The sequence below is a fragment of the Lissotriton helveticus genome, chromosome 3_1 (assembly GCF_964261635.1).
Source record: "Lissotriton helveticus chromosome 3_1, aLisHel1.1, whole genome shotgun sequence".
Taxonomy (NCBI): domain Eukaryota; kingdom Metazoa; phylum Chordata; class Amphibia; order Caudata; family Salamandridae; genus Lissotriton; species Lissotriton helveticus.
In genome coordinates, this window is record NC_136061.1 from 1608941926 (window position 1) to 1609014014 (window position 72089).

Genomic DNA, 72089 nt, shown 5'->3' on the forward strand with positions numbered 1-72089 from the left:
GGCTAATCCCATGCACATTTATGTATGCAACACATCTCCATAAACTATCTTGTAAAGTTTTGATTTATGAGGGAAATAAATTGCACCCCCTTATCATGAAACACTCACTAGAGCCAGGTTTGTAAGCAGCTAAACATATTTGCAGAAATAAGTTGTGAGGAAATGACTATTTTTACATGTTCAACCCCACATTTTGGACTGATGCTGCTGGGTTTTCGACTCTGAGACTGCACTGAGGCCTACTAACCAGACCCCAGTGCCAGTGTTCGTAACCCTTACAAAGTGAATTTCGAATTTGCTACCTCTCCATTTGCAGAGACTGTCTTGCTTATAAATCCCTAAGATATGGTACCCAGGGTATGTAAGATAGAGTGTCAAACTAGGGCTCCAGCACTAATTGTGTCACCCTGTGTGTGACAAGATACAAAATAGCTCCCACTCTGCCACTGCAGATTGGACGAGCAGTAGTAACACTGCTAGTTCAACTTTGCCATTCAAACCAATGGTAAAGCCTCCACTTCCATTGACAATATATATGTAAGTTTCCCCTAAGGAAAGCCTAGATAGCCCTAAGGCAGCGAGCTGTATATTATTAAGTGGGAGATGTATTTTATATTCATTTCCAGGCAACGACGCCTCCAAATTGTTGTTTTGCTTTGTGAGAGTTAGTAGCCCCATTGGAGAATATAAGTTACCGGCTGACCACTTATTTTGGCTAAATTCTGAATGGGACTACTGAGATGGGTACTGTAAGGTATCAAAATATTTGTGCATTGATCCTGACTTGATCAAGTTCAATTTAATGTCACTATCAAAAAATGCAAGTTTTAGAAATTTGAACATTGTGATCCCTTTCTTCCAGTGCCCTCATACGGTCACCAGTCACGAGGAAGCATTCTTGGCTCCCAGGGAGTAGTGTGAGCCACTTTCAGGCGTAGGAACAATAGCAGCCTGCTACAGGGCAAGGTGTTACCTCCCCTTTGCAGAAAGCCACTCAGAGTGTTAGTCCAAATTGAGCTTCAAAGGTGAAACCGCCTTTGGTGGGCAAATTGCAATCACACTCCTGAGGGGTTGCCCTCTGTACAGGGAGACAGGCTGGGAGATAGGACAGAGAGGGAAGACCAGTGCCTAAACTGGTTTTGGAGTGTAGCTCCCAGATAGCCACACCTCTAGGGTGGACTACCAAACTCCTAACATCTTAAGAGTGGATGGACTAGTGCACTCTGGGAATGCTAGATGCCACACATAGCTGGAAAGTCTGCACCAAGATGGAGGGGACCTGGTAGCCATTGGCTAATGACCGCATTATCTCCCAAGGGCACTTTCTGGGAAGAAATATGCCACCCCATTGCACCCTGAACCTCACTTCATATCGGAGATGGTGCACTGTCCTTCTGGCCCTTGAAATTGGTAAAGAGAGGCTGCACTGTTTTCTGGACTGCATGTGCCGGATGTATGACGTTACAACGCATACTTTTAGCACGCATACCTTTACAACGCAGGATTCATTACAACGAACTACCATTACAACGCATTTTTTTACATCGCAGATGCCATTACAACGCATACCATTACAACGTAAGTATTGGTAAGTATATAATATTTTTAAAAATGTAAATAATTAAAATTAATATAATTTAATTTAATTTAATTTTAATTTTATTTTATTTAAAACCCACACCTAGCCCTGAACCCTAAAAATACCCCTGTACCCCAAAACCCAAACCTAGCCCTGAACCCTAAAAATACCCCTGTACCCCAAAACCCAAACCTAGCCCTGAACCCTAAAATACCCCTGTACCTCAAAAACCAAACCTAGCCCTGAACCCTAAAATACCCCTGTACCCCAAAACCCAAACCTAGCCCTGAACCCTAAAATACTCCTGTACCCCAAAACCCAAACCTAGCCCTGAACCCTAAAATACCCCTGTACCCCAAAACCCAAACCTAGCCCTGAACCCTAAAATACCCCTGATCCCAAAACCCAAAACCTAGCCCTGAACCATAAAAATAAAATAAACAAGATATCCCATATAACTTGTACATTCAGAATTCGTAAACAGGTATATATATGCATAGGTTAGGTGATTACACATGTGTGTGCCTCATGCAGATGGTGGCATTTACAAAACGGCATGCAATGTAAAAAAGGTGGGCGCAAAAAAAGTGAAGCCGACGTGGCTCGTGTGAATCGATCTCGTGAGGGAAATGTAGGCAGTAATACTTACAGGAACTCAGTCGCAGCAAGCTCTTGAGTCCTAAGGTGCAAATAATAACGGTATGGTCAGAGCAAAGTCGTTTGCTCAATATAGAAATAAAGGATCAGGTTTACAAGATAAGTGTGCTCTTGGCATGATCCCACTTACATTGACTCGTGAAGTCAATGAAAGGAAAATACGGAAATTTAGACGTGACACTTTAGACTATAAACTTGGAGAAGTTTACACCTGGGCGGACGTCTACGCACAGAGACGTAGGAACAAACCGTATAACCAACAGACAGACACTTCATCTTCGGGAAGTGAATCATCAACCCGCCGAACAACCCAAACAACCGTTGGTACATCTATATCAAGAAAACAGACCAAAGATACAGAAAATATTCCTACCACAACGGAGCCTTTTTTAGAGGAGGGCCAGAGCGAAAAAGAAGACCCAGGAGGGGCCAAAGAAAAAGCAAAAGAGAAACCCCCCCCCCCCAACACCAGGAGTACACTTCAGAAAAAAGACAACAAAAAACGGAACACCTAGTAATCAACATCTTAGAAACACCATTAACACCATATGAGTTGTCTATACTACAAAAAGGTACGTCATTTATCCCAACGGCCAAAACTAATCTTCTAGAATTAGAAATTAGTACATACAAGCTCACACGAAAATTACGGTTACGCCACTTTTTTGTCAATGTTTTGCCTTCAAAAATGGATAATAAACCAGACCAACTTATGGGCTTACGACCTCTGAGCTCATATGTACCTCCATGCAGTCATAACTGTATTGCCACCTTTGAAACACTCGTAAAACTGGATCTAGCTAAACTGAATTACAACAAAAAAATCAGATCTAAATTAACTAGGAAAGACCAGGATACATTAAAAAACATTGCTAACAACAAAGAAATTAAATGCATCAAAGCTGACAAAGGCGGCGCACTGGTCGTCTTTAATACTCAAATGTATCAAACCAAAATTTATGAACACATAGGAGATTCAGAAACATATATGCGGTTGGAAAACAACCCAACAATGTCAATTAAAAACACCTTGAAAGAGACCCTGACGAATGCATTAAAAATGGGTACCATTGATGAGAGAACTTTTAAATACCTTTTGATTGATTATCTGAAAAGTCCCTCCATACAAATGACCCCAAAAATACACAAGAGCTTAGATGATCCCCCTTTTAGACCTATAGTCTCCACTAGGGGTTCCCTACATGAACCTGTGGGGAAATTCCTAGATAAACATTTGCAACCCTTTTTTCAACTTATGAGAAGCTACGTAAAAGATACCACGGACTTTCTTTTGAAATTATCAAAGATCCTAATACAAGAAGATGAACAACTAATCATGTGTACGGCAGACGTTAAATCGTTGTACACATCGATTCCCCATGGAGGGGGAATAGAGGCCCTTGAAAAAACGATTGTTAACAGTGAGATTGAAACCCGAATGCAACAATTCCTTATGGAGTTAATGATAATCACGCTGTATCATAGCTACTTTGAACATGAAAAGGTATGGTACAGGCAACTATCTGGAATGTCTATGGGCAACTGCGCATCGCCCACATATGCAAATTTGTATATGAAAGAGTTTGAGGACACACATATCTATAGTAACGCTACCTGGTCCAACAACCTGAAAATGTACGTAAGATATATAGATGACTTGTTTTTCATCTGGAAGGACACCAAGGAAAATCTTACTAACTGAACTCAATATCAAAGACGACAGGATTGAATTAAGATGGTTAATAAATGATGAGACCATTACTTTTCTGGATGTCTCCATCTCGAAAATACCGACAGGGTTTGAAACAGATATCTGTCGTAAAAAGACTGATCATAATAACACACTGCATTTCACAAGTTTTCACCAGGGTGCTTTAAAGAATCACCTTCCATATTCTCAGATGTTAAGGGCCAAACGGATCACTTCTAACACAGAATTGAGTGAAAAACGTATCAAAGAGATGGGCAGTAGATTCGCAGAAAGAGGATACCCCAATGAAGTCATACAAAAAGCCGAGAAAGAGTGTCAACAATCACTAGAGAACAAGCACTGAAAAGATCAATGAAACCAAAAGACACTAGGATGGTCGTTGCATCAAAATTCTCTACAGTCAGTTCCACATACAGGAAAATCATTATGCGCCATTGGGCAATCCTTACATCTGAAATTGAATTCAACAACATTGTCAGCCAACCTCCGATCTTTGCGTATACACGAAGCAATAACATCAAGGAGATCCTATCTAAAGAAACCCTCACCCATGAAAACACAAGAGGAACTGTCCCATGCATGTACTGCAACAGTTGTAATAATGTGATCAAAGGCAATTCCATCTCACACCCCATGAAAGGCCAGACAATTAAACTCCACTTGAAGGCCACATGTGACTCTTCAAACCTAATATACCTGCTTAAATGTCCCTGCGGGAAAATTTATGTCGGGAAAACGGAAAGGAAAATCAAAATACGTCTCAATGAGCACAAATCGAACATACGTACCAAAAATATGAAATCCAACATTGCAGTACATTTTCAGGAAGAAAAACACAACATTGCACAACTTAAATATTTGGTCTTAGAAATAATTGAGAAACGTGAGGGAAGAGACAATAACAGGACCCTACTTCAACGGGAAACAGCTTGGATATATCGACTCCAAGCGATGAAGCCCTATGGGCTCAATGATCGGACTGAATTCAGCTGCTTTAGTTAGCCATACATATGGTATACTGACTCATTGTACGTTTGCTGCTTACTGCTCGTATATTTAATCAAGATGCTGTGATGTAGAATGTGCGCATAGTCTTTTTATGTAATAATCTTCTGTCACACAACATACACACTCGGCTATAAACCCACATACATGATGGCGCCTAGTAGTGGTAGTCCGTTTTTTATGTTTTTTAGTTTAGGATTCCGTATAGACCCCCACGTGACATGTATCACGTGATGAATACCCATACTTCCGTGAATGCTGAACAAGCATTGCCAGTCTCCACAGACCCCTACAAACACTGCTGGTAACTTCAGTTACGACCCGCGAAGAAACGCGTTGCGTTCCTCAAGTAAGTGGGATCATGCCAAGAGCACGCTTATCTTGTAAACCCGATCCTTTATTTCTATATTGAGCAAACGACTTTGCTCTGACCATACTGTCATTATTTGCACCTTAGGACTCCAGAGCTCGCCGTGACTGAGTTCCTGTAAGTATTACTACCTACATTTCCCTCACGTGATCGATTCACACGAGCCACGTCGGCTTCATTTTTTTGCGCCCACCTTTTTTACATTGCATGCCGTTTTGTAAAAGCCACCATCTGCATGATTATTATAGGAAGAACAGGAGGAAACCCATAAACCACGTTGGGATGGGTATGTTATGTAAACAAAAAAACAATTCCCAACAGGTATTATTGAGAGACAATTTCAATTGTGCATGCCTGAAGGCATTACAGAGAACAGAGACAAGGAGTCAAATTGGATTTTGAAGAGAGGTGGTATTATTCACCAAGGACAAGGGGTATTGGACGTACATTTACAGTTTGGAACAGCACTGTAAAGATTAGATCTTGTGACAACCCAGTGGCACTTGGTGCAAGGTGCTATATACAGTTAAAGTGAAATGAAAAAAGTGCAAGTGCTTAAAAGAACAGCATCGGTGGCGCATAGAATATATTATATACATCAATTACAGCTTCAATTACAGTACAAGTTACAGTCACTTGGAAAGGGTTAGTTTCTTGTAAGAGCTGAATGTGTCATATGCGTCTTTTAATTCAAGCTGTGTGGTCGACGGCGTTTCGATCCCCTTTAGTCGGGATCGTCATCAGGACGGGGTTGTCGATAAGTACAGTGCTGTGGAAAGAGGAAGGGAAGAATGAGCGTGGTTCGCCTGGGGGGCGGGAGGAGAGGGTGAAGGAGCACTCAAGGGGGCTAACTCGTAAAGGTATACTGTGTTTAGGGAATGATGGTGGTGGTGGTGGCCGGAAAGGGAAGAAGAGTGAAGTTGGGGGTGCCTATTGGGAAGGTGGGGCAAAAGTCTAAGTGGGATCGTGTTCCACAAAAATAAATAAATTGGATGAACACTTACAGGAAGCCAAGCAGGGATGCGTGGCTTGTGGCATTCGGGGGAACTGTGCGCCGGTAACTGGAGGAAAAAGTAATGGTTGGTATAAGTTTAAGTACGCTTACGTGAAGGGTGAGAGTAAAAAGTGGTGCAGGGGGTATTAGTACCTGGTCGCGGTTAGGTCCTGGGGCTGCTCACGTAGTTGGGCAGCGTCTGTATGAAGGGAGACAGATAGCGCGCGGTCAATGAGGAAAAATGCCACCGTTGTGGAACAGGCGTGCAATTGAGCAGCGCGAGCTAAGGGCGTAGTCTCTGGCCAAGAGAGAGGCTCTTACCTGAAGATTTAGAGGCACAGAAGGCGGGGGCTCATCTGGCGAGGCCGATCAGCAGTAAATGCGATAACAGACCGCATCTGCACTGTGTCCTGGGAGATATGAAGGATACCGCGAGGTGGAGGCGGGAGAGCGGGCGTGTGCCGGGGCGGGATCTGCGAATGAATGCAGATGTGTCGCGAGGTGATTGGAGTTGTGCTGCGGGGTGGGCGGGGTCAGGACAGGGAGGCGAACGGTTCCTATGGAGACCGGAGAAACAGGAAGTGTCAGAGCCAGGGCGGACACATTGGAGAAGGGCGCTTGGTAGCGGGGCACACGATTGGACAAAATTGCGTTAGTTACATATCAGAGTAAACGCAAAGAAGGCCGAAGGGTACAAGGTAACCATTACACATTACAAACGTTTGGTACATTGGTTAATAAGCTGGCGCTTAGAGGAACAACTGCTTAGAGGTCCAACTGCAAAACTCAAAACGTTATTTACGCCATCCGATGCCCATGTGACCTGATCTACATCGGCCAGACAACCCAAATGGTAAAACAGCGGATCATACAACACAAGAGCAGAATCAACTGCAAGGTACTTACAGCACCCCTGGTCTCACATTTCATTGAGCACTCTCACACGGACTCGGATCTCAAATGGCAAGTCATTGAGAAACCCACCTTACCCCTCAGAGGAGGTAACATGACTGCCCTGCTCAACAGAGCCGAATGTAAATGGATCGCTAGGGTGGACTCGGTGAATCATGGGCTCAACACCCTTGACGAATGGACCAGTACTATTTCCATCTAACCCCCTTCCTTGCCCTTTTCCCCTCCTGCTTTCACGCCCCGTGTCAACACGAATGGTCTAAGATAATACTATCCCTGTGCCGTAACCTGATGATCGACCATTGTTTTAAAATCCAGTTCCCTCTTTATGAAAGGTTTTTTCCCACCCATAATGTGACTTTGTAATTAACCACCCGGTTTCATACCCTGACCGAATTTATGTTAACCAATTTTTAATTGACTTGTAATATCTTGTGAATCTGTGTTGCGGAACGTTATTACAACGTGACTCAGAATTGTTCCTCTAAGCGCCAGCTTATTAACCAATGTACCAAACGTTTGTAATGTGTAATGGTTACCTTGTACCCTTCGGCCTTCTTTGCGTTTACTCTGATATGTAACTAACGCAATTTTGTCCAATCGTGTGCCCCGCTACCAAGCGCCCTTCTCCAATGTGTCCGCCCTGGCTCTGACACTTCCTGTTTCTCCGGTCTCCATAGGAACCGTTCGCCTCCCTGTCCTGACCCCGCCCACCCCGCAGCACAACTCCAATCACCTCGCGACACATCTGCATTCATTCGCAGATCCCGCCCCCGGCACACGCCCGCTCCCCCGCCTCCACCTCGCGGTATCCTTCATATCTCCCAGGACACAGTGCAGATGCGGTCTGTTATCGCATTTACTGCTGATCGGCCTCGCCAGATGAGCCCCCGCCTTCTGTGCCTCTAAATCTTCAGGTAAGAGCCTCTCTCTTGGCCAGAGACTACGCCCTTAGCTCGCGCTGCTCAATTGCACGCCTGTTCCACAACGGTGGCATTTTTCCTCATTGACCGCGCGCTATCTGTCTCCCTTCATACAGACGCTGCCCAACTACGTGAGCAGCCCCAGGACCTAACCGCGACCAGGTACTAATACCCCCTGCGCCACTTTTTACTCTCACCCTTCACGTAAGCGTACTTAAACTTATACCAACCATTACTTTTTCCTCCAGTTACCGGCGCACAGTTCCCCCGAATGCCACAAGCCACGCATCCCTGCTTGGCTTCCTGTAAGTGTTCATCCAATTTATTTATTTTTGTGGAACACGATCCCACTTAGACTTTTGCCCCACCTTCCCAATAGGCACCCCCAACTTCACTCTTCTTCCCTTTCCGGCCACCACCACCACCATCATTCCCTAAACACAGTATACCTTTACGAGTTAGCCCCCTTGAGTGCTCCTTCACCCTCTCCTCCCGCCCCCCAGGCGAACCACGCTCATTCTTCCCTTCCTCTTTCCACAGCACTGTACTTATCGACAACCCCGTCCTGATGACGATCCCGACTAAAGGGGATCGAAACGCCGTCGACCACACAGCTTGAATTAAAAGACGCATATGACACATTCAGCTCTTACAAGAAACTAACCCTTTCCAAGTGACTGTAACTTGTACTGTAATTGAAGCTGTAATTGATGTATATAATATATTCTATGCGCCACCGATGCTGTTCTTTTAAGCACTTGCACTTTTTTCATTTCACTTTAACTGTATATAGCACCTTGCACCAAGTGCCACTGGGTTGTCACAAGATCTAATCTTTACAGTGCTGTTCCAAACTGTAAATGTACGTCCAATACCCCTTGTCCTTGGTGAATAATACCACCTCTCTTCAAAATCCAATTTGACTCCTTGTCTCTGTTCTCTGTAATGCCTTCAGGCATGCACAATTGAAATTGTCTCTCAATAATACCTGTTGGGAATTGTTTTTTTTTTTTTTTTTTTTTGTTTACCATCTGCATGAGGCACACACATATGTAATCACCTAACCTATGCATATATATACACCTGTTTACGAATTCTGAATGTACAAGTTATATGGGATATCTTATTTATTTATTTATGACATTTATTAAGCGCAAATAAATGCCCAAGGGCGCCTCGGCGCTGTAGACAGAGGCAGACCAAAGAGATGGTGGTGGGAGTTTATTAGTTTGTAGTGCTCCTGGATAAAGGGCTAAAGTGCCCGAAATGCATTGGAGCGTGTTAAAATGAATCTAAAAGTGAATTTGGATGAAAAGTAAAACGATTTTTGGGAAAATAAGGATAAATTGGATATGAATACTAATATCTAATCAAGACACTTACCGTGATGAATAGAACGAACATTGTATATCAAACTCATAAAGGAGTCTTTGTTTGAGAACCTATGGTGTGCCCACATACAGGGATGCGCTCACAGTGAATGTGCGCCCTACCTCAAAGTTTACTAAGGACGCAGCAGGACGGCTTCATCACCTGTTTGGAGCACCTGATCTATATTTGAACACTTTGAACCTAATAAATTAGATAAATATACATTTTTTGAAATGTTTAGGTTGTGCACCTTACCCACATCAACAGCAATTAGCACTTTGCCATGCTCCACACAAAAGAAGAGGAAGTGGAGCCAGCATGCTCTGGTCTATTGCGAGGCAGCAAATGAGAGTGAAAATGAAGAAAATGAATGGCAAGCAGTGAGTGGTGCTCCAAGACCCCTTGCAAAATACAATATCTCTGGCAAGCATCCACTGTTGCAAGAGAGACCTCAAAAACACCCCTCTGAATGCTATTAATGCAGATTGAACATTTTGGTACAATTCATATGGTCCTTATCAGCTCTTGGCTAATCCCATGCACATTTATGTACACATCTCCATAAACTATCTTGTAAAGTTTTGATTTATGAGGGAAATAAATTGCACCCCCTTATCATGAAACACTCACTAGAGCCAGGTTTGTAAGCAGCTAAACATATTTGCAGAAATAAGTTGTGAGGAAATGACTATTTTTACATGTTCACCTCCACATTTTAGACTGATGCTGCTGGGTTTTCGACTCTGAGACTGCACTGAGGCCTACTAACCAGACCCCAGTGCCAGTGTTCGTAACCCTTACAAAGTGAATTTCGAATTTGCTACCTCTCCATTTGCAGAGACTGTCTTGCTTATAAATCCCTAAGATATGGTACCCAGGGTATGTAAGATAGAGTGTCAAACTAGGGCTCCAGCACTGATTGTGTCACCCTGTGTGTGACAAGATACAAAATAGCTCCCACTCTGCCACTGCAGATTGGACGGGCAGTGGTAACACTGCTAGTTCAACTTTGCCATTCAAACCAATGGTAAAGACTCCACTTCCATTGACAATATATATGTAAGTTTCCCCTAAGGAAAGCCTAAATAGCCCTAAGGCCGCGAGCTGTATATTATTTAGTGGGAGATGTATTTTATATTCATTTCCAGGCAGCGACGCCTCCAAATTGTTGTTTTGCTTTGTGAGAGTTAGTAGCCCCATTGGAGAATATAAGTTACCGGCTGACCACTTATTTTGGCTAAATTCTGAATGGGACTACTGAGATGGGTACTGTAAGGTATCAAAATATTTGTGCATTGATCCTGACTTGATCAAGTTCAATTTAATGTCACTATTAAAAATGCAAGTTTTAGAAATTTGAACATTGTGATCCCTTTCTTCCAGTGCCCTCATACGGTCACCAGTCACCAGGAAGCATTCTTGGCTCCCAGGGAGTAGTGTGAGCCACTTTCAGGCGTAGGAACAATAGCAGCCTGCTACAGGGCAAGGTGTTACCTCCCCTTTGCAGAAAGCCACTCAAAGTGTTAGTCCAAATTGAGCTTCAAAGGTGAAACCGCCTTTGGTGGGCAAATTGCAATCACATTCCTGAGGGGTTGCCCTCTGTTCAGGGAGACAGGCTGGCAGATAGGACAGAGAGGGAAGACCAGTGCCTAAACTGGTTTTGGAGTGTAGCTCCCAGATAGCCACACCTCTAGGGTGGACTACCAAACTCCTAACATCTTAAGAGTGGATGGACTAGTGCACTCTGGGAATGCTAGATGTCACACATAGCTGGAAAGTCTGCACCAAGAGGGAGGGGACCTGGTAGCCGTTGGCTAATGACCGCATTATCTCCCAAGGGCACTTTCTGGGAATAAATATGCCACCCCATTGCACCCTGAACCTCACTTCATATCGGAGATGGTGCACTGTCCTTCTGGCCCTTGGAATTGGTAAAGAGAGGCTGCACTGTCTTCTGGACTGCATGTGCCGGATGTATGACGTTACAACGCATACTTTTAGCACGCATACCTTTACAATGCAATTTTTACAACGCAGGATCCATTACAACGAACTACCATTACAACGCATTTTTTTACATCGCAGATGCCATTACAACGCATACCATTACAACGTAAGTATTGGTAAGTATATAATATTTTTAAAAATTTAAATAATTTATTTTTAATTTAATTTAATTTAATTTTAATTTTATTTTATTTAAAACCCACACCTAGCCCTGAACCCTAAAAATACCCCTGTACCCCAAAACCCAAACCTAGCCCTGAACCCTAAAAATACCCCTGTACCCCAAAACCCAAACCTAGCCCTGAACCCTAAAATACCCCTGTACCTCAAAAACCAAACCTAGCCCTGAACCCTAAAATACCCCTGTACCCCAAAACCCAAACCTAGCCCTGAACCCTAAAATACCCCTGTACCCCAAAACCCAAACCTAGCCTTGAACACTAAAATACCCCTGTACCCCAAAACCCAAACCTAGCCCTGAACCCTAAAATACCCCTGTATCCCAAAACCCAAACCTAGCCCTGAACCCTAAAAATACCACTGTACCCCAAAACCCAAATCTAGCCCTGAACCCTAAAAATACCCCTGTACCCCAAAACCCAAACCTAGCCCTGAACCCTAAAAATACCCCTGTACCCCAAAACCCATACCTAGCCCTGAACCCTAAAAATACCCCTGTACCCCAAAACCCAAACCTAGCCCTGAACCCTAAAATACCCCTGTACCCCAAAACCCAAACCTAGCCCTTAACCCTAAAATACCCCTGTACCCCAAAACCCAAACCTAGCCCTTAACCCTAAAAATACCCCTGTACCCCAAAACCCAAACCTATCGCTGAACCCTAAAATAACCCTGTACCCAAAACCCAAACTAAACATTTTTTGCGAAATGCGTTGTAAAAGTACATGCGTTGTAAAAGTACTTGCGTTGTAATAGTGTCCGTTGTAAAAGTATGCGTGTTAAAGACTTTACGTTGTAATAGATGCGTGTTAATTGTATTGCGTGCTAAAAAATGCGTTGTAACAGTTGTATACCGCATGGGCCACACCTTGAAGTAGCAAAGAGAGGACTGTGCCTGTGACTCCTGGCTTGGGTAAAAGTTATTCTCAAGACACTGATCCAAAAATAGCTTGGAGGGTCTTATCATGATGTTTTTGGTGCATAAGATCATGTTTTAAAAGAAATATGTATATGTTTTTAATGTTTCAGATATTTTGTAAAGTACTTTTATGGTTTTAATTAACCAAATAAAGTAATTTTGACTAACTGACTTAAAGGGTCAGCCAGCTGACCCCTGGTTCCAGCTGCAGGGCCAACAAAGCTGTTGTAGACCAAGTCAGTAGGCACTTCAGAAAAAATCACCACTGACTGTCGTAGGAAGCCACAAGAGATCAATCCTCAACAGTCCAAAGTTGCACCCGAGACAGCCAAAGTTAGGAGAGTCACCGGAGTCCAGATTGGTCACCCTAGAGGGACACCAGCCTCCAGCAAAAGAGGTAGCTGGGACCTCTGTGCACAGAGTTCGGTAGCCCAGCTGCATCTGGCCTGCTACTGTCTTAAAGAGGACTTTGAGAGATGCTGACCTATTTGGCCAAGTCACCCCACCTGACCCGTGGACTGAGGATTAACCACAAAGTCATCCCAATCAACCACACAGCACCCGGAACATCCATGAGCATCTCCCATCTCTTGCATCCAGAGCATCAGGACCACTCCATTTAACTCTATCGTAGTTGTGAGCTAAAGTTTGGACCTGGACAGGAAATCTTTTTTCATAAATTGGTGTTGGATTTCTTTCGAGTGTGTGGCTTTCTTATTTTATCGATTGGTTCTGTTAAATGCTGTACCCTAGTTCCTTTGTTTAAGCCTGGCTGCTCGCATACCAAGCTACCTAAGGGTTAAGTATAAGATTTTGCAAATGAGCTGACTGGACCCCAGACAGTTTTTACAAGTGTATTGCACAGCAAAGCCACACAGCTATACCATGTAATACACCTGAATCCTCACATATGTACATTGACATATCAACAGGATGGTTGGTAGTTAAATGGCGTTGAAATTATGCGTCAGAAATAAATCTTTTAAAGCAGCATACATAGTGCTTCCTAGCCGCCAGCTGTGCAGTCATTTCAACGCCAATCTGCCTTAGGGTTTCAGCACTGCCCAAAACATACCTTCTTCTAAACTGATTAGTGCAAATACCAACATTGCACAAAACAGAAATTGCCTGCAGTCCACAGACTGAACATTGCTCACCTCATCGCAAGCTAATCAATGTGCCCCTCGTCAGAAACTGCTTCTCTCCTTTCTCAATAAGGTGCCTCTCTTTCTCAACATGCAAAATGAGACCCTTGCATAGAGCCCACATCTGAAGCAGTACATTGCTTGGTGCAGGCAACCAACCAGTTGAAAAATCCTGAGCATACATTATGACAAGCAAGCAAAAAGCCTACATGGCCCAGTAGGCCGCTGGTCGCCCAACTTCATCGCACTTGGATGCATAAGCATGACAACTTACCTGGGTCAAGTGGTTCTCTGCTTTCAAAGACTTGATCTCACAAGGTGATAAACATGTACTCCAAACCTTTTCAGGTGTGCACTTTCTTCATTACAATATTGCTTTATTTAATAAATGCAATGTAAAAGACGCTATTTTCTACCTAACAATATTATATGATGTAATATAAGAATATATTAAAAAATAAATACTTCTGGTACTATATCCTCCCTAGCAATATTCTATATTTAAAAGCTAACCAAGCACCGAAGAAAAAAGTAAATATTTGCCTTTCCGTGAGGTATCATAAAATAGAACTAACATGGCAATGATAATAAGGCCTATGAAGGGGCAAACGTGTACTCTCAGTGTGGAAAGAAACACATCGAATAACAATAGTTACAGGTGAGAACGAGAGGAGGGAAGCAGCAGTGCGCCGAACAGAAAAAAACTAGATTAATGAGGGGTGGGCACTTGGGAATGAATAAACATGCATGGGCATGACTAACTGTGTTGTTCTGCCTTCCTACATTATTTTGAGGTCCAGATATGCTTTTGCTTATTTTCGCAGATAATTACTATTGTTTTTCCCAGTTCGGCGTGAGGACACAAAGGACTAGAGAGGAGACATAACTGTAAACTCGAAGGAGAGTGATTGGTAGAAGCTGTAAACAGCAAGGGGCATGCTAAGGCATTCTGTTTCGCTTTAATGCACATCTACACCATCCTGTTCGAATACTTCTGTCCATATATCGTAATAGGTGTCACGCATTACAAATCGCTTCTAGGATATAAATGTGGCTCTGAAGGCACCCAGGGCATTTCAAGAACTTTTTCGTGGCTTAAGTAAGACACATTTTAGAGCACACTGTATGGGGCAACTTTCAATGTGTTGCCTATTTTCAGTTCATTTAGGTCTCATGATACTTAATAATTAATTTAAGAGAGCTGAAGTCCTCGGTTAGAAAGTAGGCCCTGCTGTTCTTATCCTGCACGATACACACTTACTTGGTAATAACTGTATATTCCTAGGTAGGCAGGGCTGTAATCATGTAAATGTAAATGTAAATGTTTTTGTACTTGTATAGCACACAGCTACCCGCTGTCGGTTTCCCGGCGCTTGTACGAATACCGCAAGGGAACCCTTCCTGGCTTTCCCTGTGAAGTGTCCACTCCTGGGCACCCCCATGGTGCAGACCAGGCATCCCTCGCGTTGTGGGGGCCGTTGTGGAGACTAAGCAAGCTATTGCCCAGAGTTGCAGCGTGGGACCCATGATCAGAACAGGCAATGAGGCGAGAATATCCGGTCAGGGGAATTAATGAGCCCGAGACCCCCAAGGCGGGAATCGAACTCTGGTCCCTGGCCAGTGCTCTGCATCGAGGTCTGCCTGCTCTAACCATTGAGCCACACTTCTCCACATGTATACCATGCGGTAAACACTAAGGGGCCGATTAACAGTTTGACGGCGCGGCGACGGGACCACCAAAACGCCACACCACCAAACCCAAGTGAGGAACACCCGCCTTATAATTAAATTGGTGCCCTCCTAGGTGCATCCACAAGGTGTGAGGCACAAGTGGACCTTGCAGATCCCCCTTTATTTCCTCACTGTCACTATTTTCATGGAGGAAAGACCTCCATAAAATCAGTGGCTGTGATGAAAGTCGTCATATGATTGGTGGGACTGTGGCTTTCCCCCCAAGCATATTGATACATCTTAATCGGTGCACCATTGCCAGAGGATGACGGTTCCCTGGTGGAGTCGCAGTCCCAGGGTGGCAAGATGACTAGGGTAGTAACATGGTGGTCACAAGACGGCCACCGCCGCATTACCACGAGTCTGGTAGTCTTCAGACTCATAATCAGGCCCTCAAGGTGAGAGGTGAGAGAGGAGCTGTCATACTTCTTTGTAAGTTTTTTCAACTGATTCTATCTGAGGTTTGTTCCGAACTGCTAGGCACTTCATTACCCTTACTGGATCTCTGGAAGGGGGATGTGGTCCATCATTGAGTCCACATTGACAGTTCTGGAAGTACAGCAGATGCCCACCAGAGTCTTCAAAATAGGGGGTGACTCTAATAGTGGTATGATCCTACGCAAGACACTCTATGTGCAGAGTGAAGTACAGAGTGACCCCACTTGCATCATGGGCACCTAGTTACTTTCCAATTCACTTTCTTTTTACACTCTGACCATCTTGTGCCTCGCTATTTCTTCAGATTGCGATCTATTTGCAGTTTGGGATATTAAAGCTCTTCCATACAGCTTATCAGATTACTCCCCAGTGGAGATACACCTTAGAGCGAGGCGACGGCCAGCCTGGGATGTTGGCATCTCAATGAATGAGGGCTCAAAAACAAGCATTTTCATTGAACACCTCAGGATTGAAGTGTCCATATACTTTGAGGTCAATGTTGAACTCAACAGTCACGGTATGGGAAGTCTTTAAGCCAGTAGCCCTGGGTAACATCAGAGCTCTCTTTCTGGGGGTGATGTAAAGACCAAGGGAAGGAAGCCAACACCTTAGTTACTGAAATAATAGAGCTGGAGGTCAAATCCCTACATAAATAGAAATGAGGGTACAGTAAGACAATTAGCTGTGGAAAACTGGTCTCAGATGCGGTATCCATAGCTTTGTTTTTCCAGAATATTACACCACTTTCTACTTGGCCTGGACAACACAATCACGCAAGCAGTCCTCCCCCATTGCAACTGACTTAATTGTGCATCCTTTGCACTCAACCCAGAGAGGTGACCTGGATGCATGCTTTCCCTGGATGAAGTTCAAGAGACCATTGTCACTGTGAATATCAGTAAAATTCTGGATCAAAATGGGTTTCCTACAGAGTTTTTTTCAAAATGCTATTCATCACTGTTAGCCCCCACACCTATTGGCACTATTAGTAGAGGTGGTACTGGAGGGTCAAATGTTATACGACTTGAGGGGATGGTCATGGCCCATGCTAGGGAAGGATGCCACTGGTTGTTACTGTACCCCCCACCCCCAATGTAATTGATCAATCCTAAGAACAACATTTTGGCAGGAAATGGTGACCATGCAGTTGTTGCAGTTTTACAGTCTCTTGTGCATGTAGCTAAAAATGGGGTTATGCCTAAACATGAGACCAACGACTGCATTTGTCAACTGTAAATTATTATGGCTAGAACAATGGGGATATAAGAGACAACAGCTCTAGTGTTGATCAACTTTGAGAAAGCTTTCAATTCCATCCACCTTCTTTTTATGTACTAAAACCTGCACATAGTGAATTTGTTACCCCAAATCATCTGCTTAGACCAAACATCGTACTGTAAACCTTGGATACAGATATAGGGTCAATGGGGTGCTTTCCCCTCCTTTCATAATTGAGAGAGGTACTAGAATGGGGTCCTTCCTCTTCACACTCGTGGTCAAACCAGTGGCTGAGCGGATACACAGGGACACTAAACTGATGGGAATTCGGCTCAGTTTAGAAAACGTCGATCGAGTGTCGCTAAATGACAATGTTGGAGCTTGAGCCCAGTCAAACATTTATTTCCAGAGGGGTGACCTTTCTAGCAGCACAAGAGGTAAAGGGGGAAACTATCACGGGTTAACGTCTTATTTCAGTATAACTCATGTGGCCACACAATAATTCACTCGACAACCTAATCTGAGATTAGTAGGCTTTAAGTATTTAGAAACAAATCCATGTAGGTAATCTCAACATAATTCTATAAAAGTCCAGAAACACCAAGATAAGACCTAATCTCCTGAAGAGATTTCCCTATATAATACAAAGCAGATGAATAGCTCCTTGACGGTGAATCTGACGAACAGGAAAAATAATGTAAGATTACATTTCATCAGATGAGTCTTAAAAGTAAGCATAAGCAAGCAAAAGGGCAACCCTAAGCTAAGAAGCATTCAATAAGAGTGAAATAAGAAAGGCGGCAGCTGTCAGAGTCTTCAGTAGAAGACACCTCAACCATGGGTCGACTAGCATAACGTTGCAGAAGCATAGGTCTGATCTCTGTGAAATCCTAAAATGGCTCTCCTGTCCCCCCCCTTCGGTCAGCATAAAATATGAATTACAGTCAGAGTACACAATCCCATGTGATTTTTACCAGTGAATTTCTATAGCTCGAGTACAACTGGACATGTTTCCCACATTGATAAGTTGTAACTTCGCTTACCCTTGGTCATTTCTTTCCTCTCCCGTGAGAACTTTCCTCCTTGCTCGTTACTGCTCTTCTACTTGCCAACTTCATCTTCTCATACCTTGCTACCAAAAGAAAACAAAACCCTCCTATGCTAACTAAAGAGTCTTTGTCTCTCCATACCTGCAGTGGAAACAAAATACAGATACACACATTCTACATTGAAGGTTCAATACAAATGACATGCTAAACTCCTAATGTGAGCATGGACCAAACTATTTCTCGAGGCCCATTCTAGACTACTTTGGTAGTGCATAGAATTACAGAATACGTGCACATTTCTACACACACAATAAATGCAGCTCTCAATACGTGTATGAATTGTAAAGAATTACGAAGATGTCTTTCTAAAGGCACCAGCCTGAAATAAATTCTAGTTACACATATGAATGCTTAAACATTCATTTACACATACCAAAATGTAATAACCTCACAATGGAACACATTTATGTTAACTTATCTTGTTACATTAATGTATAAGTGTCACATAAACCCTAATTAATCACGTTCTATATACAAGTATGTCATGTGGAATACTTTAAATATGCAATTCTCCAACCCTAATGTTAATTACACAGTATATATTCGAGTGTGTATGAGCATGATGCACTCCTATAATATCTCAGATGGAATCAAGATTACACTTCTCCACCAACAATCCTCTGGTCTGTGTGCAGAGGCCTGAACAGTCGGTCTCCTGGCTACTGGATAAGTTGCATACTTATAGAGAGGATTCAGGCTGAATATTAAACTCCTCCAAAATCAAAATATGTTCCAATAGCAGGGCATCTGTCAGACTTCCCTGCCCATAAATCTTTGAGGATAATTGAAAGTCACTTCAAAAACCTGTGAGTCTTTTTGACTAGGGACCTGCAGCAATGCTGAACATGTGATATTGCCGCCCTAAAAGACACAAATGCAGGAAGCATTTGTTTGCATTAAATTCGCCCTTTCAATCATGGGTCAGGAGCCTTGTTCAAGATTGTGCCTCTGCCATGCTTTCTATATAATCTCTAGAACTCTCTGTATGAGATACCCTTGTTCCTCTTCACAGAGGTTAAAATGATAGTGAATAATTCTCTGTGGGTGGGTACACAGCTCAAGCTCTCCCTTACCAAGTGTATACAGGTCCTTGTGAATGTGGATTGGGAATCCTGCACATGCACATGTATTACAAGTATCACAGTGCGTAGTAATGAATAACTCGCTTTTCAGGGATGGGGGAACTGGCTTATAAACTAGAGAGAAATGACTTGCTGGTTTGGGACTTGGAATCAGTATTGTATATGTCTTTGGTCTTCAGGGGGATATTGGAACCAACAAGGGCCCCCCTTAGTCTGCTGGCAAAATGCCCTCAAGCATGTCAAATGGATTAAATGTATCAGTAAAGAATCCCCTTTCTGAGGGGGCTTCTGTGTTGCTCAGGGGTCAGGCCTGGTGGGCTTTAAAGTGAATCAGATTGGTATTTCAAGTGTTGGAGATATGTGGGCAGGAAAGCATGCTAGGCTGTTTGATCAACTGGCAGAACTCACTCTACCTAAATCCCAGTTCTTAAAGTCTCCTACAACATGAACACATTATAGGGTGTGTGCCTGAGTTTAACTTGATTGAACTGAAAGGCAGTAGCTACCCATGCAGGTAAGCGCGGTGGGTTGGGGGCTGGGATGCGGTGGTGGAGTGAGAAAGTGACAAATGATGGAATAGGTCAAATGAAATAAATAAAACCATATACCTTGCGCTTGCCACATTGCCATCTTACCTATTCTGTCAGTTGTCCCTTTCACCCAAACTACCACACCCTCCCCACTGTGGTTACCTGCACGGGCCGCCACTACACAAAGGATTGATGAACAGCTGACTTAGAAAGGGATCACCTGCATCCGTAAGTCCCTTGTGATGAACTCCCCACTAAATTTGAGACAGTTTGAGGGGAAATTCCTCTTTTTTAGGTAGCACACATCATTTAGGCACTGAACCTTTCAGGGTGATGAGAGGAAGAAGCAGTGTGTAACCCCACTTTGAGAATAAAGACGTGCCTGTCACCTTAGCATGTTGTTTCGGCTTCTTAATTTGGTCAACGGTTTGTTGCATTTAGCACTTTCCACCTCTCACATTTTATTGTTTCCACCCTCTTCTGGGTTACTTGTTTGGCTCATTTTTCCTTGTCACCCTTCCTCTGCTTCCACTGGACTTCTACAGGTACTTCTAGTACTTCCTGAGTGTAACCCACCTTTTGATTGCTTGTTGTACTGCTTCTTCTTGTTATTTACAGTCCTTTTTAAGTAGAGATGGTAAGACATCTTCATGGTCAATTATACTTTTTCTAGTCTGGACCGCTCCACTGTGTGCTTGACAGAGTTCTCTTTTATTCATAAAATAGAGCATACAAATAGTTTGTCATCATCATCATCATCAAACAAGCTTTATTCGACGGTTGTCATAAAAGCATATGATACATATAAAATACATTAATAAAAGTAATAAATATTGTTAAAATTACCAATTCATAAAATTCATTAATAATACATCCATAGAGAGTACTATTGCACATGTTACATGACCACAAACTATTAACACCCTGGAAAGAAAATTATACTGCCATCATTCTACTTCTAATTGTCCATGCCCAACCTAAAAATGTGGCCACAGCTATAAACAAGGGTGGGTTGGTACAAGTACGAATTGTTCTAATAGCAACCGTCCCACTCCTAGTGCCCAATGACCTACACATTGGGCGTAACCAAATCCGGCGGGGCACTGCATACACAGGACATCCAAACAGTAAATGATTAATAGTTTCCATAGATGCCGGACAAGCCTGACAGACAGCCTTCCCCCCACTGGACCATCTGTTGGTAAACACTTCTACTGGTAGGCTCCCAATTCTCAATTGGAAGTAGAGTTTGCGGTCTAGGGGTTTGGTAATAACATCCCAAAAGGCTTCAAAGTTGGGCCCGTCTTTGAAGTCCAAAAACATACCAGTCAAAGAGAGAGGAGCAATGTTCCTAAACGTTTTAGAGGCCACTGACTTCCAGTACAAGTCTTTTAGGGCCTTCTTAGGTGGAAATCTAGCATTTACTGGATCTTCTCACAGTTCCCCGAGTCCTAGATCCCTTAATACACCCCGGATATTAACTAACCACTTAATTTTGTGGGAGGTATCACACCTAATTACGTCCAACAGCCCCCTAGTATATATTTCCAGTTCGGGTGTAGACAATATCCGCCTCCAGTATAAGACTGGGCGCAGGGACGCAATAAGGGCTATTGGGCACAACCCCAAGTCAAAAAATAAGGGGCTCAAGGGAGTGCTCTAGGGTAGTTTAATTAAATTCCTGAAGAAACGATTTTCAGAAACTGTCATTCCCCCTAAATTTTCAAACCCCATATTTCAACTCCATATAGGGTAGAACTAACAACTTTACTATTATATACTGTTAATACCAGGGCTATCGGCTTGGTGAGGGACCTTGAGTGTTCTTATCTTGTCTTATCTGTTGTGCATTCATGACCTGAGTTCTTCTAAATGACTTTATCTTGATGTCTTGAGAAGACTTTGTTGTGTTGCATCTCTGCTTTTTCACTCATATTTCTCTAGGATGGTCTCTTGCTGTAGAAATCTACTGCGTACATTTCAGTCAGAAATATACTTGGCAGTAGACAGAGAGCTCGAAGGGATTTTTGCAATTAAGAGGAAACAATTTATGCTGAGGCTGCATGTAGACTTACTGAGAGAATCGGCAGTAACTTAATCAGGAACTTTTGCTTGAGTCTTTCTTCATGGCAACTTCAAATCAGGGCTTTGAAGAATTTCCCTGAAGATGAAAAGCCTGTTGGCCTTCATCACCTATATGATTAATTCATCAGATTGCTCAAATCACTCATCGAATAGTTGATATTTCCAGTGTGCTCCCCTTCCATTTAGCCACCTGATGAAGACTCACTGTTGAGGCTTAGATTGGCCCTTCTCCCTTTCGCTTGGTCAAAACATCAACACTTTACACAGCCTGGATTGAATATTTGGTCCATAAAGAGCATTAATTTGAGGTATTTGAGGCCTCTATCACAAAAGCTCTTGATGTGATCGCACCTGTGAAAAGGGTAGGAATTCAGGTCAGAGTAGCCCCTGCTCCATTATACACAGCCACCCTAAAAAAGGAGAAGGTTGTATGTAGATCACTAGAAAGAAGGTGGAGAAAGTCCAAATCTGCAGCAGATGAACGCTGTTATCGGGAGGCCCATAGAACTTATCTAAACAGCTGCAATGCAGCCAGGAGAGTTCAGCTAGGCACCCGGATTAGGGAGGCTAAACATTCATCACAGGAGCTTTTTACTATTCTTAGAAAGTTTACAAGCCCGCTGGCCAACAACCCGCTCCCGCCAGCAACACAGGAGTTCTGTGATCATCTAGCGTCCCATTTTGCTAATAAGATCGACACTATATATTGTTCCTTTGGGGCAGCTGAGGATATTTATGAGAGTCGGGCTCCTAAGGCAATCCCCGGCTCGCAGATCCTAGAAGAATTTCCCATCAACACGGGAGAACAGGTGGGTGCCATACTGCCCAAGGCCAAATCAGGATCGATTTTACACCCATTACCACCCAGGGCTATGAACGAGCTTGCCCCTACACTGGCAGATACTTTGGCAGATATATGTAACATCTCCTCAGTTACAGCCACTTTTCCACATAACTGGAAAGTCGCGCATATTAAACCTATGCTGAAAACGGCACTAGCAGACCCTACGGACGCGCAAAATTATAGACCTATCTCTCTTATCTCTTATCCCATGCTGGTACAAAATCATGGAAACAATAATAAATCAACACCTCTCTAATTACTCAGAACGGAATAGGATACTAGATCCTTCTCAGTCAGGTTTTCGGGCATCCTATAGCACGGAGGCAGCCTTGCTCGAAGTCACGGATATGCTTAGGATGTCGCTCGACAGGGATTCTCCAGTTATGTTAGCTGGACCTGCCGGCAGCCTTCGACACCATCTCTCATCGTATCCTGTTAAACAGGCTGCGAGAGATTGGTGTCGGAGGCTTAGACTTTAAATGGTTTCTGAGCTGTCTCTCTGATAGAACCCAATCTGTTCAGTTAGAATCCTTTGTGTCATTTACAGCTGCAGTGGACAAGGGGGTACCGCAGGGCTCTATATTGAGTCCCACATTATTCAATTTATATGTTACCCCCTGGCCTCAATCATCAGGAACTGTGGGTTTGGAACTATATCCTACGTTGATGACACACAGCTGATTGTTTATATAGAGAAGGATCCTGGCGAAACGAAAGCTACGTTTTTAAAGTGCATGATCAACATAGCAGATTGGATGAGGAGAAACTTTTTACAACTAAATTCCTCAAAAACAGAGTTACTCCTGTTTGGCAAGGCTGTATTCTAAGTTATCTGGGTATAAATTGAACTTTTTAAAATCGGAGGTACTCCCTCTTAATAAGTATTGTCTGAAGGCTATGTTTGATGGCACTGGGCTTAAATAGTCTCCCCACATTATCAAGTGTTTGGGAATCAAATATTCTAATTCCATGGCAAAGACAATTCAGATAAACCTAGAGGATGATCATCATAAAATCCTTCAAATGACAGAGAAATTATCCCCATAGTATTTGCCTTGGTGGGGTAGGTTAGCTACCATAAAGATTATGTTTTTACCGGTCATTCATTTTTACCTGTCCATGCCTATTAAATTACCTTTCACATTTTTTAAATTATCGAATAAATCGATTGCTACGTTTTTTATGGAATGGTAAAAAAGCACGCATCTCTTTAGCATCTCTATGCAAACCAAGAGAGTCAGGGTGCCTAATTTTTCAAAATTTTCAGTAATACCAGAATGCCTTTGTCTTAAAACATGTTCATCCATTTATGGAAAACCGGAGGATTCACTTGTGTCACCTTTCCCTTTTTATTCTTTACCATATTTTTCAAAAACTCCTCAAGCCTTCTCCTCTCCACCTATTAAATATTCTAGGACGGTATCTTCTCGTATTCTAACAAGGCCCTTGTCCCCAGTACAAGAATTTTTGGAATCCTCTTTATGGCATAATAAATTTCTCAAAATTTCAAATGTAACTATTTCTGGGAAACATTGGGTTCTGAAAGGTATAATTCAAATAAAACAATTACTATGTGATATGACTCCTCTTCCTTTTTCCGTAATTCAAACCAAATTCGCTCTTTCTTCTACTTATGCCATTAAGTAGGAGTCTTTCAAAGAAGCTCTCCTGCAAGCTATCGCCACACTCACTAAGTTGCAACCTCATATAAGTTCCTCACCTCCTAATCCAATTTTGCTTTTGTCATCACTTAAAGCATCATTTATATATAATATATTTGCAGTGCATTACCCGTTCTCGTCCCAAGTCTAAAATTGAAGCACTGTGGGAATCTGATCGTCAGCATTCCTTATCTTTAAGTGTTTGGGTTCAATTCAGAGCAAAATACACCACAATTCACCTAATTCCAGCACTACACAACCCGTTATTATTTTTTTAACAAGCTTTCTTTACAAAAAAAATAACACAAATCTTTCAAATATGTGTTGGTCTTGTAAAACCCTCCCTGACACATATCTATATATGTATTTTCACTGTCTGCTAACCACTGCTTTTTGGTTGTAGGTCTGTAGAACTATAGCCACTAGTTGTTCTATTAATTTCTCCTATGATATCAACCATATTCTTTTGGGAAGCTCCTCCTGCTCTTGGCCGGTACACTCTAAATTAGGTAAATTTTTCTCAATTGCTATTGCTTTTCAAGTCATTACATCAAACTGGAAGAATGTCAAGAATATGAATATTACTAGTTGGTGGAATCTTTTTTGTTCTCATCATAGGCTTGATACAGCATCAGCTACATCTACATTACAGATGATAAATAAAGACCTCTTCTGGTCTCTGCTTATTGGTTATTTAAACAAAAAACCTAAACCTTCCAATGATTCTTCCAGCTCCATGATTGTTTATCCCTTCTTGTTTAATAAGCATATATAGTTATTTTGCCATTATTATTGTATGAGATAAGTTGTTATAGGACATGAAGGTATTATGCGGAACAAGTTATTATATGATATAAGGTGTATTATGGGATACATGTACAGATATGCAATGCAAATGGTTGTTTTCGTCTTCCTTTCTCTTTCTTTCTTCTCTCCTTTAGCTTCTTCTGGTTTCTACTTTCTTCTTCCTTTTTTCCCTCAAAATACAACAAATTGCGATATCATACGTGCAGAATAAGGATATTGTCTTATTAAGTTTATTGTACAATTTCCCCCTTTGTATTTTAGGTATTATTTAATTTTGCCTTTTCTGTTAAGTATTCTATTTCCTAACCTGATTTTCCACTTTAAACAACAGATAATGCTGTACCTTTGTATTTCACTTTAATAAACCTTTTATTAAACTAAAAAAAAAAATTGGACCAGGAGGGTCGTGCCCCTCATTATGAGAGGCTAATAAAGTCTGATGCGCCTCATAACAAGAATTTCTAGGGCCATTGGAATTAAAAGGGTTTTTTTTCTCTCTGAGATCTCAGTGGTGGAACACTGTTGACATGTCTGTGTGAAACTTCAAGGAAAACATTTGGTAATTGGTGTTGAAACACTGGGGCATATATACAATAAAGTCGCAAAGCGTGTCATTAAGCCAAGTAGGCTAACAATATGCGTCATCACTTCAGAAACGCAGGGCTATACCATATTTACTAGAATATAGTGCTACCCTGCGTTTCCCCATGTGCAGGTGCTAACTGCAGCTGCCTAGCGCCAACGCAGGCACGTCTTGCACCATAGTACAAGGGTGCCAGCGTTGATGGGAGTGATTGTTTATGTGCAGGAAGTTGTCCCTTCCTGCACATAAACAATCTGAAATGGCAATTTGAAACTTCTATGTGTGCTGCTTAATGCGCCTAATTTGATTTTGGAGGAATAGAAAGAATCTTTTTTTAAATTATGTTGCAACAATTGATGAAGAGAACAAGTTTTTGCAAGAGTAAAAAAAACTTATTCTGTTGGTCCTGAGGGTTTGAACATAAATAACCAGCCACCCAAGGAAGGATGTGTGGGGATGTTAATGTGTTTGTTTCTTCATTGAAGGACTTGAATGCTTATTTTGCTCTTAAAGTATGCATAGGCCTACCCAGGTACAGGTTTTACTTATTTCAGAGAAAACAGGGAAGACATTAACATATTCATAAGTATGCTAATTTATGGAAGAAATTAAGTGTAGATTTGGAGCATTAACGAAGAGTTGATTGGAGATCAAGTAGTGATACACGCTACTGTTCCTAGCATACGGGGGAGAGTATTGGGAGAGTGGGGATTCAGAGTTGAGGGAGATCCTGATGATTGTATGAGAATGAAAGTTATGGGGAAGATGGGAGGATACTGCTAAAACTGGATCTAGAACTTTTGAAAGTGAGATGGTTTGGAAGGTAAATCTCGAGTGATGAAAAAGAAAAGAGAAAAAATTGTGAAGACTCACAGTCTTGTTACCGATGTGATAGTCAATGTCATTGGGATATTGAAAAACTTGCGCTGCATTGAAATAGTGTTGCTGTTTGTTCTGCATTATGGGCCATTTCTAAAAAAAAAGTTACGAAAAACATGAAATTTTAAGTGAAGAGTATGAATGAAGATGAGTCATCATTGAGTGAGGATAATTGGTGCAATTGTGAGAATGGAGCTCTGAGAGGTTAGTGTGATACTACTAACCAATTCTGTTAAGAGGTTGAGAAAAAGGAAATTCATATAGAATTTGTCTACAAGTGGTGTAAGGATAGATGAGATAGCAGATTCAGAATCACCATACATAATTTGCTCACTGCCACACTTTCCATGGCGGTTGCACCGCCATGAAAAGTGTGCTGGTAATGAAACTCGTAATATGCTTGCTGCGGCCACAGTAGCCCTACCAAGCATATTACGGCCTCAGGGCAGCCTCATAACCACCAGGGAGTGGCGGTTCCGCAGTGGTTGTGGTGGTCCCAGGGCATTCCAACTGCTCTAGTTGTAATAGTGTGGTTGGGAGACCGCCAACTTGGACCACCAGAATCATAATAAAGCCGTAAGCCAGTGTCAAACCTGGATGATGGATAGGACCTTCAAAATGTGTCCCAAACCGTGTTCCAAACCATTCACCATACAATAGTGAATATCAAATCAAAAATATCCCTTTAAATATCCCCTTCTACCAAATAAACAAAGAGGCACTACTACGACATCTTAAACCACATTAAACATAAAACAAATTACTACTAACCCCAAAAAGAAAGCCATGACTCAAACCATTAAAAATGTTTACCCCCCACACAGCTATACAAAGCTTTTACTACCATTTCAATGAATGGATATGGAGACACCTCCAGCAATCTGCACTAAGGGTCTTTTTACAAGTTTTGTTGTCCTAGGACAGCCATATTTGCAGTGGTGATCCGACCACTGCGGGTCTGGTTATCGTATTTTTAATGTGGCAGTTGGACCACCACCGGACTGCTACATCCACCTGGATCCAGGATCCCAATGTGGTGGTGCAGCGGTAAGAGGCAGGAATACGCTGGTGGTACTGCTGCAGCACCGCCGAGCATATTCCAAGTGGCTTTTCCAACACCCATTTTATGGCGGTGATCCCGCTATGAAAATGGTGGTGAAGGTGCAAAAATGGCCTGGTCACTTCTTGGCCTGTGCGGGGGACGTGTTGTGTTCCCATGGAATTGCACCTCCGTTCCTGCATGGTGTGACATGCATAACATGGTTTATGCCACAATGTGCAAGAACATGTGGCAGGCACTGTCCCGGTGATGGTCTGCTGTTAAGACTCCCCTATTGCCTACCAAAGTGGCAGCCATGAGGCTGTCACAACACTGCCAGCCCGATCTGGATTAAACTCATAATTCGGTGGGTGGGCGCACCACTGACTTGGAGGTCCTCCTACAAGCGCAGCAGTGGTAGGGCTGTAGGAGGAACGCCAAACTTGTAATGAGGCCCTTTGTGTAGAATATTCTACAAACAGCCAATTTGCTTTTCAGATTAAAAATAATTATAGCACTAACCTATGTCCCTGTGTCAGAGGTAGCTAACCATTAAAAATGGTAACTCCCAATGTCCATCGGGCACATATATAGAGAAACACCTGCAATGTAAATAAGAAAACCCATCCACAAAACACATTACATTCCCAAAAGTACTTAAACATCACCTTAATCATCAAAATATAAGTTCACCCAAAACTACAAACTAGTGAAAAACCCTACTATGTATGCATCTAAATGCACAAAAATCAAAAATGAACACTATACCTAAATACTAGATCTAATCCTAAACCCACCCTACCCACAAAACCCTTAAAAAATCATCTCAAAAAGGATTTATGTGTTTTGGCAAACTGCAGCATCATACCGCGACCTGGTTCCTGAAGAAATTACAAGAAATACCGCAAATGGATTACAAAATAGAAGGTAGCAGTAAAAAGAAAAGGCTGCTAAGTGAACCTAAAAAAAGAGTGTATCCCCTATAGAAATTAATAGGAATTTCTGTTGAAATGTTAAAAACATGTATTAAAGAGTTTAAGAAAATATTAAACAGTTGAAACATGTAAAATATAGCGATACAAAAGGGGATGATGGACGGAGCGTTTGAGCAAATCAAACACTCACCCCCAGTCAACTGATCCGGGTTTAATCCATCACCATTCTTTAGCCCACTCAGCCATCCCATTTCAGTCATGGCTATATGCAAATCAGTCTGACCCTGTGCCTCATGGGAACAGTCCAGCCCGAACTGCCAAGCCATGTCTTCCATGGACCGGAAACAAGCATCCTGGGACCGGTTTCGGATTCATAATCCTCATCAGCCAGGCTATCTTGAATCCAGTGGCCAAGTGAGCAAGGGACTCACGTCTGAGCATACCCTGCCACACGTAGGGCAAACAAAGCGATACAAAAGGGGATGATGGACGGAGCGTTTGAGCAAATCAAACACTCACCCCCAGTCAACTGATCTGGGTTTAATCCATCACCATTCTTTATCCCACTCAGCCACCCCATTTCAGACATGGCTATATGCAAATCAGTCTGACCCTGTGCCTCATGGGAACAGTCCAGCCCGAACTGCCAAGCCATGTCTTCCATGGACCGGAAACAAGCATCCTGGGACCGGTTTCGGATTCATAATCCTCATCAGCCAAGCTATCTTGAATCCATTGGCCAAGTGAGCAAGGGACTCACGTCTGAGCATACCCTGCCACACTTAGGGCGAACAAAGCAATACAAAAGGGGATGATGGACGGAGCGTTTGAGCAAATCAAACACTCACCCCCAGTCAACTGATCTGGGTTTAATCCATCTGTGGTACTGAAAATTTTGGACCTGTGTCATGAACATATTCGTATCATGACGAATTTGATATCAGAAGACCGAGAATGGCTAGTACACTATGCACAAGCATTTTCGTCATATTCGAGTGACGATTTCATCGTGAAATCGTCATTTTCGTCCTGAACCCTCGGGTTCCATTTTGTGTACGGCAGCCATTTTGTGAGTTGCCCTCACATAGGCCAATGATTAGGCCAAAAACAACCCTGAAGGACACGTACACCTTTCCTGACTTCTCTGCGACCCGGGCAAGCTGACTCCACCGCCCAAGGCCAAACCTGTTCGGTCAGTTCCTCTCCCAGTGGCCGAACGAGATAGCATCAAGGCACAATGTGCCATAAACCTTTCATTGCACTCAAACCACTCCTAATCTCGCACACACCTGTCCCTGTTTCCTACTTTATGTCTTGCTTTACGAGGAGGAGGTGCCCGTTTTTATTGGGGTTTCGTCGATATCTGATGAGAATACTGGGCCTTGCCGGGTAATTGATTATGGGCTGAACAAACTGAAATGTAAAGTAAAAGTAAAAGTAAAGTAAAGTAAGTAAAGTCCACATTTGTAAAGCGCACAATCACCCGTAAGGGTCTCTAGGCGCTGGGGGCCGTCGGGAAGATTAAGCGAGCTATTGCCCAGAGTCACATGGTGCTGGGCTAACCTGCCGCCGGAGCCGGGGATCGAACCGTGGTCCCTAGATTCCAGCGTCAGTCGCCTGGCCGCGGCGCCACACCTCTCCCTTATGTGGGATTGTCATCATGACTCTGCTTTTTCTTTGTAGTGAAAATATGTGAATGGTCAACTGTAATGTAAAGAATGTTTGCCTGAAGCATAATATTTTGTATAAAAGAGAAGGCTGGCTTTGTAAGATGGAGCAGTCTCCTGAGAATATACACCGTGTTGTACTTCTAGGACATCTGTTACTTGGTTGCAGCCAATGAATTCGATCTTTGACTTCACCTAGAAGACTCTGTGTTTCTGTAGTCTGAAACAGGAAGGACCCGAAGTCATAGGGTGTTGTCCCTGGCACCGCTGGGTTACCGGTTTAGTACCGGTTCTGAAAAACCCAGTACTTCAGTTGGCGCCCAACGTGGGGCGATATCAGCGGTACCGGTCCAAGCCAGAGGTTCGTGAGGAGCTTCGTGTGAAAATTCTGGAGGAAGGCCGCCACTTCATCGACCCCTGCATGTCGACGTGGTCCGAAAGTCTTTGCTGCGAGGTTCCCCACTTCCCGACGACTACGAAGGACTGCTGCCCTGACTATCGCCCTGTTTTGGACCCTTGATGATTGGTAGAGCGAAACGATAGACGAGTCTTCTGGTGCAGTCATCGATACCTCAGTTAAGTATAAGTGGAGCGTCTCCCAGTTCTTAGTTTGAGTATCCCTTCTGGATCTTTGATTTGGAACTTGCAAGTACCAAAGCTGAAGGACTCGTGTATTCACGAGACTATCGTAATCGATAATCCTTTGAAGTTTGAAGCTAGACTAGTGAGCGAAGATGCCTGGTCTTAGCAGACTTGGAAATTTGTTTTGTCTTGGTTGTAATAGGGATTCCCGATTGGAGGACTCGTGTCCGGTTCCTCCGATTGGAACTCCAACTTATGAACTGTATGTGAAACATGTAGTAGGCCCCATCACATATAATGAAGTGTGGATCAAATATACCAGAAAGGATGGTGTTTTAAAATGGCCCCATATGGTAGGTTTGACACGGAAATCCTAGATAATCTAGAAGTTAGACTTTTCAAGAAGAAAGCCCGGCCGGCGATGATTGACTCTTTCCGCCTATGGCGTAAGGAAGCCAAGCAGAAGGAAATTAAATAAGCTAGGAAGAACAAAAGAGAAAAGGGTATTTCGATAATGCAAGCTGCTATGCAATATAAAGATGATGAGGAAGAACTAGCGAGTGAGCAGTTGCACAGGCAACGTAAAATGGTTATCGATAAATGTTACCCTGTTTTGCCACCTCTTCAGCAGGATGCAGCAAAAGAACTTGAAAAAGACCCCCTAATGTCGCATTTATTGAGTTCGCCACCCCCCCTATGCGCAGAGTGCTACAGCACCTCCGCAACCTTTAGTTGTGCAACCCCCGATTGTTGTGCCTCAGGTTCTTCCACAACCACCAGCTGCTCTTCAGTTGACTCCTACTATTCCGGTGCAGCCTCCTCAAGGGCCTCCGGCTTTGACATCTGCTCTGCCTTTACTTCCTACAACTTTGACCACTATATCGACTACCACTCCTGGTATTCCTCCTGACACTGCCTCTGCATCTGCCTTGCCTCACTCTGCTCCTCCGCCTGTCTTTTCATCAACTTCTCCCTCTGTTCGCCAGAGAATGACTAGCACTGTTGCTAGCCTTCTATATCCTCTCTTTGGAGCAACAGGTGCAACCCCTGTCTCAGAGCGCAAACAGTTGCGTAGTCAACTGCCTGATTCTAGGGAGAAGGAAACATTGAATTATTTGGCACATAAATGGGTTACTGACCCGATAAGATATGAGCTGGAGTCTGTTATGGATGTCTTCCATCAGTGGGAAGCACCAAAACAGAGATACGTTTTTGAGAAAATGTGTACTTTCCTGAGTGAGGATTTAGAGGAGAATGATTTGGAGCCCAATCCACCTGAGTTATGTCATATACGGTTCGAGTTTGGGAAAGGCGCAATTGTGGGTTCAGATGTTAAGAAAGCAGTTGCGACATTGTTGTCGTTTAGGAGAGAAGGTGTTTCCCGGTCGTTGTTTGAGTCTGATTCCTCTGTTAAGAAGAAGGTGAGACAATATCCCATTAGAGAAGTCCCCCCACAATGGAGGGAAGGGGACCCAGGAGCTAACCCACCTATTCAGCCGCACTTTCAGCGTGTTTGGGTACATGTTCCATGGAAGCGCGCTGAAGTATTGGCCCTTAAGCAGACATTACCTGATCCCCGTAAAAATCCTGCAGGGTATTACAAGGAATTGTCATAGACTGCAGGCTCTTGTATTATGAATTTAGCAGATATAGACATGTTATTTGGAAATGTTGTTTCACAGCCTTTATGGGGAAAGATTTGTCATGTGGATCATGATCAAGAGTTAGGTGACACATGGGCTAATATTAGTGCTGCTAATGACCGACAAGTTGGTGGTGCTAAACCCGAGCCTTTAGTAGCAGAGCTCCCTAGTAGGATCATTAATTACATGAAGACTTTAATGCCTGCGATGCGAGTGAATTGGGACAAGTTGTCTGCGTGTAAGCAGAAGAAACAGTGTCTGATTTCTTCACCAGGTTCGAAGAAACGTTTATCGACCACAGTGGTCAAGATATGAGTACAGAAGGTGGTCAACGGTTGTTCGTTGACAAGTTCGTGCATAATTTGCTTCCCGAGTTGTGTAAGAAATTAAAAGATTCAGAAAGTTCGTGGGCCGTTTCCTCTTCAGCACAGATATTGGCTTCTGCGCAGTATTACGAAAATAGAGACAAGGACGAGAAAGATAGAGTAGAAAAGAAAACGAAAGAGTTAAAAACAAAGGTCCTATTACAACAGGCGTACCCGCCTCGTGGTGGCCAAAGTAACTATCAGCAGCCTCAGCAGTTTCAGAGAAACATGCAAAGGACCGAATATCCTCAACAACGTTTTCCTGTGGGCCCTAATCAGTGTGCATATTGTAAGGAAGAGGGCCATTTTAAAAGTAGTTGCCCTGCTCTGCTACAGCGTATGAATGGTGTTTCTAGCGTAAGAGGTCGAGGTACTCCACAAGCGCCTAGAGGTAGAGGACGTGGAAATTTCCCCCAGAGCGCGCGCTCATTTCCACCTCAGAATTCAATGAATAGGTTTGATCAGCAGAATAACGCGTCTAATAGGACAGCTCAGTACTATGCTGATGACTACTATGCAGAAGATGAGAATATGGAAGATAATGATTGCTAGGACAGCCATAGACAAAGAGAGGGAGTTGTTTCAGTTCCAGTAGATCAGAGTGGACCTTACGTTGAGGTGATTACATTAGGTGTCCCAGAGCCTTTTCTGTTGGATACTGGTGCTACAAAGAGTTCTATTATGCACTCTAAACTCCCTGGCGCACCTTTGTCTGGCAAAATGAATGTTTCAGTAGGTTTTTCTGGCGCCCCGGTTAGGATTCCGATTTCTAGTCCTATGTCCCTTTCTGTTGGACCTTGTGAATTAGAAGCACCCCTTATTCTGACAACAGGTTGTGGTGAAAATTTGTTAGGATTGGATCTTTTAAAAAGATTGTATGCAACTTTGTATTGTTCTCCTTCAGTAGTGCAACTTACACTAGGTAAGAAAGTAGTCTCTGCAATGTATTTGTCGAAGGATAAATTTCCGACAGAGTTGTCGCTTCTTCCTGATATTCTTTGGGCTACTGGTCCTAATGATGTGGGTCTTTTGGAAATACCGCCATATGTTGAGACATTGAAAGCCAATGTTAAAATGCCACGAATTCCCCAATATAAAATATCTAGTGAAGTTGAGAAAGCGTTGCTAGCGATCATTTACGATTTGATTGAAAAAGATGTAATCGAAGAGACAAGAGGCAACGTTTGCAATAGTCCTGTTCTGCCTGTTTTGAAGCATACCGATCCTTCTCAGCCACCCGTTTACAGATTTGTGATTGATCTTAGAGAGGTGAATAAAATAGTTGTGCCACAATATCCAGTTGTCCCCGATATCACTGCCCTATTGACTATGATTCCAGCTTCCGCTACTTGGTTCTCTGTGATTGACTTGAAGAATGCTTTCTTCAGCATCCCGATTGCCGAGGAGAGTAGGGATATTTTCGGCTTCAGTTTAGGAGGTCGAAGCTTCCGCTTCAAACACGCTCCCCAGGGCTACTGTGAAAGTCCATTAATATTTAGTCAAGCTTTAAAAGCACAGCTTGACACAATTGTCTTACCTGATGGCGCTACCCTTATTCAGTACGTTGATGATCTGCTCATCGCTGCAGATACTGAGGAAATATGCAAAGAAGCAACATTGTCACTGTTGCATCATTTGTCTGATTTGCATCACAAAGTGTCCCTTTCGAAATTGCAATATTGTCGACAAGCAGTGACCTACTTAGGTCATCTCTTATCGAAGGAGGGAAGGAAACTGACCCCAGAGAGAATTCAGGCAATAGCAAAACTAAGTGTGCCTAGGACACAGAGAGAAGTGCGTGCTTTCTTGGGTATAACATCATATTGTAGACAATGGATACCAAATTTTTCTTTGTTAGCCAAACCTTTGGTGGCATTAACTTGTAAAGATACACCAAATCCCCTTCCATGGTCTGAAGAGTGTCAGAAAAGTTTTTCCGAATTGCGCAATGCATTATGTTCGGCTCCTGTGTTGGGTACCCCCGACTTCGGTAAGCCCTTCACATTGTATGTCCATGAGAAAGAAGGTTGTGCATTATCAGTGTTAACACAGTGGTTTGGGAACAGGCAGCGTCCATGTGCGTATTTTTCGTCAACTTTAGACCCGGTAGCTAAAGCGTTGCCAAGTTGCTTGAGAGCGACAGCGGCAGCAGCTGTTTCTATTCGGCAGTCTGCTGGTTTAGTCATGAATAATACGTTGATTGTGATGGTTCCACATGCAGTGGACACGTTGTTAAACAGAACCAAGACACAGCACTTAACTAGTGCTCAGTTGTCAGGTTACGAGTTGACACTGTTAGCGAGTCATGTGCACATAAAAAGGTGCAACACGCTTAACCCAGCTACGTTGTTGCCGATTGAAACTGAGTTAGATACTTCTGAACAGCATGATTGTTTCCTCAGAACAGAAGAAGAAACGAAAGGGAGAATAGACCTTCAGGACACTCCTCTTGTGAAGTGTGATGGTACCTTATGGGTGGATGGTTCATGTTTCAAGCTTCCGAATGGAGATACGACCGCAGCATATGCTGTTACGACTTTGCATACGATTGTTGAAGCTGCATGTATCCCACATAATTCAGCTCAAGCAGCAGAGCTGATTGCACTTACGAGAGCGTGTGTGTTGTCGAAAGGAATGAAAGTGACCATATATACCGACAGCCAGTATGCGTTTGGTGTGGCCCATTGTTTTGGATGATTGTGGAAAGAACGTGGGTTCCTGACTTCGCATGGAACTAAGATTCAACATGGTCAATTGGTGAATGAGCTCCTTGAATCACTTACTCTGCCGTTGCAAGTCGCGATTGTAAAATGCAGTGCACACAAGAAGGTGACTGACGATGTTGGTCGTGGAAATGCATTTGCTGACGAAGTCACAAAAGAAACAGCGAGGGATGTGATGAGCAAAATGCATGTTGCAGGCCCTGCAAGATGGATTGGCTACGTGGGAATGTGTGAAGACACGATAGAAAGTGTGAAATCTATTCAAGCTGAAGCTACAGAGAAAGAGTTGAGTGTGTGGAGAGAAAGTACGGGTAAATTGGATGCGCATGGTTGTTGGGTTGAATTGTCAGAGCATCAGAGATGGTTGTTACCCGATGCGTATGTGCCTGCAGTTGTTACAATGGCTCATGGAATGGCTCACATCAGTGTGAAAGGGATCTGCAAGTTGTTGGCTCCAGTATGGCAAAATGCTGGAATTCCCAAGTGTGCAGAGAAGATGGTCAAGAATTGTATGGTGTGTCTGAAATACAATCCTGGTAGGGGAACCCCAACTCCAGCTGTTCATTTTGCGCCTCCAACGTTTCCGTTCGAGGTTTTGCAGCTAGATTTCATCCATATGGAAAGGTGCAACAATCTGAAATACGTACTCGTTGTTGTTTGTGCCTTTTCAAGATGGGTAGAAGCATATCCCTTAAAAGACAACACTGCCTTGTCCACAGCTAAAGCCCTTGTCAAAGAGTTCTTCCCTAGGTTTGGAATGCCGAGAATGGTCTGGAGTGACAATGGGAGTGAATTTGTGGGTCAAGTGATGAAGAAAGTATGTGAAGGGCTAGGCATCCATCAGAAGTTCCACGCTGCAAATCACCCCCAATCAGCTGGACTAGTAGAGTGCTACAATAGCACGTTAAAGATAAAATTGGCCAAAATTCAAGCGAGCTCTGGTCTTAAATGGCCTGACGCTCTGCCTTTGGCACTCCTATCAACCAGAATGACTGCGCACTCGCGAGTGGGACTTAGTCCGTACGAAATAGTGTTCGGCTGTCTGGCCAACATATGGGGAGTGCCAAGGCCGACCAAATTCAGTGAAATCGAACATCCTGTTTTGCTTGATTATTTATACGAATTGACGGCTAAATTGCGTGTTTTACATCAACAGGTTCACGATTCTCTGCCTCAGGTCTCTGAAGATCCGGGTCACCCCATCAATCCTGGTTCGTGGATTCTGGTGAAAAACTTCCAGCGAACAAAGAATGACCAGCCCCGGTGGACCGGCCCTCATCTAGTTCTTCTCTCAACAAGATCAGCCGTTCGAGTGGAAGGGAAGAAAAACTGAATCCACGGCGTACATTGCAAGAGGGTGCCTTTGCCTCTACCGTACGACCGGTGGGTCCATGAGGGTGTCGCTGACTCAGAGACTGAAACTGTGCCTCGATTTCTGCCTTTCAGTGATGCACACATAAAAGGAACAATCTCTGAACAAGAAAGTGACAATCTCTTGCAAGAAGCTGTGCCACCGTCAATTCGATTGGACACTACACAGCCTGAACTCCTTTTTCAAGACCAGACAGTACCTGGAAAGAAAAGATATAATCTGAGGCCGAGAACTATGGACAAATAAATATTCCTTTTTCTTTGCTATTTTTGAAAGTGCAGCTCTCTCATCTGAGAAACTTTTTTATTTTTGTTTTTCGAACCACCATCCGGGTTCAGCTGTAGAGTCGCGGTTGCCCAAAGTCTTTGGGGTGCAGCCGAAGACGTTAGGTCGACGGTTCTGGTTGGTCTAAGGGAGTTGCCCTGGACTGACAGAAGCATCCTTTAGCATAGAACACCCTACCATCGCGAGCAGCATTTTAGAGAGGATGGAGTTTTTCGAGATGGAGAGACCTGCCAAACAAATGAACTTTAAGACTACAATTTGCAGAATGATGACCAAGAAACGTTTTTTGATACTATGCATTTTTATGTTGTTCAGTATAATGATGTTTTTAACAAGATATGTTTTATTCTCTTTTCGAGTGACATTTGCACCCACTTCATCACCCATACCTCCTCCTACTACTATTTCCTCACATTCTTTTCAACCTCTTCCTGAACATGAATCTGCTAGGAGATTAGAGTTTATTAATAACTCCTTCATTCAGCTTTTACACCAACACCAACTAGTAATGAACACGACTAACTGTTGGGTGTGTGGTCTTATGCCTCACACAACGGATAAAGGTATCCCTTATCTGGTTCTGCCTTTCAGCCATAATGGTTCCGTGTGGGCATACAGAACAATGTTCATTTACGCACATGAGACCTACCCCCTACATTCTGTGGAAGATAATCCTAAAAATAGTGCTCTAGTTAAGGGTATAGTAGATATGATTAAGGAAGATATCTCCTATGAGACTATCCCGAGGGAAGAGACACTAGTATATATGGGATGGAACGTGACCGGATATGGGGTTACTCTGAGTGAGAAACAGCAAGCTAAGAGATCTTCCCCGATTTGGATAGTACCCCATCAGAGTCACTTATGTCTGCAAGGTATTGGCAAGAATCCCAGAGCTCAGTTAGGGAAGAGTATCTGCACTGAGACATATGTTTTTGCGTCTCAGACTTCCCCTCCGTTCTCAGCAGCTAAGGGTACCTATTTCATCTGCCATGATAGAGCCTATACATGGTTGCCCCCTGACTTTTCGGGCACATGCTTTGTTTCATTCCTGTTGCCTCCCACCTACACAGCGTCGGCAGATTACCATAAGACAAGGATAGTTAGAGGTGTCTTCAGTGAAGAGGACACTGCAGAACAAGAATTTGGAGACTTCGTGAGGGGTTTTCTGCCGTTCTGGGGACCCATGGTTAACAGCAGGAACATAAGGCAATTCACAAGGGTGGTTAAATCCACCGTGGTTGAAACTGCTGGTGCCCTTAGTAACTTGACTGCTGAGCTCCAGTCGGATCGTCTTATGACCCTTCAGAACAGGGTCGAGTTAGACGTCATACTTGCAGACCGAGGTGGGGTATGTAAATTGATCCAATCGAGTTGCTGTGTTTTCATTCCAGATAATGCTCCAACAGTGTACCAGGCCATCTCCAAACTACATAAGATTTCCGAATCTATTCATGTAGAAAAAGGAGATTGGTCGTTAATGGGATGGTTCTGGGAACTGGTATCCGGCTGGGGATGGAAAATTTTGATGGTCATTGGGATGATCTTAGCCTTTCTTTTCCTGTTCTGTCTGTGTGTACAGTGTGCTCCTGCTATATGTGGCCTCTGTGCTACATCGTGTGTAAGGAAACCTGTATCGAGGGACGAGCTAAGTAATAGGATGATGCTACAGCAACATCTCAATGAATTACGAATATAGACCTGGACTCAGATTAACATGAGTATAGGTTATTGCCTATGTAAGGGCAAAAGGAGGGTCTGTGGTACTGAAAATGTTGGACCTGTGTCATAAACATATTCGTATCATGACGAATTTGATATCAGAAGACCGAGAATGGCTAGTACACTATGCACAAGTATTTTCGTCATATTCGAGTGACGATTTCACCGTGAAATCGTCATTTTCGTCCTGAACCCTCGGGTTCCATTTTGTGTACGGCAACCATTTTGTGAGTTGCCCTCACATAGGCCAATGATTAGGCCAAAAACGACCCTGAAGGACACGTACACCTTTCCTGACTTCTCTGAGACCCGGGCAAGCTGACTCCACCGCCCAAGACCAAACCTGTTCGGTCAGTTCCTCTCCCAGTGGCTGAACGAGATAGCAACAAGGCACAACGTGCCATAAACCTTTCATCGCACACAAACCACTCCTAATCTCGCACACACCTGTCCCTGTTTCCTACTTTATGACTTGCTTTACGAGGAGGAGGTGCCCGTTTTTATTGGGGTTTCGCCGATATCTGATGAGAATACTGGGCCTTGCCGGGTAATTGATTATGGGCTGAACAAACTGAAATGTGGGATTGTCATCATGACTCTGCTTTTTCTTTGTAGTGAAAATATGTGAATGGTCAACTGTATTGTAAAGAATGTTTGCCTGAAGCATAATATTTTGTATAAAAGAGAAGGCTGGCTTTGTAAGATGGAGCAGTCTCCTGAGAATTTACACTGTGTTGTACTTCTAGGACATCTGTTACTTGGTTGCAGCCAATAAATTCGATCTTTGACTTCACCTAGAAGACTCTGTGTTTCTGTAGTCTGAAACAGGAAGGACCCGAAGTCATAAGGTGTTGTCCCTGGCACCGCTGGGTTACCGGTTTAGTACTGGTTCTGAAAAACCCAGTACTTCACATCACCATTCTTTAGCCCACTCAGCCACCCCATTTCAGACATGGCTATATGCAAATCAGTCTGACCCTGTGCCTCATGGGAACAGTCCAGCCCGAACTGCCAAGCCATGTCTTCCATGGACCAGAAACAAGGATCCTGGGACCGGTTTCGGATTCATAATCCTCATCAGCCAGGCTATCTTGAATCCAGTGGCCAAGTGAGCAAGGGACTCACGTCTGAGCATACCCTGCCACATTTAGGGCGAACAAAGCGATACAAAAGGGGATGATGGACGGAGCGTTTGAGCAAATCAAACACTCACCCCCAGTCAACTGATCTGGGTTAAATCCATCACCATTCTTTAGCCCACTCAGCCATCCCATTTCAGACATGGCTATATGCAAATCAGTCTGACCCTGTGCCTCATGGGAACAGTCCAGCCCGAACTGCCAAGCCATGTCTTCCATGGACCGGAAACAAGCATCCTGGGACCGGTTTCGGATTCATAATCCTAATAAGCCAGGCTATCTTGAATCCAGTGGCCAAGTGAGCATGGGACTCACGTCTGAGCATACCCTGCAACACTTAGGGCGAACAAAGCGATACAAAAGGGGATGATGGACGGAGCGTTTGAGCAAATTAAACACTCACCCCCAGTCAACGGATCTGGGTTTAATCCATCACCATTCTTTAGTTCACTCAGCCACCCCAGTTCACACATGGCTATATGCAAATCAGTCTGACCCTGTGTCTCATGGGAACAGTCCAGCACGAACTGCCAAGCCTTGTCTTCCATGGACCGGAAAAAAGCATCCTGGGACCGGTTTCGGATTCATAATCCTCATCAGCCAGGCTATCTTGAATGCAGTGGCCAAGTGAGCAAGGGACTCACGTCTGAGCATACCCTGCCACACTTAGGGCGAACAAAGCGATACAAAAGGGGATGATGGACGGAGCGTTTGAGCAAATCAAACACTCACCCCCAGTCAACTGATCTGGGTTTAATCCATCACCATTCTTTAGCCCACTCAGCCACCCCATTTCAGACATGGCTATATGCAAATCAGTCTGACCCTGTGCCTCATGGGAACAGTCCAGCCCGAACTGCCAAGCCATGTCTTCCATTGACCGGAAACAAGCATCCTGGGACCGGTTTCGGATTCATAATCCTCATCAGCCAGGCTATCTTGAATCCTTCTGCGGAGAATTACATGCTGGGCAAATGATAATAATATTATGTCTATCTCCCAGTATGGGTACTGTGTAGGGCGTTCTACCACAACCCAGTGTCTTAACTTGTTTCTTATTCTTAGTAAATATACCGTGGCGCAGAAAGGAACGGTCCATCTCGCCTTCATGGACCTGTCATCAGCCTTCGACTGTGTCAACAGGGGAAGGCTGTGGCAATACATGAGGGAGAGGGGAGTTGACACAGGGATTGTTGACTTCCTGGTGGACATGCACAATCACACCAGCGCAAACGTTAGATACTCTGCAAATGGTGATACCACTGATAAGTTTGACATAAAGAAGGGAGTACGCCAAGGATGTATTCTTGCCCCTTTTCTTTTTAATTTCTATATAAATGAATTGGATGCTGCTCTACAGATGGTACAGTCAGACTGTCCGAGAGTGGGCAGGCGGGGTATTCCTGTTCTTTTATATGCAGATGATGCTGTTTTAATTTCAAGGACGAAATAGGGGCTTCAGCTGCTTTTAAATGCTTTTAATGCTTTTATGACCGACAGGGATCTTCTGGTCAATAATTCTAAATCGTATATTATGCATGTTGGCCGGCAGCCAAAAAGGAAATTTGTTTTTAAACTTGATGATGTGCCTATCCCGGTTACAGAAACATTCTCATATCTTGGCGTTTTATTCGACTCTAAACTTAGTTGGGGCCCGCATTTGACCAAGAAAAAAAGGGGAAATGTTGAGGGTCAATGCATCAATTTTTAACCTTGCAAAAAAACTGGGGAAGAAACCAGTTAGTGCAATGGTTAAATTGTATAACGCCAAGTCAGTTGCTACTGCAGTGTATGGCAGCAAACTATGGGGCTACTTATCAGGAGAACAACTACAGGTTTCTGAAAATATTTTTCTTAAACGCCTTCTATGTGCCCCCCCTAGTACCCCTAACTTTGTAGTTCATGAGGAACTAGGGACACAGTACCTACGTGACAACTTTGCTCTAAGGCCACTGATTTGTTGGGTTAACATCTGGTTAAATGAGGAAATACCTCTTACACATCAGATTGTGAGAGATCTTGTATATCAGGATAACTCCATGTGCATCCCCTGGCTAAAATACTTGAAAAACTGTTTTGCAAAGCTGGGGCGTTCAGATCTGTTTACTCGCCCCGGTGGGATTGTAAAGGGGGATGTAACAGCAATTAAAACTGCTTTTTGTAAGTATCAGTTGGCCGACAGAGAGAGTGTGGAACTGTTAAAGCCAAGTGTTAGGAAATATGCTATGTAAACGACATGTGCTAGCATAGAGCCCTACCTGGCAGGATCATTCAGTTCGCATGAAAAATTTCTGTTGTCGAGGTTTAGATTCAACATCTTTCATCACCTTTTAATTAGACCCAAGTCGGATACTTTTAGCAAATGTGCAGCTCCCTGTGGCTGCGACGGGAAGTCTCCACAGGATATGCTGCATTTTATGTTTTTATGTAGGTTTTATGAATATCCCCGCCAACGTTATCTTGTTGCCCTACTAAGAAAACTTGGTTTTAATCAAATCAGACCAGCTCTTATTTACCTACAGCTTCTGCATCAGGACAGTGTTCTGCAAATAATATCATTTTTAAAATTAACCGTTAGAATGAGAACCTGTCTGGATCAATGACCCTATATACTTTTTCTGTCTAACTGCCAAATTCATTGGACTTCTTTTTAAATTACGCTTTTTGCACTTTATTAAGCACTGTCTGCACTTTATAACTATCCTGTATGTATACTGATATTGGGACAAAGGAAATTTGTATTGCATAATGATTTTATATATGGCAATAATGTGTGTAATGCTTTTTAACTGTTGTATATATGTACACTTTTATGGTTTGAAATATAACCAAAATAAAGTCTCTTTTGATTTGATTTGATTTGACTAGAAGCAATTTTTGTTGAAGCCTCGACCTCTGTTTGATAAAATTAGATGCAGATGGGGAGCTGGAAATCACTAATATTGACCGTTTACATCCTGCACATCAGAAACTGAATTGCCACTCTGCCTGTTAATGATAGGCACTATCTTGCTGAATAATGCCAAGGTGATAACCATTCTAATGAAAATGACCTATATCCTTCATGTTTTTATTCTAAGATGGCTTCCCCCACCCCAGGATCAGGTAGTCATTACCTGTGTGTTGATGCTGTTCAGGATTTAACTTATATCTCAAGGGTGTCAAATATTGGTCCAAGAAGGCTGGAGCCAGCTTACAATCTTAGGATATCAATATAAGATCGACTTGCATAAAAAGATTGTAAAAGGATCTCATTTAGATAATCACTGGTAGTTATTAGAATCTGGTATGGACCCAGCTCTTCTGGGCCTGCTTTAGACACTGCTACTGTTCAGGTATATGGGCGTGGGCTCTTAGACATACAGTGGTCAGCATGCCCGACCGTTCTACTCATGCCTACAGCAGCACTTCAGAGTCTACTCGAGAAATATTATCTCCGAAATCAACTCCTACCTGTACTGTTAGCATGCAAACGTTGTTGCTCATTTCTTTCACTGATCAAGCTGCTCCAGTCGTGATTACAAATCTTTGAAAATAACATGGGAGCCCAGCGTGAGTGGATCCAGCCACAGAGAGTCTTGGGTCGCTCTGGTGGCACAGCCATTAGGGCTGGGAGCCACTGGATAAAGCAAAGGTGGGGTGCTGCATGCTGTTTGCTAGCCACACTTCATCTTTCATTCCGCCTTGTGTTTCCTCTGCTGCATCTAAAAGGCGCGCCATTAAATGAGTCTTATTGGACATAGAAGTGTGCCAAGTTTGTGGGGGCTGCATGCCGCTAAGTTATCACACAAAGTCTAATATCCACCATTTTCGATTGTTGACTTGAGGAATAAAAGGTTACGCTTGTGTTTTTCCATATTGAGAGAGCCAGGGACCAGGGTTGAGTGATGTTGCAGTGGCACAGCTAGGGTGTATAAGATTTGTAGAGAGCCTGCATGGATAGGAACACATTTAAGTAGTATTGTGAAACCTACAATGTGGTATGATAGTTTGTAGTCTCTGGAGTTGGTTTCTGCGAAAGTGGTCCAAAGCAGAACACCAGGGTGTAGGGTTGAAGGCTATTATAAAGTGACTGATGGTTGTCATAAACCCCCCACTTTCAGCTTCTTGGAATATGCCTGTATTCGCCATATACTATGCAGAAGGATTTTGCCACAGTCAAGACCTACTACGAATATAGGATCTTATTTTTTGGAGGAGGGGCTTCTGGAAAAAACATGCTACGTTTTTTATTTAGTTTGCACATGGGGTAACCCAGGTGTGTTTCTCCTTCCTCAATACGCACAAAGATCTGTGGTAGTAGAGGTATTCCTAACAAAACATTCAGTGTGACTTCATGGGATGGCGGTCCTGCTGCACTGTTGGTGCCTCAGACACATTATGGTTTGTTATGGGACAACTGACTTGTGAGTCCTGCTCTTTGTACTGCCCACTGCTAAGGACACATGGCACATACATCCTGTGCTAGAAGGGACAAAGATGTTAGTGTACATATTTAAATCCAAGGTCACAAAACATTATTCCTACTTCACCTAATTCAAATTTTTGCAACTCACATGAAAATGTTCTCAAAAGCCCAAGAGATGAAATCAAGGAAGCACTTGAGGGTGCACTTATGGCAAATACGTTGCACTCATCATTTGCACACTTTTTTCGTTTATGGTGAGATTCTTCTCTCTGACAGAGACTTTTGGTTTATTTGTGTCATGAAAGATAAGTAAAAGTTGTATCTTTGAACTTGTGACACATAATTAGACTCTGCCATTGATAAGAACACAAAGCACCTTTGCACATACCCCAGTATTGTCCGTTCCCCCAAATCGGCACATAGAGCACTGGAATATTTCACATGTCCGTTTCCAAGGCATTAGTCATTTTAGACAATTTATTCCAAAATTGTGCTTTAAAAGCACTTTTGAGTTCATCTTTTTCAAAATGTTCATGGGCGGGGTCACCTCCTATTAAAACCTTACTTAAGGAAGGCTCCCTTGCTGAAATTCAGATTGTGTATTACATTTGACTTTCACCAGTGCCAGTTGAGGATTTGTGTGGAGCAAATAGAGTAAGTAGGTGGAGTCAGTGGAGGAAGAGGGTAGAGCCGGGAAAAGTGGATGGGCCTCCTACAAAAATTTGAGCACTTAATATTTTACAAATTAAGCACTGGACGCATTCCCAGATTTACCATAAGTGGTAGACCTGGGAATGTCCCAAAACTGCTACACTTCCCCAGGTGAGGTGTAACAAGGACAAATATGCTTGTTTTTTCCTCTTACTATGTCTGCTGCATTTTGCAGCAGACATAGAAAGAGGAAATTGTCTCAGGGGATTTTTTTGTGTGAAAAAAGGAGCCGCTTCCTGCACAGAAATAATCCTGCTAAAAGCACAAGCACACTTATTCCATGGTGCAAGAGTGCCTGTGTTGGCACAAGGCAGCCCATGGTGCACCAGCACAGGTAAAAGGCAGGAATGTGCCATACAATGTTGAATACGGCACATTCCTGCCCTTTCCCTATCATGCAGTGCATCAATGTGACTTGCTGCACTGTGTGATATAATGATAAATATGGCCCTAGGTTCATTCCTAATGTCTGAACAGTGGAAGGTATGTTCTTTTGACTCTTTAGTTGGAGCATGTTTTGCTGTATTCACATGATTTGTGCACACATTGTTTTCTTCACACAGAGGGGCTGATTATGGGTTTGTCAGTCCAGGTAATGCCAGACTCATGGGGGAGTGGTGGTGGCGGTCTCCTGACTGCCCTATTATGATTGGGGTGGTCGGACTGCTGTTACCCCACCACAGCCTACAGGGAACCACTTTTCCCTGGCAGTGTTGCGGTGTCAGGAGGTCAAAATATGATTGGCAGGGCCGCTGTTGTCCTGCCAAGTACATTACAAGTTTCCTCTCTGCTGGTGGTGGCGTGGAGGTACCTACTCCATGAACACCGAGGCAGACAGGAAACAAAGCGGGCCCAGTAGGGCTCCCTGTGCCTTCTATGCATGGGGATGCATGTAGGGGGAACAGCAATTTCCCCCTGTATGCATTGACCAAAGTTCCTGCACTGCAAGGACTTAACAATCCATGCCGTGCAGGAACTGTTGTTGGCATTCCCATTTTGGTGCCCATTTTCAGGGCACCGACGTGGGAACGTACAACAACAAAAAAAACACCAGAGAGAACGAAACTCTAATCTGGCAGGCAGCCCGACCATGAATTTGAGGGTGCGGCGGCGGGGCCAGACCACCAAAGTTGTAATCAGGCGCATAGTGTGTGCTGTGCTAAAGGTATGCTTTCATAGTTGCAGCTGTTGGAAATTTCTTCCAGGAGGTTTTCCAAAGGGTCTCTTAAGACCATACATCCCAATTTACAGATTGTGTCCCTTGGAAAACCTGATGGCTTTCTGACAGGTCAATGGATCATTGCCACCTAGGTGCGAATTAAGCTGAAACGTTAAATTCAAATCCTGGATTTATCATCAACTGTTAGATTCATAATATTCAGTCAATGTTGAGAGGAGGATAGAGTTTTCATAAGTTTTATTTATCTTAAAGGATTAGCATAGTTTGACAACTTTATTCAGATTAGTTCAGTTTACAAAAATGCCAAATTAAAGAAAGTGTTCCATACAGGAAAATTGTCATTAAACTAGCTAAGAGACTACTCCACCCTAAGTAGAACCCATGAAGAGTTATTTTTTCTTTTTTTGAGAAAAAGCAAGATAGAACTCCTCATGAAGAGTCGTTCTAGAAACTAAGCTGAGCTCCCTGCACTCGCAGTAGCCACCGTAAATAAATCAATGAATAAGGAAGGATTGTTGCAGTTGCATTGATCAGAAAAATGTTTGGAGAAGGTAAAGAGTAAAGTCACTTTTAGCATTAACTGTCAGTAACAAACAATACGAAATTACTCTCTGCAGAGTCAAAGAGGGCCTGGAGCCCGCAGATTTGCTGCAGTACTCTGTAGTTTAGTTCCGCCATACTCCTACTCTATCTAGCTAGGAACACTTATTAATATAAAATTACACAATAATGTATCGAAACCTATAAATAGCTAGTAGATCTCCTCTTGTCTCTTGATTCCTAAAGTAAACATTCATGCTGGTATGTAGTAATACTTTGTGGCATACTTTCGTAACATAGAGAAAAGTTCTCATACGACCCTTTGTACCTAATCTGAAAGATGCTCTCTATTTCCGTTGTGAATACAAATGCGAGTTGAATATGCTGAAACAAAACTAGTAATATGTGCTCGTGAGGCATACATAAAATATATATAAATCATTATTTATTCTCACAGTCATAGCAAGGTTCTTTGTTCAACAAAAATGAGCTAATGTGGTATGATGATGCTAAGAAAACATAAGCTTGAAGCCAACACATTCTTAAGGCAGATGCTGGAGCTGTGCAAAATGTTCTAAGTAAACTTCTATTAAGCTGTGAGCAGGAGTCAAAAGAAGTTGCTTTTTGAGCCAACTAAAGGGGTACATTTATGAATGATAGCTTAGTACAAACATTTTCTTAGCATTAATTTGTATACATTTAGGTACACGTGTTTTCTCTGTTATTCATTGATGAATTATTTTGCTACATTAATAAAGGCATTTTAAAGAATTATTTCACAGCAAATTTTTCTACGTCCCATTTTCGATGGGAAAATATTTCAGCAACACTTTAAGGGGCACATGCATCAACCTATTTAGGAAGTGCAAACGGTGCGAATCGGTAAATTCGGCCGTTTGCACTTCCTAAATACGTTTTTGGGATGCATCAAACACTTTTCCAATATTCGCATTTTTTTGCATTTCTTAAAAATGCGAATGCATTTAAGGAATCGCATTTGTGCGATTCCTTAAATGCAATGCATCAATTTAAAAAAAAATGCGAATTTTGAAATTGGAAGTGCAAATTAACACGAGGTTGACCCTCGTGTTAATTTGCGAAAATCTTTCAAAATGCAAAAAAATGCATTTTTTATACTGTCATGTTACAGACACACATGTCCTTAGGACATGTGTGTTTGAAACATGCACTTTCAAATACATTTCAGGGGTGCAGGGGGGGGTCCTTTGGACCCCCCCCTGCACCCTTGGAATGCATCAACAAATTGCGAATTCGTAAATGCCTTCCCATTGACTCCTATGGGCCTTTCGGCCCATATGAATCAATGGGATTTGCGAAAAAGCAGTTAGGAATTCGGTATTTATTTGCAATTCGGTAAAAATTGCGATTTTTACCGAATTACAAGTAAATACCGAAAAAAATGATGCATAGCATTTTGCAATTCTTAATTTGCGATTCGGTATTTTTCGCAAATTAAGAAATGCAAAATGTATGAATGATGCATGTGCCCCTAAATGCATTCAAAAGTGCAATTCTAATATATATGGTTTGCATGTCAAAATATGATTTGTAAAGTTATTTCCCACACAGTGTAACCACCATGACTCTCAGACATGTTTGTCCATGCGTACATCCAATTTAATTTATTTGTTTGGTTGATTTTCATTTATGGTTTAAATCTCTTTATTACAATTTTCATCATAGCAACAACTTTAGCGATATAGCCTGTGGAGCACAGGAAGCTTTACATACATTTATCTAACTTCCCCTGAACCACCCCCTCCCACTCCAACCCGGACCTGGGCTGCCTTAAACTGAATAGTGACGATTGTAGCATGCTCCCCCCACCCGCCATGCCCAGTCTCAAGGTTTTGGAGTGGTAATTGTAGGGGCTTCCAAAAGGCACAGTAAGTGAAGGTACTTAGGGCAGGTAAGTTCACGGAATTCTGATATCAGGAGATTCAGAAATGATTTTCTTAGTTTGTGAAACACTGCGCTTTGATTCAAAGGTGTTTTTTTTTTGTTGCAGAGTTTTATATAGCTCGAACTAGACCCGAACCGAATCAGGTATCAGAGCGCTTTACATATTTTCCATTTACTTTCATTTTTAGGCACGGGGAGATTAAGTGATTTGCCCAGAATCACAGGAGGTTTTGGCGTCGTTACCGAGACTCGAACCCAGATCCCCAGGTCCGAGGTCGAGCGCCCTAGCCGTTAGGCCAACTCCTCTCCCCTGTTAAGTGTTAAGTTCACTCGTTCCATTCCCATGATTTACCACAGTCTGTGCAACCATGCTTGGTATGTTGAATGTCATCTGTGCCCCAGTTCAACAGTATGTTCTGCGATGAAGAGCTAGACCAATCTGCCTGTCTCTACAAGATTTTAATGGGAAGGGAGGGGCATTAGGAAGGCCCAGGATGATAAAGGCTGGAAATCTCTGGAGTTCCGTGTCCTGATAAGTGTTGATATTGTTAAGCACCCTTGTCCAGTATAGCGCTGTTACCGGGCAGTCCAATAAAATGTGTAGTAAGGTGCTTGGGAGGCCGCACTGCCACCAGCAGTCTGGAGATTTGGACTGAGCAAAGCTATGGAGTCTGATTGGGGTAAGGTACCAATATGTTATAATCTTTGTCGCTGTTTCATTTCCCTGGTGTAATAAAAGCAGTGTGCCTTGTGCCATAGTGGATATCTACCCATTCCTTCGGTGTCAGTTCCCACCCGATCTCGGACTCCCATCGGAGTTGACCTGCCATTTTAGTAGGTGTACTCGGCAGTCCCAGGAATTTATATAACTGTGTGATTAAACGTGAGTTTGTAGGGGTTGAAAGCAGCCAGCGTTCATCAGGGGTGAGCTGTTGTTGTGCCCCTGGGTGAACTGTTGGTTGCATCACCCAACAGCGTATTTGTGTGAAGTGCCATCGTTCACTTTCAGGGTTATCTGATTCTTCCCAGAGTGATTCAAAATGGGATAGGGCCGTCCACTTTGAACAAATGTCTGAATGATCTACATCTTGGCTGGTTCCAACAGTGAAGAGCAGTGTTGTTTAGAGCTGGTGTAATCTCTGGGTTTCCTTCTTTAGGGGTTAGTGGGGAAGGGAAGTTAGTAAGGTCTCTTTGAGTCGCTAGTTTATCCCAAGCAATTAGTGCTGGTTTGGTGATAAAGGAAAGGTAGAGGTAAGTAGGATGAGCATTTTCAGGGAGGAAGGAGATCCTTCATAGAGGTTATCCTGCCAGGGCCCTTTCCATAAACAACCTGTATTTTTCCAATTCTGCAAGGGACCATTCCACAAATATTCTCAACTGTGTAGCCTGACAATATTGTTTTAGATCTGGGAAACCCAGCCCTCCTTGAAGCGAGTAGCTAAAGACGATGTCTCTATGGAGGCAAGGGCGCCTATCTGCCCAGATTAAGCAATTCCCCTCGTCTTGGAAGGTGTGGAGCATACCCCGAGGAGGTTCTACTAAGAGGGCTTGGAACATATACAAGATCTGGGAAAGGATCTTCATTTTAATAGCCTCAATTCTCCCCACCCAAGAGAGCGAGTGGTGTCTTCAGTGGTGAAGGTCACCACGTATTTGGCAGTCAGGGTGCAGTAGTTAAGAGTGGCCGCCATGGGAATTGTGAGGGCAATTTGAAGTCTCAGATAAGAAATATGTGATGGGGCCCAACAGAGGGGGAATTTCTGGTGCCTCTGGAAATTTGGAAGCATGTGGATGTGTGCCTGTTAACCCGAACCATGGCATTAGCACGATCGTAGGTGCTAAAGATCCAGCTCCTTAACCTGTCTCAAAGTTCTCTAGTGCAGCCTCGAGGTACGGCCAGTGCACTCTATTGAATGCCTTTTCTGCATCCACCACTAGGAGCATTTGCTCCTGTGTATCTATTTGCGTCTTGTCTATGAGATGGAGAACTCTATGAGTATTATCTCCTCATTGACGTTGGGTGACAAATCCGGCCTGATACGGGTCAATTAGGCCCGGGAGGAACAGGTTTAGGCATGACGCCAAGATACCCATAAAGATTTTAAGGTCCACATTTAACAGTGAAATCGGCAAACATACAATCCCAACCAAAGGCCCTGCTAAGCATTATGGGACGAGATTCTAGAATGCAGTGAATGTTATAGTATCCAATATCAAAACATTCCTCAAGCGGCAGGGCTCTCCCGACTTAGCTGAGAGCTAATACTATAATATTCACTGCACTCTAGAATCTCGCCCCATAATGCTTTGCTGGGCCTTTGGTTGGCATTGTATTTTTGCCCATAACTTTGCTTGGGGTGGTCCTAGGAGGATGGGACCACCACCGAATCGTTCAGCATGGTATGCCCTTTGTGTTCAAGGCATTTACTTGGTCCTCCCCCTAGGTTAGGGGCGCACCAAAATCATCACCTCTCTCATTGCTTGATTTTTTTCGTAGCTCACTTTTGTGAATTGGTTATATGCTTTTTAGCATGAAACGGTAAAGTTGTTTTATCAGAGGGTTGTGGGTGCAGTAGCTAACTCCGCTATGTGTCAGAGTTTTTGCAAGAAATCCATGTGTTTAATGTAATGCGTAGTTAGCAAATCTCCACAAGCGGAGCTGTGTTTATTGCCCATTGTAAGTTTGCTTATTTTTTTGTTACCATTAGGATGCTGAGCCCTTTACCACTGCTGACCAGTGCTGAAGCATGTGCTTCATCCCTAAAACATGATGACATTGGTATATACCTGATTAGCATATTTAGTTTACCTATGAGTCCATTGTAAAGTGGTATACCATGTACCCAGGGCCTGTAATCTAAATGCTATTTGTGGGCCTACAGCACTGGTTGTGCCACCCACACAAGTAGCCTTTCAACCCTGTCTCAGGTCTGCCAGTACAAGGCCTGTTTGTGCAGTTTACTGCCACTTTGACCTGGTATTTAAAACCTCTAGCCAAGCATGAAACACCCCTTTTATTGTACATGGGTCACCCCTAGTGTAGGCCTCGATAGTCCTATGGGCAGGGTGCTGTGTAACTAAAAGTTAGGGCATGTACTATTCAGATTTACATGCCCTAATAGAGACAGCTACATGTTTTTTTACTGCTGTGAGACCTACTTCTCTCATAGGCTAGTATTGGGAATTTAGTGGTAAAGTTAGATTTGGCATTACTATTTTAGAAATGCCACTTTCAGATTGTGGACATTTCTATGCACTTAATTTTGCTCTGTGTGTCTGCATCCTGTCTCCAATGTACCTCTGGGCTGGGTAACAGCTACACTGTGTGCATTCTCTCTAGACAGCCACAAACACTGGGAGGTGAGGCGCATCTGCATTCAGAGCCCTCAACTGTTTTCTAATGGGTCTTCCTGGGCAGGAAGGAATTTGAGGGGCTGATACTGTCCACAAACAAAGCACGTATTTACCCCCACTGATAGCCTGGTAGACAGAACTGCATTGAAAGGAGTCATTATGCACTTCAGAAAGCTCCTTTGAAGTCATGCCCTACATCAAAGGCACTTTTGGGTTAAGTACTGGAGCTCTGATCCTAGCAAATCAGTACACCACTGTACCCGGGAAGACCTCTGCTGGAGTAAAGACTGCTGTGCTGTACGGATTGCAACTTTGCCTTGATTGACTTTTTAGGTGAACTGCTTCCCTGCTTTGCTGAACTGCCCTCATGCCTGCTGATTTGTGCCCTGCTGAGGGCAAGAACTGGACCCATCCTATTTGAAGCCAGAGTGAATCCAAGGGCGTGATGCCTTCCCTATTGTTTTCTGAAGTGCCCCCTTTGCTCCTGGCCTCAGAAGTGGGTTCTGCAGCTGATTTCTGCAGAAACTGACTCATTGTCCCGACTGCGTTAGAAATTCTGCCACATCGGCCTTCAATGCTGAGGCAGAGGCTGATTGATGACAGCAGATTCAAAGCCTGCACAGCTCGGTGACGACGATGTACGTGGTTCTATAGTGATGAATTGCATTCATTTCAATGGAGCTAGGTGCGACAAGGATGCAGTAGGCCCTCGATTTCGACAATTGGTCCAATCAAGGTATTTCATAAACGGGACCTGTCTGGGTCCTGTAACCATCCTGCCCTCCATCGCGGTCAGCCTAAACTTTGGATTTGTACCTAACCCTCGCAACCTCAAGAAACCATTTGAGTGCTAGTGACTTCTAGTTCTAAGCACTATTTTTGCATTTATTCTTTAGAAATTCATATTCCAACTTCTACTGACTGGACTTTTGACATTTAAGGTCTTGTTTTACTCAGCTACACATTCTCCATTTTTCTAAACCTGTGGGGATTCTTTTTGTGGTGTTTTAATTCTAGTACTGTGTGTGTGTGTGTGTGTTGCACAAATACTTTACACATTGCCTATTTAGATAGGCCTGACTGCTCTTTGCAAAGCTACTAGAGGGTGAGCACAGGTTATCTTTCAGTGTGTATCTAGCTTACCCTGACTAGGATAAGGGTCCCAACTTGTTCAGGGTGCAAAAGTCTGTCAACTAGAGTTCTAATTTCAAACAGTGTGGTGGAAAAAGTCATTAAAGGTAATTCCAGAAAATGGGCAGTTGAAAGAGAATAGAGGTGCATTTCCCTCCAAAGTTCATCATTGTCTCTTTTGATCAAATGAATGCCAAGAAGAAATGGTTCTCTTTCAGTTCATCTACATATTTCGACTCATTTAAACTGTCTATAAGGATCTGAGCCAGGACATGGGGCTCATGCAGATCGATTGGTCTGATGATAGTAAAAGGGTGAGTACCAATATGTTTTATATATTTAAAATTAAAAGTTTGTCCGTTTTATAATTAATGAGTATGATTTTTCCAATAATGTCACAATTAATTGGTGTACCTTGAAGAAAATACATTTGATAATCAAAGGTCAGCGGAGTTTGTTGATAAAGCTTGTAATTAAAGGGCTATAGTACCCCCTTTATCCTTAAATAGGCCACGCCCCATCTCACACAATTGAACATGAAAGCAATTGACACCATAAAGCACTGACTTTCCAGTTTGATTGGGACTCAGGAGACATGATTCAATTCCAAGTATTGTTTAGTGCAGGAGAGGAACTGCTAGAAAGAAGGGAATGTCCCATTTCCAGCAGTACCACACTCTACTGGATTCCTTCTTGGGAATCACCCCAGGCAGGGATACATGCATTGTTTATGAGGGACACATTTGGGGGAGAGAACCCCCACAGGTCAAGGGAACATTTTCCCCTAAAACATTTAGCAGTCTTTCTGTCCTTTAGGAGGGCGAATTGGAGGGATACTCCCAATTGTCCCCACTTGGGTGCAAAAACACAATTAGATCGCCAAGGCTAACACATTTTTTTTTTAAAGGAAGGGTGGTGTGACCTACCCTGGCATCACCACATGCCCCCACCACAAAAGGAGTCAAACAGGTTTTTTGCCTCCCAGGGGCAGATTCAGATTTTGTTTACCCCAATCTGTTCCCTCAAGGAGGAAGGCAACTTATTTTCAGGGTAAATATTATTTTTAATAAAAGAAGTAGGGAGATGGCATCCCAGTCATAAGGCCTTGCACCTAACTTGTAATGGGCCTAACACTTTTTCTGACAACCCAGGAGGAACAGAGTGTTATCTCGATCTGCCCCCAGGAAATAGAACGGCCATTAAATGTCAGGGATAATTTGAAAAAAGGCGAGGGTTCTGGGCCACCCTTACTTGAGACCGCACCTCCACCTCTAAAGGCCTAAAAGTCTCTGCACAATGGGGCCTAGGGCAGCCCCAGATCCCTGTCAATTTGTATGCTTATGGGAATATTTTTGACATATGGGCTGGCTTATAGGGATAAATCCCAATGTTCTCTCACTTGCCATGAGGATTAGCCACATTATTCATGCTCTGAGTTAGCTGGCAACAATGGGACCCTCCGGATGCATTTGAATCCGAAGTGATATGGCTTGCATGAATCCCATATAATTTCCCTACCAAGAATGCCTTGCAAACCTGACACTTGCCTAAAATCATATATTCTTCTCATATTACTGTGAGGGAAATTTCTGGAATTTGAGGGGATCCTCAACATACCTACCACATTTCTCCCAATAAAAACAGTACTCCACTTGTGTGGCTCTGTCTATAAACTAAGACAAGAACTATTAATAATGCATACACTTTGACTTCATATAGTTTAAGTTTTCTAATATTCCAATCAAGTCCTCTGCACTACCTACCGAGTGTGGAGAAGGATAATTCTTCTGGCGCACGCACAAGATGGACTTTGCAATTTTAGTATAGTATTTAGCTCCAAGTTAGGAGCTTCTGTCACAGTCTGAGATGTCATGTTTAACTCTGTGAGTGTATTGCGCCCTGCTTGCTAATGGAAATTGGACACAGCAAGAGTCTATTACCTAAGGCATATCTCAGACCCTTGAGCACTGATCACCAGTAAAGAAGTACCATTAAAAAGGGGGAATGTGCCATTTCTAAAGTTGCCTCTTGCTAGTGGATCTATGCTCTAGAGCTGATGCTGGAGGGCTGCCCCTGAGACGGGATGTTACCAAGAATTGCTAAGTGTTCTTAAAAAAAAGTATTTTCCCAGTCTTTCTACCTCCCTGGGGAGCGCACAGTGTTTACCCCCAATCAGCCCCAAGGCATCAGATACCTCACTAGACTCCAAGTTTAAAAAAAAACTAAACTCTGGGATCTAGACATTCTCCCAACATATTATTGGGTTTCCTTCCACTCCTTCTGTTCCTTACAATTTTTTTGACACCCGGTGGGCACACCAGGCTATTATCAAAAATCTGATCTGATGCCAAGATTTACATTCCTTTTTTCAATGTTATGCTCAGGCCCAGCCTGACCTTGCAGTTCTGGCTAGACTGTTCCAGTTGGAGCGTGGTCAAGACTGATTTGTATAAGGCTGGGTCCAAACTGAGGTGGCACGGTGGATAAAAGAATGATGAGTTGGAGTGTTTCACCAAGTGATTACCAGTGACTAGACATATTGCATGTGTTCCTCCCATTATCTTATGTGTGTTTGATGGAATGCCCTGAGTGGCACAGGGAAGCCCAAACATTAGTCCCTTTGTCACTGTGCCACTGGAACTAAGCAACACCAACTACAAAACCCCAATCAGGGCAAAACAGGTCTTGGGTTGCTTGTGTTCTAGTTCATGGAGCACTTGGCCTGGCAGTTCAGGCTGACCGTTCCTATTGGAACAGTGTCAAGACTGATTTGCCAATTGCAGAGTCCAAACTGATATGGCATGGTGGACAATTTTTTTTATGCAATATGATGCTACCCCAAGCAATTGCTAGTGGATAGACTTATTGAAAGTGTTTTCCTATCACCTTTTGTGTGTTTTATATATAATCAACAACACTATATATCCTTGTGACTAGAACAAATTGACCGATGTAATGGTGTATCACTTTTGTAGATTCGTTATCTGGCCCAAAAATTGCAGTCACCTAGGAGAGACAGGCAGTGATAATTGATCTCTATGTCCACCCATCTAAATTAGGTGGGCGGACATGCAGGTCGACCTCCAACAACACTTACTCTATAGGGCTGTTAGAGGGGTGTAACCACTGCAGAGAATGAGTTTCTGCCATGGTTATACCAAAAGTCCACCCGTATATAAATCAGGCGGGTGGACCATTATGTTGGTGGAAAGGGCACTACATTGTGCGGAAATATAACTTAAAAATAGACAACCCAGTTCACAAATGAAAGTTTATGACTTAAAATGCTGTGTTCTTTTAACTAAGGGCCTAATTTATGATTTGGTGGTTAGTCTCCCAGTGTACAATGTCAACAGAGACTCTTGCCTTCACATCCCTGGTGAAGAACCGAGCCATATTTAGAGATCCCACACAGACTGGCAAAATAAGCTCAGGAAAAAATGTAGGAGTGTGGTGTTCCCACATTTAGTATAATTCTGGTTCAGCAAACACTACTTGTTACCTACCAAATCAGTATTACCTCTCCATTCAGAAGGATGGTGTTGTAAATAACTTTATGATTTTCTTTTCAATGTAGGTGTTGTAATTGTGTTATATATTTAGATATTTAATATAGTTTGTATAAACATCCTCAACTCTCTCTCTCGTTGGACTTCTTCCATTGAACATTCCACTACCTTTGGCTCTTTTAAATGTTAGGATGAATCACCTCAGAGTGTCCTGAGGAGAGCTTAAAGAAAGTGGCATTAACAATTCTTCTTGACTCACCTGTGTATTCCGATATGACATTGGCAACAAGTTGCCTTGTGCTGTACGGAGAACAGAAACTTATCATTTTCACCCCTACTTTAATTCTTCTATCCTCCACATTTGTGGTGACAGGTTCACCCCATACCATCAGATTTTAGGTACTGTGCTTTGGTGCATGTTTGGCACTTCTATGCTCCTATGCGTTGAGCCAGTGTTCTCTCCCAGTGGATTTTGTTGATTTAACTCTTTCTATAAACCATTTTTAAGCCTCACATAGTCCTTGCTGTGCATCTGTGTTTTTAAGCCGTCTAAAGACCAGCGCTGCAATCAATCAGTTTGCTAAAAATGATTCTGTTAACTTCCCATCATTCAGGTCTGTGAGCCCAAACTGGAAAGGTGGTCATGACTCAGAGCTCTCTTGCAGTGATTGACCACCTCTCTAAGTGTATGCACTCAGGATCTGTACACTGAGGAATGGCAAGGGTGCATTTATTTATTTCTGCCATATGAACCTTTCCAATATTTCGTTTTTTTCTTTGCATTAACCTTTCCGGTGTCAGCACCTCTACCTGAAAGAAGTTGGCATGTTAATCTAGCTTTTCAACTATCTCTACATTGCCCTGACACCTACTGGCTTGTAATGGAAAGGCTGGTTCTCGTTCAATAGAAGACAGGCCTGTCAATATTTGGCGCTAACAGCTTGTTTTCTTCCTCTATTTTCCCTGACGTGCATGCAGAAGGAGTACCAACTGGAGTGTTACAAAGATGGGCCCTGGTTCAAGAAAGCCATGAGTTAAATTGCCTTCAGAGTGGCTTTCCCTAGCCCAAGACTCTATATTGTGATATTATTAGACTGTGAAACATTCTTTCCTTTTCAAATGTACATTCTTACCAAAACTACAAATTACATCAGTGATTCATGTGCCATTACTACGTAGATACATGAAAAGACAGACGTGTCATAATGCATAAAGCATTTTGCGTGTTCCAATTGGGACACATACAGAGTTCTTGAATACACTGTGTGGTGTCATGTGCTCATGATAACTTTATGATTTACATATAGTTTAGAATTGTTCTTACATGTGTTTGTTAAAATGGCACGCAACTATTTAGCCATGGTATCCACGATATCTCCATTTGCCCCTCTCAGATTATATTACTCAATGCATAGGCATTCCAGCATTCTATTGCTTATATCTTGCTTGCAAAGCACACACTGAGGTACAATTACGCCCTTATTGTATAGTTGATTATAAATGTTACAAAGTCGGAGTGAAACATAACTTCCTGCACCACATACAGGCATATATGATGCAAGATGCTCATTGAAAAAATCAAATGCTAATCCTGTCAGTTTTATATAATTTACATGTCTCTGCAGAGTTGTGTGATCTCCCAGCCAGCTATTGTTCCCATTTAACATGGAAGCTGCTAGCCTGTCCCAGCCACCACCTTTCTTTTATAACTAGGAGAACCCATGCCACTGTCGAAAGAGTGTGTGTAACGTTTTGAATCATATTTAATTGTAATTGGTGGAAAAAGGTTTTCACCATTACGAAAACAATGTTAGTTTCAGCATATTCCTGGCATTCTAGGAAACACGTTTTTGAAAAATGAACAAGATCCCTTTTTTACTGAGGAGAAAGAGGGATGTGGCACTGTTGGATAAGCAGTAGAGAACTTTAAAAAACGTAAGATCCTTACGTTTTTTAAAGTTCTCTAATGGGGAAAGAGTGTATCCTGTCCTGGAATGGCATGCATTTTTTCAATCAGGGAAAAACTGAAAAACTAACCAGTTGCATTACTGTCTTCAGAGGCCAGCCAAATACATATGAATTTGGTGAGTCGTGTGACTTATTTATTTTAGGTCAATAATTAAGAAGCACAAATAATTCTTGCATTCAAGAGCTCACTATTCAAATTTAAAAGATGCATGTTGGTTGATCTCATTCATACATTTCTTACATATTCATGTATTCCAATATACCATTAACATTGTTTAAGAAGGATATCTTGTAATATCAAGCCTACTTGGAATGATTGTACTACAGAATACCTTGTACTTGTATCACATGGTATCTGATTGTATGTTTATGCACTTAATAAAATACTTTGAACTAAGTAAAAAAAAATGCAATTGATATTGCTAACAACACACAGCATACAGCAGACTGTTTTAAAGAAATGGAGCAAAATGAAGACCCCCTATATTAAATACCTTCTTGTATTATAATTTAAGACATCCATAAAACCAAAAATGCCCAAAAACCTCAAGGGAAAATAAATAATGACTCAAGAAAACCAAAGTGATACAAATGTTGTAACCAGAATCATCTAGCTAATAGTTTGACCTCCATAACTCGAAAATATGTATGTAGGAAAAGCAAGAAAAAGGGCATTTTGAGTATGCAAAGAACAAGAATGGAAATTAGTTTATAAAGTAGAACATATTGAACAATAAGTTACAAAATTATTTTTCCAGTTATCAGAAACGGAAAATAATAGTGAACATATTTACCCTAAATCTAATGTTTCTGCTGTTGGATGTAATATAACTGTTTCTACAGATTCATGATCGTCTTTTACTCTTAAAGAATATGAAAAGATTCTGTACCTTTTTTGGTGATCAGGGTTATATCTAAGAACCACCAGATATAAATCCAAGGGGATATATCAAATATCCCATTCCTTTTAAAGACATAGGCTAGAATGGGTATATCATTTATAGGATGGTCCACAAAAGGGAAAACAGATATTGCAAAATCATTCTGTTAGGATGGAGGCATCAGAGAGTGCTTGGGATGCAATTTGATTCTAACAATGACAAGCAAGATCTTTTGATAGACAGATATCCCAATAAAGAACAGAGTTGTAATTATTTTCCTAACTTATTATCAGATAAAGTGGGTTTACTTAAAAAGTTTCAACATGAAATCAAACTTAAAACCAATGTTATCCCAGTTATACACAAACCACTTCACATTCCTCATTTAATGAGAGACTTCCTTGAGAAGGAACATTAGCATTTGCTTGGATGTTGAGTTGCTTGATCTAAATGCTTAAATACGTGTTGATAGACACCTTCTTCGTACGATTAATGATGTGATGTGGTTCCATGCTGGATATCACTTGTTTTAGTGACATAGAGTTGTTCACGGCATATCATCAGATAGGATTACATTCTGAATCAAGATCAATAAAAAATTTCATGAGAGCTGTAGGAGCATACAGTGTTTGCAGGATGCCATTTGGATTGGCATCTAGAGCAGCAGTATTTCAAAGAGGTATGCTAAATTTTTAAAGGGGACCCAAAATGTCACATGGTCCCCAGATGATATTTTAGTTTATGGTGCAACTGTTTGTAGAAAACTAACTCTAGTCTTGTAGAGTATATGTCTAAATTCATGAAAAATGTTCTGTATCTTGCTGACACATTAGGATTGCTTATCAAAAAAGCAGTTCCATTTTCTTGGACGGACTGTAGAGTGTCACCTGGGCTTTGATCAGATTAAAGATTCCACTGTCAAAACACCTTCAATTGAAAAATTGGATTTAAATAAAAAAACTATTTCCAGTACAGATGCCATGATAAAGGGTCTAGGGGCCATGTTATCCCACTGAAATAAATTGGTCTAACCAAAAGAATTATGGCACAATAGCTGAATTTGCCCAAGAAGGCTGTTTGTGCAGAATCTTGACTAAACCAAAATCTTTAGATATGAATCGTTTGGGGCATATTACCAACAACTAGCGATAATTATCGCTATGTTGGCTTAGCGGCAATATTTTTATAGCCAAGCTGCGGCGATTTTTATCGCTTAGGAACCTTGCTATTATCAAGGTTTCTCTCCTAAGCGATAAAAATCGGCCGAAATGCATGAATATCGCTGAAAAGTCAGCGATATTCATGCATTACCGAGCTAATGCTCTTAGCCATGTTATCCACCTAACATTGGATAACATGGCGAAGAACTGTTCAGGGGCAGGTGTTAGCTTTTGGAGATATTCGCGCTTAGCGCGAATATCTGCAAAAGTTGGTAATAGGAGATAGCGACGTTAGCGACTGTTTCCAGTCGCTCACATCTTGGTACGCCCACTTTGCATATCATTAGTGATAAATTTTGCTGACATGCAAAGCGGGGCCCAAGATGGTCGCTATCTCCTACTAGCTGTCGCTAACTGGTGTTAGCGACAGCTAGGTAATAGGGAGATCATTTTATCTCCGCTTTCTTGGCTTTTGAAGCCAAAAAAGCGGAGATAAACCCCCTTGATAATATGCCCCTTTATTTAAAAAAAATCTTAGTAAGTGCTGTAGTGGTTGTGTATATAGTGACAAAAAATACAAAAAAGCTGCTCGTTCTCCAGTTGAGGATCCTAAAAATGTATGAGACAAATTGGCTTTAATTATTAGAGGTCATTTTAATTGTTCAATTTTGTACAAAGAATATGTGCTAGTTCTAGTAGTTTCTGTGTTGGATGGTTACACTCCATGAAAATAGCATTAACACATATGTAATAATCACATTTTTACAAGATGCTTTCCATTTGGGAGGATCCCCAAGTATTCTCATTATAGATAATGGTGTACAACTGACTTCTCAGGAGGTGAAATATGTTCTCTCTCAAATGTCTCGAGTCATTTGGGAAATGTCCTATATTGTCTGAATAACAATGGATTGGTTGAAAAAGTTAATCTAATATTACAAGTATGTATCTAAAGGACAAAGGTATAGAAATGTCCTATTGAAAATTTCCAGTGCTTCAATTACCCAATCACAAATCATCAATATCAATCGTGGTTGGTAGAAATCAAGAAAATGTACCTTCAGTAAGCACTAGGGTTTGTTATCCTACAACATGACATAAAGGTTTTGTCATGGGCTAAATAATCCCTATGGGAAGAAAGATGTTTTTATAATTAATTTTACATTTCAATATAGGTTTTGTATTTATTTGATATATTAACACGTTTAAAATAGGTGGTTTAACTCCCTCTCTCTCCCTCCTTGACCCTCTCCCATTGAATACCATCTTTGGCAATTTAAAGAATGTTAAGATGAATCTCCTCATTGTGTCCTGAGGAAATCTCTAAGATAGTGGCACTGAAGAATCTTTTTGACTTACCTGTGTGTCTTGAAATAAAATAATAGAGGGCTTCAGTATTTTATTTTTCAGCCTGCTAATCACAAGGATATAGATTTTTGTTTCAGATTTCTTCGCACAAGTAAACTATTTTTGTTTTTATCCTCTTTATTAACTGTAACAGTTCAACATGTGCACACATAAACATGTGTTTAATTCAATTTCTCTTTTATTTTGGTGAATCGGGACCAGTATATGCATCCTCAACTAAAGAGTGAAACAAATCTGATTACTTTCTGATTAATCTCATTAGTAATGTTTGTTTTAAAACATGTCTGTATATGACACAGAATGTTGCCTCACAATACAGTGCATCAGAATTGGCATCAGTGAATGTACGATAACAGCCTGGCTAGAACAGGAAAAATAAAACATTTGATTTGGCACTGCAAGAGTTGGCCGGTTTCCGAGTAGATGCCAGTAACTCTTTAGCATTGTCACTGAAGCTATGCGAAGTTTATCAACATCATTCATCTTTGATCAGATAAAATTAGACATGCCCATGTCCAAAACAGGATTTCATTCTGCATGATGTTGACTAGTGCACAGAACATCCTGCAGAAGAAACCTCTCTTTTGACAAACTGAAGTCCAGATGATTCAATGTTTGTGACCGGTACGTTAGAGGGGGAGTTGGAATAGTGTGGGAAGAAGAGATTGTGTAGGTGGGGGCTATGTGAGTAGTGATTCTAGGAGGGGGTGCTGGGAGGAGTAGAAGTAACATACTGCTCTGCATCAGTGGGGGATCTGTAGTACAGGCTGCTGTAGGAGGGGGAAACACTCATGGTGATGGTGACAGATATGGGGTGAGGGACTGGGAAAGCTGGGGCAGTGTGGCGTGGGGCCCACTGCACTCACGTTACTGTCCAGAGAGGGGCTCTGGAAGCCAAGTGCAGAAGGAAGCCAAGCCACCCCAGTGCATCTGCTGCTCAGCACATGGAATATTTTCCCACTGCCACAAATGTTCAATAAAGATACAACACTTTTTACTTTTCTCTCTTTCTTTAAATCTTTATGAGCTTAGCACTTTGTAAAGCTCACAAATTGTTTGTTTAAAAAAATGTATGGTTGTGAACACATCCTCAGTTATGAGGGAACCTGTTCCTCATAGATCAAGATTAAGTAACACAACTTGTACACAGTGCATTTGGCATTACATCTACAGCCATTATTGCACAGGAAAAATGATAATTGTATAGAAGATGCATAACCAATGACACAGTCCTAGCATAGGATGTAGAAAAGGTATTCTTCATGTTGCTACAAAACAGGTATCTAGTAAATATGTAAAAGGGGTACCTACCCCGAAGGATAAGGCACAGAATGCCTCAGCCCCACTTCCCCTCACTACAAGATGTCACCTGGTGATGTAGCCAACTAGCATTCCATAGAACACAACAGCTTTAGGTTGAGCAATGATAGATGTATTCACAAGGAAAAAAGCATGCCACAACATAACACTTTCCTGCTTTACAGCAGCTAACAAACAGAAGAGAAAAAAGAAGGCTCTATTACCGGCCCCATCCTTTCTTTGTTGTTTACATGAATAATGCTTTTCTTTTTTGCTTTGTGAGACTTGGTCTAGCAGTCTGATTATCTACGATCATTATCTAGAAAGGTCCCTATCGTCTTGCACAGCAGGCAAGACCGATGTCAACACATTTAAATTAGAATCACCAAGCATTGTTTCTATATTGATTAAAATGATATGCGCTAGTGCTTTCATGCCCATCTTGCCTGACCTTAAAATTTCATCTCCAACTAGATTTCAGGAGTCTCGGGATTTTGTTGCTTAGATACAGAGGCAACGCAGGGAATTTGTGTCAGCATGGATAGCACAGATGAAGAGGATTCTTGTGAACCAACAATGGATTTGGAGCATGGCCCATCGACTGAGATTTCCTCCATGGCAGTGCTGCAGCACATAATTAATGATGCAATAGAAGCTGCCTTTAAAGCTCAAAAGGGTTATGCTCCTCCTCGATCAGAAATTCCAAGGATTCCTGACACCTCTGACGACCCACAACAATTTGAAAAAAAGAGGTTGTGTTGCTCAAAGGACTGAAGTTTCTGAACTTTTTCTCAGACAATCTAAACTTTCCAGCACCTGCTTCTGGGGGAGATGAAGAATATTTTTTAAGTCCATAACATATGATGGATACAGAATCGTTACCTCTTCATAGTGCAGTAAGGAGGGTCCTTTTGAATAGAGGGCCATTGCTAAATTCTCCTTTCCAATATTTCTTTCTAAACAATATCCTTTGGAGGGTTTCTCAGAGGAATTTCCTCTGCTGTTAAGGTAGTTAATGTAGTTGCAGAGGATACCCTTCCTTTAGATCATACAGACAAGAAGTTGGAGGGAAGAGTAAAAAGAAAGTGTTCTGTACTCAACTTTCTGTTCAGGCTAATACTTATGTGACTTATATGGTCCAACTGCTTCTAAAGAATTTCCAGGCCCTGGAACAATTAATAAAAGCAAAGAGAGAGGCCCCACTACTCCGAGAGGTAGGGTTACATATTATGCAGAACTTGAATCACACAACTCGACTTCCAGAAACATTTTCAGTCACTACACCTTCATCGATCCAGTCTTGAAAAGGCAAAATACAAAACAAACCGCTTTATATCACCAAATTTAATATGAAATATTATCTCAAATCAATTGGTCAGTAAAATTCTAGTCAGTCTAAAAACAAGTGCAACAAAGCTCACATAAGTACATAAGGTAAATGGAGAGATAACACTCTAAAAGGTTTATGGTAGGCGAGTTGTATGGAACAAGTTCTCCAAGGAAATGTATTTGTGACAATTAATAAACAACAGTTAGATACATCTGCTTTACTATCCATGTTGGAACAGGTATGACTTTTTCACTTTATGTGCTTCTTCCCCTACTTGCAGAGTAGGTATAGCGGCTTGGTGTCATATTTGGTTGTGTTCCTAGATAGGATTTGGAACAGGCTCATTGAGGGGAAACAGCCAGCCCTTTCATGGTACGAGTTGAGGCCACTGACAAGACCCAGCTCCAGTCTCCAGCCACTACCATGCCTGCCCCTCCAAAAGCAGCCTGTCTATTGGAGGTCATCTCTTATTCTTCCAAAACAGGGGACACATTGCCATAGCAGACACAGACACCTGAGACGAGCAGTCAGTTTCAGAAAATATCAAATAGGGTTTTCCAATTTGCCAGGACAACTCTTTGTCAAACCCTTCTTTCAATGGATCCAGTTCAACAGGAATCAAATTTTACTGGACAAGCGGGCAGTAGCTCTTGTTCCTCCCTGTGATAAACTCTTAGGCTTTTTCTTGATCCTGTTTCTGGTGTAGAAAGCATTGGAAGACTTTCACCTGGTTCTAGATCTAATGGGGCTGAGCCTTCACATTCCTCAAGTACGATTCAAGAGAGTGACAAATCAGAGCACCTGCTTTTGAACAAACAAGAAGAAGTTTTGGTTTTAATTGATATGATGAATGCCTATCATTACATACTCATTCACTTGGACTTCCAAAAAGATCTTTGCTTTACTGTGGGGAAAGTTCATTATCAATTACGGGCACTTCCATTCATCTCTCCCCCACTCCAAGAGTTTTTGCCAAGTTCTTGGCACTGCTGATGGGCATTTTTGATTCAAGAGGAATTCAAGTCTATCCGTACTTCCGATGATTGGATAAATGGTGCTTTTTCTTTTTGTAAGACACAGGATCATGTTCTGCAAGTCAGGGATCTGCTTCTAAGATATGGAATGCTCTTGAAATACAAAAATCCAGTTCCAGCCTTCTCAATCACTCCAGTGCATCTGGACCTTGTTTCAAATAGACTCAGAGAAGACGTTTCTGACTGAGGGAAGAGGAGATCCTAGGTACCTTATCTCTCGGATCTCCTGTCAAGGACTCAGGAATCAGAAAGGCTCCTGTTAAGAAGCCATGGGGGGATGGTCAATGTTGGTAATTCTGTGGGGTCTCCTAAACATTTGTGTGGTGGTGCACCATCTTTTGCAGTACTAGGACATCATATCTCAGAAATACAAAGCCTTGATACCTGTCCACTGAACATCTGTCAGTATCAACAGTGGTGACTAGTCCTGGAGTATCTCTCCACAGGTGACTGTCCTTCTCCTGTCACAATCCTAACAACAGATGCCAGAGGTTTTAGGTGGGAAGCTGTGAGGGTTACAGGCATGGACAAACTGTTGAATCATGAAAACTCTCACTCTTTCAACTGGAGGGAGCTGGCTGCACTGCAGAAAGCTCTTCTCTGTTTTCCCCTTCCTGGTATGACACTTTGTTTCTGTTTAAACAGAGAACATGGTATTCAGAGCAATTATTAGCTGCCAGCGAAGGAAGAAATATCTCCTCTTTTTCCTTTCACCAGAGATTTGTCTGTGGGCGTTGAACAATCTCCACTTTCTGGGACAGAAGTTTCTCTTCGGGCGAAAGAGAATGGGCCTGCTAACTCTTTTTTGTGTTCAAATTATTTATTGTTTTAGATAAAAAGAGATAAAGTTACAAGACAGTAGAAATAAACACAAAAAATAGAAATAGATATATAACAATGAGGAATTAAAAAGTTAAAAAGGGATGCATGACAAATAAAATCTAGACTGGAATAAAAAGATAAAAATGTTATCATATAAGAAATGGTCAGATAACTATCATGACAAACAGATACTACAAATTCATCAAGTACTAAGTATGGTCCCCAGGAAAATTGTACAGATGGAAAATCTACATATATCCCAGCAAAGTAATATGCATGTTTGTATTGCTTGGTAAATAAGATACAACAGTAACAGGTAAGAAGAAAAAAGGGAAGAGAAAAAAAAGGAGGAGGAAAGGATATTGGAAGAAAGGAGGGAGGGATGATGAGAAGGGACAACTGCTACACCTATAATGACTAAATCGAGAGACATGTTCTCAAGGATATTGAGCTTCTAACCTCTGAGTCGATAAGACCATATAACTATCAAAAAAATGCCATACATTACTAGCAATAGAAGGCAATAATGTTTTCTTTCCACACAATTATGGGCTCCAAGTAGATATGAAACCCATGCCCACCAGGTATTTTAAGAGAGAAGATGAAAAGATTTCCATTCTGTGTGTATAGTCTTGACTGCAATAGATAGGAGCAAATATAAGAGCTCCAAGTCCACCTTGTCAAGAGGTAAAGGGGAAACTGCAGACCATGGACCCAGCAAAAACATAGGTAAAGAAAGAACAATGGGTGTAATAAAGATTAGTGATGAATGTTTTTGTAAAGGGCCCCAAAAGGAGTCTGATAATGTACATTCAAAGAACATATGTTGATGGGTATCTGGCTCTAAGGTGCAATTCCAACAAAGATCACTATCTCATAATTTCAGCTTGTGGAAACGAGCAGGAGTCAAGTGCAAGAGGGATCGCTATTTCAATGTCTTCTGAAAAAATCAGTACATTATCAGCCTAAGCAGACGTTTTAAGTATATGTTTTCCAAATTAAAACCCCTTAATCTTTAGGTTCGGATTGAGCAAGCAGAGATGTGGATCAATGGATAAGAGAAAAAGAAGGGGTGAAAGTGGAAATCCTTGTATAGTACATTTGCGAAGATTAAAAAAGGAGGACGCTGAGCCATTAATCCCAATAGTAGCCTTAGGTTGCACATGAAGAGCCATTACCACAGTAATAAAATGGTTACCAAGGTTGTGAGATTCCAACACAGAGTGTTAAAAAGGCCAAGGCACCTTGTCAAATGCCTTATCAGCATCATGGCCACTAGCCACGGAGGGCAATTAGGAAAATGTTGCTTTCTCTAAAATGTGACAGACCGTAAGAATGTAACATAACCTAGATTGTGGCATTGAGATCAGAAAAAAGAAGATTCTTATTAGATAAAAACATATTTCCTTAGTGATCAGTGAAATCATTAAATGGCAACAGACTTCCATAGAAAGAAGGAACAAAGATAAAGGATAAGAGGTAGAAGGCAGAAGGTAGAATACTCACCTATGGCAAGAGTAATAGGACAATAATTTCAGAAACAATGGCAATCAATTAGAACAAAATTCTTTAAGGGGACCATGTCAGCTAGGTATACCAACTCTGCATAAGCCATATCTATAAAAGATTGATCCCAAAAAGAACGAAATTCAAATTAACGTACTGTATGGTACTGTATAAAATATCAAAATCTGGCTATCCAGAGGATGGAGAGCATCAGCACAGTTACAGCAAAATGTATTATATCCTCAATATCGAGCAAAAACCCAACAGAGGGTATTATAAAGCACACAATAGGAACAGCATAGACAAAGTTATATGGAATCTTATTAAAAACTTGAAAAGACACATCCAATATTAGTCAGTGATAATAAGAAATTAGCTATCTGGAAATCTGGAAAGATAGGAAACAGGCTAGGTCAACCAATACAGATAACTAGGAGCTAGAAGTACCAGATCGAGAATACGAGTCTGTTAGACCTGTCAGCCCTTTGGGTGGTCCCTCCTATTATTTATTTATTTTTGTCCCCTTTTTGCCCTCAATTCCTTTTATTTTTGATGTCCACTGGAATTTTTAAGGTGTTGACCTGGGGGTTAGGTACTCCTTGACCCCATGGTTCCTCATAAGCCTAGAAATCCCTCCTTTTCTGAGGGCAAGCTTAGTCACACAAAATGGTGGCCGGTTACTGCCAAAACGGTTACTTCAGGAAAGGGGCCCATAGGATAGCATAGGGATGCTCTAGAACCTTCTAGCTGGTTCCAGTAGCCTGAGGCCTGCCTATATAAAGGCTAGTGGGGGGGGCGGCCATTTTAGTAGTGACCAGAGAACTTGAGAGGACTTGGTGTGGAGTGAAGCGTTAGTGTGGGGAGGAAGGCGCACTGTTAGTGTATAGATCGTCCCTTGGGCCGGCCGCACTACTCGTTGACGTGCCCCCCACCTATCGACTGAGCCCTGCCTTGGAGTTATTGCCACTAATTCTCTGAACTTGGCAACTCCGGAGAGGAATGACCCCAAAGCGCTAGTGGAGAGCTGTGGGAAGCTAGCTGGGGGATCCCATTGGGAGAGGAGTCTGACTGGTGGTTCCCGTTCCCTTGAGTCCCCACCTGAGACACCCTCATTGAGCGGGGAAGAGGAGGGCAGGAAACTGGTGAAGATTCTATACTAAACCCAAGCACAGTCTGAGGCCAAAAGTCCGCGAAGCGAGACCCACCTGTTAGCCAAGGTAACTGCTTCGAGATTTCCGACGACTCAATTATGGGCCCCTGCTGAGGAGATTCCGTGGGGAGGGCCCGGAGACCATCAGCCGAGCGGCACGATAGCGAAGCAAGTAGGAGCTGACGCGAGAGTGCTAAGCAGGGGGCGGAGTCTGGAAGAGGCTGACCCGCTGAAGCACCCTCCCTCTCTTCCGACGGAGCTGCGGGAAGTGACAGGGGAGAGGCGAGGAAGCTCCGGCCTGGTACGCTGCGAGGAATCTGCAGTGCGGGGGCCGGGGAACTTCAACGAACGACGTGTTCAGTGAAGGTCGCGCTAACGAAGGAGCTGACCGGGACAATCCGGTAAGACTGTGAAGAGAAGAGTGGGGCCCTGGGGCTAAGTGGGCCTCGTGGCTGCCTCAAGAGGGGTAGCGGGAGGGGTGCGACAGCATATCCTGGTACACCAGCAAAAGTCACTTAACTGACCGTAACCGGTGGCGCTAACTTGACAGTAAGGCCTGGGACTATCTCCGCGTGACACCCTGCGCTTCAATCGATACCTCAGGAAAAGCGCCACTGAAGGTTTTCGGATCTTTCTCATTGTTGTGAGGTTATTTGTTTTGAAGCCATTCCGGAGGGAACTTAATTTATTGCCAAGATAGCAGAGCTGTATTGGGAAAAGGAAAACCTTGGTGAAGAAGGGAATCTTTCCCTCAGAAGTTGTCTAAAAACCTAGGAAAGTCATTGGAACAAACTGTCAACACATTGGGGGTGTAAATCCAGCTATATGGCTGGATAATTATTGAAATACCTTGCTTGTTTAAGTTCAGATACCCCTCTGTAACCCCAGTACTAGTTAGCTAATTGTTGAATGGTGACTGAAAATCTGTATTTTCCTTATTGATAACTTTGAACCCTCAAGGGTAAAGTACCGTCGTGTATGATTACAAGGGACCTCCATGTTTACTAAATACCTCAGCAAGAGTTGTGTATTACACATTGCTTCTTTTAATGATAAAATGTCATTGTGCATATGTTAACGAACTAAGGTAGAGTTATTCTATGAAACACTGCTTAGAAGTAAAAAGAAAACTACGAAGAGATTTTATAAAACAACCCGTATTTTTCTAAAACTGGCGTAGTGTCGTTTTTGAATGGATGGGCACTGAGTTACTGTAAGGGTGTGTCGCAAGCTTAACTTAGTTAATGCCTTTAGGTTAGACCTTCCTACTCTGTGCCAGGCTACCCAATGTGAACTGGTAACCCCAGGTCCAACAGAGTCCATATGGGATTCGGATTGATTGTCCAAGTACGTTGATAGATCTACGGGTTCATAAAAGATCTGTGGATGACGTTTGAAAATGTTCCAGAATCTTGAGGGCCCAGAGAAAGAAAATGGAATGCCCATATCAGAAAGCCTCCTGCGTAGATTGAGGAAGCCTTTGCGACAAACGATGGTGTCTCTGGCAAAATCCTGCAAAATAGAGATTTTATGCTCTTCCCATTAGACTGTCTTTATCTCCCTCTCTGTGCTAAGATTTGACCACGTGTTGATGTCGCACGGGTTTAAAAATCAATGTCATTGGAGAAGACATATTTCTGGGTTTAAGAGTTGGAACTCTGTGAGCTTGTTCTATTTAAAAGGCTTTTTTTTAAGAAAGATTCAGGACATTTGGGATCCAAGTAAGTAAGAAGTCAATTATGGAAGGAGCAGCATTTTCACTTCCCTCTAGTAATCCAAAAATACAAAGGATACTTCTGCGATTAAGATCTTACTGTTCTGTTAGGTCTCTCCTTAATGATGAGGGTTCCAAGTTTTGGATATGTTTTGCTTATTTATCTGTATAATCTTCCACGCAACGTATTCTTGTCTCAGCATTAGAAACACATTATGAAAGATTTTTAAGGTCGTTATGAATTGCGGCCACCTCCACCAGAAGCAGATCTGTATTGGTTTTGGTACTTTGAGCTATATCATGCACGGTATTGAGCTTGAGCAATATAGCTTTTAGAGATGAGGCAGAGACAGGCCTACCTTTAGCCAGCGAATCCATGATAGGTGAGGAATGTTTGGGATGTTTCAGGTTTCCTTTTGAATATTTGCCTTTAGTGTTGCCACCCAAACCTAACGCCATTGGGAGTAATCGTAGTGGAACTTTAATATAAACTGAGAAAAACATAGGGGCATATTCTCAAGGAACTATCGCCGCGTTATCTGCACTTTATTGCAGCCAAAGTTGCGATTAAACTAACGCCCCATTCACAAGCTGGTGCTAACAGCCCATACGACCAGTTTACCTGTGATAGCAACCGCAAAAAACATCGCCACAGATGACCCCCGCAACTATCGCTAATGAGATGCAGAGTAGGCGTTCCTGTGCAAAAAGCTGCAACAACACCACTCCGCAACATTCTCAGCGACCAGCCAGATCAATGATAAGAACCCAAAACAGGCAGTAAGGCACGTTAGCTGCATGAAATAACACCTGCTCTGACCTGGTGTACAGTTGGATGACAGCCGGAACCACAAAAGGGAGCCCAGGCCAGAGCCACACCTGAAGGGCA